General features: G+C 44.0%; 3 protein-coding genes across 3 annotated transcripts; all 3 read left to right on the top strand.

Moving 5' to 3' along the window:
• The first annotated feature begins 26,061 nt into the window (after positions 1 to 26,061).
• Positions 26,062 to 27,777, top strand: GJA9 (gap junction protein alpha 9). Its single transcript, XM_009489670.2, has one exon. It carries the CDS (start codon positions 26,120 to 26,122, stop codon positions 27,680 to 27,682), a length of 1,563 nt encoding a protein of 520 aa, XP_009487945.2. The 5' UTR covers positions 26,062 to 26,119; the 3' UTR covers positions 27,683 to 27,777.
• Positions 27,778 to 30,514: 2,737 nt separating this feature from the next.
• MYCBP (MYC binding protein) lies at positions 30,515 to 35,848 on the top strand. Its single transcript, XM_075721945.1, has 5 exons — positions 30,515 to 30,548; positions 30,753 to 30,825; positions 32,566 to 32,614; positions 33,241 to 33,370; positions 35,750 to 35,848. The coding sequence occupies exons 1-5, from the start codon at positions 30,534 to 30,536 to the stop codon at positions 35,792 to 35,794; spliced, it is 312 nt and encodes a 103-aa protein (XP_075578060.1). The 5' UTR covers positions 30,515 to 30,533; the 3' UTR covers positions 35,795 to 35,848.
• Positions 35,849 to 37,855: 2,007 nt separating this feature from the next.
• Positions 37,856 to 52,088, top strand: RRAGC (Ras related GTP binding C). Its single transcript, XM_009477908.2, has 7 exons — positions 37,856 to 38,230; positions 43,684 to 43,887; positions 44,612 to 44,811; positions 45,682 to 45,796; positions 47,292 to 47,434; positions 48,853 to 49,001; positions 50,044 to 52,088. Exons 1-7 carry the CDS (start codon positions 37,856 to 37,858, stop codon positions 50,193 to 50,195), a joined length of 1,338 nt encoding a protein of 445 aa, XP_009476183.2. The 3' UTR covers positions 50,196 to 52,088.
• Positions 52,089 to 71,607: the final 19,519 nt, after the last annotated feature.

Below are 71,607 nucleotides of genomic sequence, written 5' to 3'. Positions count from 1 at the left end.
AACAAAGAGGCCACGTAATATTTTGCTGTTACATGGTGACCCAGTCAATCGCCTCACCGCCTCCTACCGCTCCTTACCTGCTGGTACACCCCTCCGATGCTGTCTGCCACACATGGAAAAAACCAAAGCGACAGGCACGTGCAGAGATACGTCACAAAACCACGGCCTGCCTGCGGCAATTCCCATCTCCTGCTCCTTTACCTCATCCAGTTGTGCACCTGGCCTCTGTTGTTCGCAGCGGCTGCGTCAAAGCTCGTGTACCGTGTGTGAAACTAACAACGGGCAACACTTAGAACTTCTGACAACACAACATCTGAGAAGTAACTGCTACTTCAGCCTGCTAATCATTACTCACTCTGTCTGGGTCAGTTCCCATGTCCATGGTACAAATACACATTTATGAATCCTGATAATTATGTGACTATCTAGAATGAGTAACATCACTCACTGATATAGTAACAGATGAGATTGTAACTGTAGCACATGGCAATATTTGATTGGAATGTCTTAATAGCACTCAGTCATCAGTGATTAACAGAGCGATTAGACAAAATGGATCAAAACAGGGACTTAGTTACAGAGTCAAAGACGGCAAGGTTCACTGTATTACTACATGTAAGAATTGCATCAAGGCAAATTAAGTTACACAGAGTTTTAATGATTCACAGAGGGACTGCGGGTGTGGGCAATAAGGAGGACCCTCCCATTGAGTCATGAGGTTCAGAATAGACCCCCTTGCTTTCTAAACTCCTCCTCAGAGAGGAGTCTAGGTGCGGCTAAGTCCAATCTTAGTCTCAGACTTGGTCAACAGTTTACAAGAATAAGGATAATATATATACACATGTATATCTAGTACATGGAATAAGTGCATACAAGACAGGTAACACCAGAGTGAGACACATTGTGTATGCAGGGAATAAGGAGGACCCTCCCGTTGAGTCACGAGGTTCAGAATAGACCCCCTTGCTTTCTAAACTCCTACTCAGAGAGGAGTCTAGGGGCGGCTAGGTCCAGTCTTAGTCTCAGACTTGGTCAACGGTTTATAGCAATAAGGATAAGGCAGCAGTATGGAAATCCCTTTGTAATTAAATCATACATCTACAGACAACTTAAACTGATTCACACATGCGTACACATAGACATGAATACATGTATATATACATATACGTATAAGCTATACCTGGTAAAAATTCCCCTTGAGTTCAGTAAAGTATTCACATCAAATGTCTTGGCATTTCTCAATGGGAGAGTGTTGAGCCTCAAGGAGCAAAGGGTTACAATCCAGGCTCCGCCAGGGGTCTTCGACGATACACCTCCGATGGTAGCAAACTCTTAGTTTGCTGGTGCCGAGAGGCATCCCGCTCAGAGGGAATGCTGGTGAGTGACGCTGCAGTCCAGGACAGCTCAAAGGAACTCACCTAAGACTGCTGTTTTACAGGAGCTTGAGATGATTGGCTTTAGTCTTTCTAAGTCTCCATCTGACCCTCCATCCAGGTCAGTCATTACTAGAATTCCACTAATCAGGATATTGCACTGCTTTAAGTCTGTTAGGGGGAACTGATTGTTCTTGCTCCCCTCATAAACCATAATATACAGTTTCTGATAAGGACAGGGCTGGTCTCCGCATCAGCCACATTGAAGCTTCTGATACAGTTAAGGGACACCCAACTGAACAACTCGCTACACAAGGCCACAGTCAGGCAGTAATATATGAAGTGATAAAGCATTCCAAGAGAAAAAAGTCTGAGAGGCACACACCACCACAGTCCATACCTCGCTTTGCTCATTTCTTTGCAGACTCAAAAAACACCCCACCCAAAAAAAACTCCCATGCACCAACCTTCATGTGGTCACCTACCGACAAGACTCCTCTTCCCTCTGACGCTGCAGTATGACCTACCTTAATTGTACAATACCAGCTGGTGAAGCATGTCAAGGATCATCTGGTACTGCCTTTCTTTGCAAAACAAAGTCTAGACAGGATGGCCCAGCACCCTGTCCGGCCAAATCTTAACTGTCCGGTGTTGGGAAATCCACCACTTCCCTATGGAGATTATTCCAATGGCCAGTTGTACTCACTGTCAAAATTGAGGAGGCGGCTGTGGAAAACGTATCAAAAACCACGGAGAAATCAGGGTACGCAACAGCCACTGCTGGCCGCAAATCAAGCGAGCAGGTTACTTGGAGAAAACCATCAGCTTTGTCAAGAAATATTTGCAATTGGTGAACCTGTGCTACCTTTTCCATTCATGTACTTCATTTGACTTGCAATAGCCCCCAGGAGCATTCATTCCAAAGTTACAAGGGACTAAAATAGAAGTGATGAGCCTGTAATTTCCTGGATCCTGCTTAAGGCCCTTCATATAGATAGCAGCAACAAAAGTCATCTTCAGACCTTCTAGGATATGAGCAAATCCCAACAACTGGTCAAAACTTCTGAAAAGAAGCCTCAAAACAATATTAAGTGACTCTGCTCACCTCCATTGTCACTCACCAGTACGTGACTCATGCCTCTGCAAAAATAAAAATATCAGATGAATGACCCAGATGCAGAGCAATACCTTGACAATTCCAGAGGTCTCCTTCCCATTTATAAATACAATCTACAACCCAACCACATCCTGCCAGTATAAGAAAAAACACCCCAAAAAAACCATTTAAGCACCACATGAAAACTATGCCATAACACCTTTGAGATTGCATCAGCTTCACTACCCCTGAAGTGCCCCTCTAACATAACTCAGCTCAGGCCCAAGAAACACTATTCAGAGAGCTGACCACCCAAGCTTCTGATAGCTACTCCATCTGAGATGACCATACAACTTCTGCCTCAACAGCCTAGGGATAATGACATGTTAACCCTGCACTCTTACAGCTATTCCACCTGTCCCCGACTCCGCACCCCCAGGCAGGGCAGCTCCAAGCCAAACACACACACACACACACCCCCTGACCGACACTCCACGGAACGCTACAAGCAACACGGCTCAAGGGCGAGAGAAAACTCTCGGCGAGAAGGATGACAACTGAACGGAAGACGCCATCAGGCAAGGTGAACTGCGGGACCTTTATGTGAGGGGGGCTCCATGGCGAGCCCCCACAGAGGGCAGAACGTCACGGCCTGTGACAACAAGTTACTCCCAGAACTACTGAGAAGATGGACACGCAAGAAGCCTGGCATCAAGCCCTAAGAACGTAACGACGCAGGGAACAAATCCCACTCCGCAGAAACGGGTGCCTGCGGAGCAGAACTGCTCACGCAGCCCGGAACGATGCCGCAGAAGAGGACCATCCAAAAACTTCCCAGATGCAAGAGCAATCCACGCTTTAAGCTCGTAGTGCAAGAAAAGATGCACGAGATCGGTGCTATGCCAATGACTGCATGCATTCAAGACCCTAGGAGTGGCTTCTGAGGGGTGTGCCACACCCCTCGAGCACAAACAGGATGCCAGGAGGCAAGGCAAGTCTAAGACACAGAAGACACACCACACAAATGACACAGACAGGCTGGAACCGCCCTGCCCGGCACACCCTAACATCATGCTGATGGGTAAGCCGCTGCTCCCTTGACCTGCCCAAAGGGGACCATCCTTGGATGCCCCCCCCCCCCCCCCCCCACTCTCTTTGAAACCCCTTCCTGCGCTTGCCAACCTCACCACACCTCCCCCCACTGACCCCTCTTCTCCAGCCCCGGTGCCTCAACTTAGCTTTCAGACGGCCGGGAGTCCGCATCCATCCTCAACAGCAACAGCCACAGCCAGCCCACTGGATTAATCCTCCCGTCGCCAGGCTCCTCTCCATCTTCTGCAAGACAAAACCAAGCCACGCGCACAACGGCGCCGGTCAGCCAGCATCGCATCGGTCGACGCGGACCTCCCCCGCAACATCCCCCAACTTGGACGCACCGTGGCATTGTGCTCCAGTGCTCCACGCCCATTCCAGAGTCGGAGGCTCCCGCTGTCATCGCTTGAGGCACCTAGGATACCCAGAGACACAGATACCATTACGCTTGCGAGAAGTCACTGGCCCTGGCCTCCTCCTCTCTACTACCAGCTCACCTCAGGTGCTCCTCCAGTCCAAAAGGCAGCCCCCACAGAACCTGCAAAATGAGAACCAGAAACACTTCAACTGACTTGCCATATAGTAACACCATGCCACCAGAGTCCACCCCGGCCCACGACCGCCTCACCTTCTCGGACCGCTTGTCGGCACGCAGTGTCACCCCTCTGAGCCTGTGCTGCTGCACCTGCAAGAAGACGAGCAAAAAGGAACGTGCTGAGACACCGCTCAAAACATTAGCCCTCCCGCACCGATCCCCGTCTCGGCCTCCTTTACCTCCACAGCTCAGCCAGCCTCCATCAGGTTGGGTGGCCGCATCGAGGCTTGCCGCACCACCTCCAACACCCAAACAACAGGGGTTGCTTAGAACTTCACCGGTAATACAACACCTGGAAAAACAGCCACCACTTTACACCACCAATCGCTGCTCACCTCGCCTGAGTCTGCTCCGCTGCCCTCGTCACACCTCACTTTGGACCTGCAAGTGGAAAAAAAAAAATATCCTTCCTGTAGTCCCATAGCCAGCAGTCACCTCCGCCCTCTAATACCATGCAACGACCCACCTTCTTAGAGCAACATCGCTCAGCTCTCCTGCATCGCCCCTTGGTGCACACCTCATCCCTCTGCATCTGCAAAACCAAGAATATGTGAAACGAGTCACCCAGATGCAGAGCAATACCTTGACCGTTCCAGAGGTCTCGTTCCCATTTCAAAATGCCATCTAGAGCCCAACTGGAGCCTGACATTAAACCAACCAAAACAAAACCCTCATTTAGGCACAACGCAGAAAAATGCCTTACCACCTTTGAGGTGGCACCTACTTCACTAGCCCCAAACAGCCCCTCCCCACATGGCTCTCTGAAGAGCTGTCCGCACAAGCTGCTCATGGCTACTCGATCCTAGATGACCGTACACCCTTTGCCTCAACAGTCTTGGCAAAGTGACATACTAATCCTTGACTCTCACGGCTATTCCACCTGTCCCCGACTCCGCACCCCCGGGCAGGGCAGCTCCAAGCCAAACACACACACACACACACCCCCTGACCGACACTCCACGGAACGCTACAAGCAACACGGCTCAAGGGCGAGAGAAAACTCTCGGCGAGAAGGATGACAACTGAACGGAAGACGCCATCAGGCAAGGTGAACTGCGGGACCTTTATGTGAGGGGGGCTCCATGGCGAGCCCCCACAGAGGGCAGAACGTCACGGCCTGTGACAACAAGTTACTCCCAGAACTACTGAGAAGATGGACACGCAAGAAGCCTGGCATCAAGCCCTAAGAACGTAACGACGCAGGGAACAAATCCCACTCCGCAGAAACGGGTGCCTGCGGAGCAGAACTGCTCACGCAGCCCGGAACGATGCCGCAGAAGAGGACCATCCAAAAACTTCCCAGATGCAAGAGCAATCCACGCTTTAAGCTCGTAGTGCAAGAAAAGATGCACGAGATCGGTGCTATGCCAATGACTGCATGCATTCAAGACCCTAGGAGTGGCTTCTGAGGGGTGTGCCACACCCCTCGAGCACAAACAGGATGCCAGGAGGCAAGGCAAGTCTAAGACACAGAAGACACACCACACAAATGACACAGACAGGCTGGAACCGCCCTGCCCGGCACACCCTAACATCATGCTGATGGGTAAGCCGCTGCTCCCTTGACCTGCCCAAAGGGGACCATCCTTGGATGCCCCCCCCCCCCCCCCCCCCACTCTCTTTGAAACCCCTTCCTGCGCTTGCCAACCTCACCACACCTCCCCCCACTGACCCCTCTTCTCCAGCCCCGGTGCCTCAACTTAGCTTTCAGACGGCCGGGAGTCCGCATCCATCCTCAACAGCAACAGCCACAGCCAGCCCACTGGATTAATCCTCCCGTCGCCAGGCTCCTCTCCATCTTCTGCAAGACAAAACCAAGCCACGCGCACAACGGCGCCGGTCAGCCAGCATCGCATCGGTCGACGCGGACCTCCCCCGCAACATCCCCCAACTTGGACGCACCGTGGCATTGTGCTCCAGTGCTCCACGCCCATTCCAGAGTCGGAGGCTCCCGCTGTCATCGCTTGAGGCACCTAGGATACCCAGAGACACAGATACCATTACGCTTGCGAGAAGTCACTGGCCCTGGCCTCCTCCTCTCTACTACCAGCTCACCTCAGGTGCTCCTCCAGTCCAAAAGGCAGCCCCCACAGAACCTGCAAAATGAGAACCAGAAACACTTCAACTGACTTGCCATATAGTAACACCATGCCACCAGAGTCCACCCCGGCCCACGACCGCCTCACCTTCTCGGACCGCTTGTCGGCACGCAGTGTCACCCCTCTGAGCCTGTGCTGCTGCACCTGCAAGAAGACGAGCAAAAAGGAACGTGCTGAGACACCGCTCAAAACATTAGCCCTCCCGCACCGATCCCCGTCTCGGCCTCCTTTACCTCCACAGCTCAGCCAGCCTCCATCAGGTTGGGTGGCCGCATCGAGGCTTGCCGCACCACCTCCAACACCCAAACAACAGGGGTTGCTTAGAACTTCACCGGTAATACAACACCTGGAAAAACAGCCACCACTTTACACCACCAATCGCTGCTCACCTCGCCTGAGTCTGCTCCGCTGCCCTCGTCACACCTCACTTTGGACCTGCAAGTGGAAAAAAAAAAATATCCTTCCTGTAGTCCCATAGCCAGCAGTCACCTCCGCCCTCTAATACCATGCAACGACCCACCTTCTTAGAGCAACATCGCTCAGCTCTCCTGCATCGCCCCTTGGTGCACACCTCATCCCTCTGCATCTGCAAAACCAAGAATATGTGAAACGAGTCACCCAGATGCAGAGCAATACCTTGACCGTTCCAGAGGTCTCGTTCCCATTTCAAAATGCCATCTAGAGCCCAACTGGAGCCTGACATTAAACCAACCAAAACAAAACCCTCATTTAGGCACAACGCAGAAAAATGCCTTACCACCTTTGAGGTGGCACCTACTTCACTAGCCCCAAACAGCCCCTCCCCACATGGCTCTCTGAAGAGCTGTCCGCACAAGCTGCTCATGGCTACTCGATCCTAGATGACCGTACACCCTTTGCCTCAGTCTTGGCAAAGTGACATACTAATCCTTGACTCTCACGGCTATTCCACCTGTCCCCAACTCCGCACCCCCGGGCAGGGCAGCTCCAAGCCAAACACACACACACACACACCCCCTGACCGACACTCCACGGAACGCTACAAGCAACACGGCTCAAGGGCGAGAGAAAACTCTCGGCGAGAAGGATGACAACTGAACGGCCAGCATCGCATCGGTCGACGCGGACCTCCCCCGCAACATCCCCCAACTTGGACGCACCGTGGCATTCCGCTCCAGTGCTGCATGCCGATTCCAGAGTTGGACACCACAACTGTTATTGCTTGAGGCACTTAGGATACCCAGTGACACAGATACCATTACGCTTGTGAGAAGTCACTGGCCCTGCACTCCTCCTTTCTACTACCCAGCTCACCTCAAACACTCATCCAATTGCAAAGGCAGGTCCCATAGAACCTGCAAAATCAAAAGAGAAATACTTCAACCAAGCTGCCATGTAATGCTTTCTTGTTAAAAGCCAAGGAAGGCTCACCTTCCGATACAGCTTGTCGGCCTGCAGCATGACCCCTCTGACCCTGCATCCACCAACTGCAAACACCCAACAAGACACATGCTGATATCCTGCCCAAAACAAGAGCCTGGCTGCCCCCATCACAGCCCCCACACTAGTTCACCTTGGCCCGTTGCGTGCACTTCCTCTGCTGTTTTCAGGTTGCCATGTCAATACTTGCACACCACCTGTAAGACCCAGACAACAGATGATTCTAACTTGAACCAGCCGTACAACCCATGACAAATAGCCACTGCCTCAGCTCACCGGTTACTGCTCACCTTGCCTAGAGACAGCTCCCATGCCCATACCCCACATTGCTCCTCCCTTTGGACCTTCAAATAGAAAACCCAAACTGCCACCAACCAAGTAACATCTAGAGCATAGCTAGATAGCCACTAACCAGATATTCCCTTTAATACCATGCACCAACCCACCTTCTTACAGTGCTCCACTCACCTCTGCTACATCACCCTTTGGAACACCACTTGTCACCCTGCAAGAGCAATATTATCAACAAGTCACCCAGATGCAGAGCCATACCTTAACAATTCCAGAGGGGTGGTTCCCATTTAGGAATACCATTGAGACACCAACTAGGGCCTGCCATTAAAGCAAAAAGCCTCAACAGCCTACGCATATTGACACACGAACCATAGACTACTAACACTATGCCACATGATTCCAGCTGCACACCCCCGGGGGCAGGGCAGCTCCAACCCACACACACACGCAGACAGACACCACATGGAACTGCGTTAACGACACGCCTCAAACACAAGAGAAAACTCTCGGTGAGAATGACACCTTGGCAGAAAACAGCGTCGAGCAAGACGACCTGTGGGACTGTAATGGGAGGAGGATCTACATCAAGTCTGAAGGAAAAAAAAAGCCTCACAGCCCATGACAAGAAGTTTCTTGCAAAAATGAGAAGATGAATGCTCAAGAAACCTGGCTTCAAGACCTATGAAGGTAAGGACGCAGGGAAGAAATCCCAGTCCGCAAAAAGGGACAGCTAGAGAACAGAGCTGCTCAAAGCAAGGAACAACACAGCAAGAGAAGGCCATCCAGAAACTTCTGAAATGCAGCACCAATCCACACTGCAAGCTGGTAACGCAAGACAAGAAGCACCCAACTGGGACTGAGCCGATGAGTCCAGACATTCAAAACCCTAGGGATGGTGCCCGAGGCACATGCCATGCTCCTTGACAGCAAACATGACATCAAGAGCCAAGAGAAGTCTGATACACAGAAGACAAACCAACCAAACAGCACAATAACAGACACAGGATGGAGCCACCCTGTCTGCCACAGGCTAGTGTCACACTATTGTGTAACCTGCTCCCATTACGTGCCCAAAAGGTTCCCTTCCTGGACAGCCCCCTCCCCTACACTGTCTTTAAAGCCCCTTCCTGCAACTGCCACTCTTGCCTCCTCCCTCCACAGACCCTTCTCCAGCACTCAATCTTCAACTTAGCTTTCAGGGGGCCTGGAGTCTGAATCCGTCCTTAAGAAAATCCACTCAGCTCACAGGATTGATCCTGCAGTCGCCAGGGTCCTCTTCATCACCTGCAAAGAAAAAAACACAAAAAAGAACAAACCCAAACCAAGAACCCACCCACAGACAACACCACCAGCAGTCAGCATTGCATACATCAGTACTGACCTTGCCCACAACATGTCCCACACCTGACACATCGGATTGGTCCCACTCACCTGCTTTGCACTGATTCCACACTCAGATGCTGTTGCTATCATCACTTGGGACACCTAGAATAGCAAGAGACAAAATTACAGTTCCCCTTGTGAGAAAAATCACCGGCCCCATGCTCTTCCTCTCTGCTATCCAGCTCACCTCAAATGCTCATCCAGTTCCAAACGCAGCTCCCATACAATCTGCAAATTCAGACACAAACGCTTCAACTGACTTGCAACATAATGCTTTGCTCTTAAATGCCGAGCCAGGCTCACCTGCGCAAACCACTCATCTGCCTGTGGCATCGCCCCTCCCAGCCTGTGTGCAGCACCTGCAAAAGCCCAAGCAAAGCAGCACATGCTGAGGTAATGCCCAAAACAAGAGCCTGCCCACACCTATTCCCACCCCACACCGCTTCACCTTTGCCATTTGCCTGCGCTTCCTCTAGTGTTGTCAGGGTGCCGCATTCATGCTTGCACACCACCTCTAAGACCCAAACAACAAGGGATGATTTTAACTCCAACCAGCAATACAACCCCTCAGAAATAGCCACTACTGCAGCCCCCTGATCACTGCTCACCTTGCCCAAAACAGCTCTGGTGCCCATATGCCACACTGCTCCTCCCTTCAGACCTTCAAATAAAAAGAAAGACACCAAGTAACATCCAGAGAGCAGTCAGATAGCCATCAGTCACAGCTGCCCTCTAATACCATGCACCAACCCACCTTCTTAACAGTGCTCCGCTCTCCTATGACAGCTATTGGAGCACCACTCGTCACCCTGCAGAAATAATATTATCAGTCATGTCACCCAGATCCAGAGTGATGCATTAACAATTCTGGAGGGCTTGTTCCCATTTAAGAATACCATCAGGAGACCAAATAGGGCCTACCATTAAAAAAACAACTCCAAAACCATGAAACCAAACCTTTGAGCCCCCCATAAAAAAAAAAGCCTGCACACCTTGAGATGCCATCTGCTTCGCTACCACTGAACACACCCTCCCACATGGCCCTGCTCATCCCCATAAAACACTATTGAAATGAGCAGTCTGCACAACCTGCAGATGTCTGCTCGATCCCAGAGTAGTGCACAACCTTAGCCTCTCGGAGAGAAGAGCGGCACTGCAACACAAGATGCTGTCAAGCAAGAAGACCTGCGGGACCGTGACAGGTGGAGGATCTACATCAAGTCCAAAGGAAAAAAAATCACAGCCCATGACAAGAAGTTTCTTGCAAAACTGAGGAGATGAACGCTCAAGAAGGCTGGCTTCCAGACCTACAAAGGAAAGGATGCAGGGAAGAAATCCCAGTCTATGAAAAGGGAAGGCTAGAGCAGAGCCGCTCAAAGCCACAAACACCATCACAAGATAAGATCATCCGGAAACTTCCGAGATGCAACACCAATCCACGCTGCAAGCTGGTAATGCAAGACAAGGAGTGCCCAATTTGCACTGTACTGATGAGTCTAGGCATTTGAGACTGTAGGGATGGTGCCCAAGGCATGTGCCATGCTCCTTGAGCGCAGACACAGCTTCGAGACCCAAGGAAGGTCTAAGATGCAAAGGACAGACTGCACAAACAACACAACAGACAAAGGATGGAGCCACCCTGCCCGGCACACGCTACCATCACAATCAAGAATAACCTGCTCCTGTTACCTTGCCAAAGGGTTCACTTCCTGGACAGCCCCCTCCCCCCTAGACTGTCTTTAAAACCCCTTCCTGCAACTGCCAACTTTGTGCCACCCCCTCCACAGACCCTTCTCCAGCACCCAGTCTTCAGCTTAGCTTTCAGGGGGCCAGGAGCCTGTATCCATCCCCAACAAGATAAATCACACTCAGCCCACAGGATGGATCCTGCAGTCACCAAGGTCCTCTTCATCATCTGCAAAAGAAAACACAATGGCCTAACAAACCCAAACCAAAAACCAATCCACAGACAACACCACCAGCAGTCAGCATTACATCAGCCAATAGGGACCTTCCCACAACATCTCCCACCTCGGACACACCGGGATGGTCCCACTCACATGCTCCATGCCAATTCCAGACTCTGATGCTGTGGTCACTTGAGATGCCTAGGATACCAAAAGACACAAAATTACCTTTCCGCTTGTGAGAAAAATCACTGGCCCCGTGCTCTCCCTCTCTGCTACCCACCTCACCTCAAATGCTCATCCAGTTCCAAACACAGCCCCCATTGAACCTGCAAAACCAAAAGAGAAATACTTCAACCAAGCTGCCGCATGATGCTTTGCTGTTAAACGCCAAGACAGGCGCACCTCCTAGGCCACCTTGTCAGCCTGCAGCATCACCCCTCTAAGCATGCTTGGGGCACCTGCAGAAACCCAAGCAAAAAGGCACATGCTGAAATATTACCTAAAAGGAGAGCCTGCCCACACCCATCCCTGGCCCTGCTGCTTTACCCTGGCCCGTTGCCTGCACTTTATCTGCTGCTGTCAGGGTGCCACAATGACAATAGTACACCACCTGTAAGATCCAAACAAGGCATAATTTTAACTTCAACCAGCAATACAACCCCTCAGAAATAGCCACTACTTCAGCCCACCGATCAGCTTGCCCAAAACAGCTCTGGTGCCCATATGCCATGTCATTCCTCCCTTCAGACCATCAAATAAAAAATACATCCATAGTAAAATCATATAGCCACTAGTCACATCTTCCCTCTAATACGATGCACTGACCCACCTTCTTACACCACCCTGCTCAGCTATCCTACATCACCCTTTGGTAGGCTGGTCATCCCTCTGCATCTGCAAAACCAGTATTATCCAAGAATCCACCGTGACGCAGACTGATACCTTATCAACTCCAGAGGGCTTTTTCCCAATTGAAAATACCATTGAGACACCAGCTACAGCCTACCAGAAAAAAAACCAAAACACTAACATGAACGCCCCCCCCCCAAACCTTTAAGCCCACCACATAAAAAGCCTTAACACCTTGAGATGCAATCTGCTTTGCTACCCCTGAACAGACCCTCCCGCATAGCCCTGCACATCCCCATTAAAACAAGCTATCCACACAACCTACTAGTGACTACTGCATCCCAGATAACTGTATAACCTTAGCCTCAATAGTCTAGGCATATCAACCTATTAACCATAGGCTCTGATCACTATTCCATCTACCTTGACTAGACACCCCCAGGCAGGGAGGCTCCAAGCCAAACACACAGAAGCTCAGATCAATTCCGCACAGAACCCTGCAAACAACAGGCATCAAAGACAAGAAAAAAAGCCTCTCAGCCAGAGGAACAACACCCAGACAAACAATGCTGTGGCCCAAGATGACCTGTGGGACTGTGACAGTGATGTGAGGAGGCTCTATGCCCACCCCAGAAAAAGAGTATAATATCACAGCCCGTGACAAGACATTACTTCCAAAACTGAGAAGATGAATGCGCAAAAAGCCTGGCTTTGAGACCTATGAAGGTAACAGTGCAAGGAAAAAATCCAAGTTGGCAAAAAGGCACAACTATACAGCAGAGCCACTCACACAGCCTGCAACAACACTGCAAAAGAGGACCATCCAGAAACTTCCAAGATGCAACATGGATCCGTGCTTGCAAAAAGCAGCACCTGATTGGCATTATGCCTATCACTACAGGCATTCGAGACCCTAGGATAGCAACTGAGGCACATGCCATGCTCCTTGAGTGCAAAAAAGAACATTGAGAGCCAAGTAAAGTCCTAGACACAGAAGACATACTATACAAACAACACAGACAGGTTGAACTGCACTGCCCTACACATTAGCTTCATGCTGAAGAATAACTCACTCGCTTTCCCTGCCCAAAGGGGACCATTCCTGGACAGTCCTCTCCCCTATGCTGTATTAGAAACCCCTTCCTGCAACCGCCAACCTCATCCCCTCCCTCCGCAGACCCCTCTCCAACACCCATGCTTCAACTTAGCTCTCAAACAACCAAGAGCCCAAATTGATCCTCAACAATAAAAACAACATTCAATCCATGGGATAAGACTGGCAGTCACAAGGTTCCTCTTCATCATCTGCCAAAAAAACACACAGAAAAAACAAAAGACTACACCAAACCAAAAACTAATCCACAGACAACAATGCCAGCAGTCAGCATCGCATCAGCCCATACAGACCTTTGATGCAACATGTCACACCTCAGACACGCCTTAGACCTCTGGTCACCTGCTCTGCACTGATTCCAGGATTGGACACCATTGCTGTTGTCGCTTGAGGTGCCTAGGATACCAAGAGACAAAATTAACATTGCTCTCACAATAAATCACCAGCCCCCCGCTCCTCGTCTCTACTACACAGCAGACCTCACAGGCTCACCCATTTCTAAAGGCAGCTCCCAAAGAACCTGCAAAACCAGAGATAAACTCTTCAACCAAAAGCCCTAATTACCTACAAAGCCCCTTATGGAATTACAGAGCCTGTCATTCAACAGAAAAATCACCATGGCATGACATGCTGGCTCAAAGATCTAAGATAGACATTTTCCAACTACAAAAACTGATGATTAAAAAACAAAATAGAGGAACAAGGACCATAGAACATAACTGCCATTACTGACACTAGAGCAGACCTCATGGGCACTTGGAGAGAAAAGAATGTCAGAGTAATAGAAAAAACTCACATGCCCAGGATTGCAATAAGAGACAAACCCCTGGGTGGAAACTGTTACAAGGGTACTTAAGATGCACCTTCTTAGAGGAACACCAGGTAAGACAGTGACACAAGCCTGCACAGAGAAAATGTGCCTAGTTAATGCCTCTAAGTAACAATGACCATGACACAGGGACCAACAGGAAAATTAAATCAGGAAATGAAATAGCTAAAAACCACAGAGAAACATAGACCTCAGTTCTGAAAAATATATCTTAGTGTACCTTAATGCACCTAATGCTTTCTGAGATGAGCCTCATCTAACATTGAGACCCATGTGAAGCTACACAGAGGCCCAGACAGCTCACACCATGTCTCACCTAAATGCAGTCACACCTCTCATGGGCCATGATGAGACTGAAGTAGAACAGGCCTTGCTGACACCCAAAACTAACTGCAAAACTCATCTGAGAAATGCTGATGAACCCAGCTCCCTTTCTCAACTATCCCCCAGCCCCAACGCTTTAGAAACCCCTTCTCTTCTTCTGCACTGTCAAGGAAGGAAGGTAGCTCCTGCCCTGTATTTGCACCCCTGAACCCCTTTTATCAACTGCTCTTCAGGAGCTGTTCTTCCAATCCTTATCCTGCATGCTGTGGCCACCTCCAATCTTATATCTTCCCATAAACTCTGGGCTCTGCCACAAGTCTGCAAAATAAGCAAAGTCCCAACACATACAAAATACATAAAATCTACTGTGAACCATAAAGATTCCAATAGTCAAATAGTACTCCATGGGCAACTGGGAAAGTCAATAAGCTGTTCCATGTGCTGAAAAATGTTATGGCTTACATCCCTGCTGCTTTCCAGAGAAATGCTTAAACTCTATATAAAGATATATCCAAGAGGCTCATCTGAACCCATAATTAGATCATTTCACCAACAGTCCTATTAAGACATAATGTCACTCACTTACATGATATGCAGCAAAACCAATTAATTTACAAAGTTATGCCTTGAACAAAGTCAGGAAGTCCAGCAAAACACAAAGTACATACAGTTAGAAAAAAAAAATTAGTGCTAAGCCAACTGGCCACCCCTAAAACCTGATACAAAGTTTTCAAACTTAGGAAGAAAAAAAAGCCAGACATAAACATACTTTCTATTATATATGAAGCTGAACATCAACAGATCCTGAAGTCCTTACCTCAAACACCTCTGCTTCTTTAAACATCAAAAAATACCTGCCCAAACATGTAAAAGAACCCCAAAACTCCTACTAACTGAAAAAACCATGAGAACACTGATACTACAAAAGCCCAGGAGCAGAATGAGCTCCCTGAGCCGAGGCTGTGGCTTAAATACCTCCGGCCCCGCCCTCCACCACCCCGCCCACAATCACCTGGGAGAGGGGAGGGGCAAAACACCAGAAGGCATAAAGGCTGTCGGAGGAGCGACAGGGATTGCCTTACCTGCCACGAGATAATAGCGTGCAAAGCGACAAAGAGAGGAAGCGGCCCTCGCCAGAAACAACAATATCTGCTCTTTTATGACATCTATGGCATTGGCAATGTGACCGGGTAGGAAATTAAACTTCACCTATCCAGAGTATAAACAGAAAAAGACAGATGCTATATGAAGCTATGCAGGAAAACAGCTCGTTAAATGCAGTAATGATGTTGCTATTGAAAATTATGTGCTTTAACATCCTATCAAAAAAAGACCAAAATGCTATAGGGTTAGGCTTCATTTCTAGCAATACCACAGGTGCTACCTAACTTCTGCCAAAATGGTGTTTTCAATAGGACCAAATGACAAAGCAGAATTAGATCCTGTAAGAATCCCTTGGCAGAAATACGCCGGATTGGCAAGTAAATTACTGGCTATGAATCGCCACCGACACACAGGCATCCGGATGATCGCTCCGACTGACTCCCTTAGCAGAACTAGATGATTCCCAGAAAGAAAGAAAACATAAAAATCCCATGAAAATATGAGAAATGTATCAGAAACTATATGAACCGGCCTAATTAACACCTAAGTAACTAGAAGAAAAACAAACTGCACAACACAACAAAAAACTGTGCCAGGAGATGTGTTGATGAAAACAGATGTGGGCTATCTGTTTCTCCAAAAAACTCAAGAGATCTGAGCCAATGATAGATGGTTTTTGGGTACCAGCTGCCAAATAGAAACATACTCTAAGACAGAAAGCAAAGGGGCTGCTGTAGACCACAAAGATGGCTTTGGCAAATGTTCTGACAGAACGAGAGGTGTCGTCACAGGGATTAGAGAGCTTCCGAGGGGGCCGGAGAGACTAAACAAGTCTCTGGGATGCAATGAGCTCAAAAGGGAATGGAACAAAGTACAGATGTCCTCAGGGCACCAGGGACCGAATGGAGGTGCACTGAACAGGTGAGAGGACAGACAGACCGACTGGGGTAACAGATGCGGACTCAGGAAGGGTTCTAAGGGGAAAAGAGGACTGCAAAGTGCCCTCCTGATCTAGAATAGGGCTCTGAGGCATAGGGGATGTCTCGCGAGAGCTCGGCAAAGGGAGCGCACGAGTTCTGAGGGGGCCCGAGAGACCAAAGAAGCCTCAGAGATAACAATGAGGAACTCCAGAGGGCATTTCAGCAACGTACAGGTATTGTCAGGGAGCTGGGGGCTGAATGAAGGCATCCTAAACAGCAAAGAGTAAGATAAGAGCACTCTGAAACGCACCCCAAAAAAAAAAAAAAATTCAAAAGGGAGCTCAGTTGCTACAAGAGTGCTATCGAGTACAAGAAAGGACTCAGAAGACATTGTTACAGAGAGTAGAGGAATTAGGAGGGGGCTGGGAAAGACAAGAAGGCTTGGAGACACAATGAAGGCCTCACAGTCTCAGAAGGCCATGGAGGCAAACTACAGATGACCGAGCAAGAGAGGAACCAAACGGAGACACCCTCGATGGCAGAGAGAAAGATAAAGGAGCGCTGCATAGCAAAGAAAGATGGGAGGCTCTGACGGAACAACAAAGATGGAAGCGGAGATAAAGTGCCATAGGGTGCTGTGGAGAATGAGGAAAGTCTCAGGAGGCATCGTGACTGTGAGGAGAGGGGTGTTGAGGCGGGGTAATGGACAAAAGGAAGCTTGGGACAACGAGGAGGAACTCGGGTGATCGTCTCAGCAGAGTACAGATGGTCTCGGGTGGTTGGGGACTGACCACAGAAATCCTAGGTAGCATAGAGGAGCCAAAGAGCGCTGTGTGGCTCCAAGTGCTGTAAGATGCACGTGGAGCACAAGAAAGTTCTTGGGAGGCATCGTGACTGGGAAAAAGTGTCCTGAGGGAACCACACAGACAGACAAAGGACTGGAGACGTGACAATTAAATGTGGATATCCAACCAATAGCAGTGGGATGTTAATTACTAACTAATTATCGTGAAGAGGACAGGCTTGAAAGATTACTAACTTTGCAAGTTTTGTGTATAAATATGGTGCAGAAAGTCCTGCTTGGTGTGCTTGATTTGTGGAAACCACCAAGCACCCAGGCTTGCTCAAACCTGAGATAAATAAGCAATGTCTCTCCTGCGTGTGCGAATATTGACTCACTGCACACCGGGTGACAAATCAGTTCTTTGGACAACACTGCAAGTCGAGAGATGGAAGACTACATCTCCTTGCATGGTGCATAGAACAAAATGGGTGTCCTGCAGCATAGTGCTGGTAGACTTCCCATCTCACATACTGAACGAAACAAAACAGCCCAGTGGAACAGCGGTGCTGGAAGACTACACCTTCCAGCATGTCGTGCAGGGCCAAAATGGGCGACTGCATGTCGAGTGCCAGAAAACTACACCACCGGGCATGCTGCACAGCACAAAATGGATGCCCGGAAGGCCGGTGCTGGAGGACTACGTCTCCCGGCATGCTGCGCGGTGCAAAATGGCCGTCCGGAAGTCCAGCACCGGAAGATTACGCCTCCCGGCATGCCGCACAAACCAGTAGTGTATTCCCGGTGTCCGGTGTCGGAAGACTCTACGGCGTGCCCCTGCGGTCTGTAAATTTTTAATCCTTTGGCGATACCGTCTGTATTCTTTCTGCTCCCTCCCCAGCCCCGCGGAGACCAGAGCGCAGCCCTGCTACTCGCAGGAGCGGCCGACTCAGCTGCGATACTGCTCCAGCTCTCCCCCCGCCTCGCCGCGTACGCCCCAGCCTCTCCAGCATCACCCTACGCCTCTCGCTCGCGCGGCCCCGAACCGCCTCAGTCCCCTCTTCTCCGCGATGCCCCCCAGGGCTTCTCCCGCTTGCGGCCTGCCTGGTGCAGCGAGGCCCCGACGCCGCGCCGGTGCGCCACCATTGCCCCCCTCAACGGCCCCACCGTGGTTCTCCCCGGCTCCCTCCCCGTGCGCCCCCAGACCTCTCACACCCCCACCGCTCGTGTCACGTTGCCGGGGGTGGATCCGCGGCTTGTGCGGGACCCGCAGCCCCGAACACGGACCCTCCTCCCTGCTCGCCTTCTCCACGGTTGCAGCGGCTGCTCCAGCCCCGGCTGGCGATGCTCGGCGGCATCTCGGTTGTCCCAGACGGCCCTGGCATGGTACGGCCCCGCGCGGAGCAGGGCACCCCGCCTCCAAGAGGCCGATCCCAGCCAGCCAGCCGATGCCTTGAGCAGCACCTGCCCCATAGCTGCAGCCCCATCCCATCTGCTGTATGGCCCGTGGTTGTGGTTCGTTGAGAACGCAGAGGGCGATCGCCATCAGCCCTGCTAGTGGCAGCTGGGCTTGCCACGGCAGCAGAGCTACGGCCCGGCTGCTGAGAGCTGCTTTCCGAAAACTTGAAGGGAGCGTCCCGGAGGAGCTGTGAGATGCACCGCGGACCTCAGTGCAGCCAACGGGAAATCACCTGCAGAGGCATCCTCTGTCTCTGCAGAAACTCCCTCACTCGGCATCAGCCACAGAGACCCTGGCCCGCTCTCCCAGCCACAACGGGACCGTATCACGGTGCTGCCAGCAAACACAGGAGCGGCCTGGTGTGCTTGTACAGCCTGCTTTGCGCTGCACGTATCCGTCGGTCTCAGCGTAAACTTAGCTAGCTAATGGTAACGAAGGAGCCTGTAGGTGGCAATTACGCCGGCCAGGGACCTTGGCTTCATGTTCAAGCGAAGCGGGAGGGTCTCATGCAAACATCCTTGTGACTGATGGTAGAAATGATTAATAGAACTGTTTTTCTTTTCAGAAAAGCGCTGTAAGAGCTCTAAAGATCGAGCTGTCAGTGGAACCTCTCCAGGGACAGGATCTGGACTGCATGCTGTGCCCTGATAAGAGGTCCCTCTGATTCTGCACCAGCCGAGGTTCCCAGCATCTGAAGGGATGTACGATTATCTACACTATCCTCTTTTTCCCTCTAGCGTTAGCGTCAATAAATGGAAATTTAACCAAGATGGAGTCTGAGTGCCTTTCTTACTGGGATCGTAACAAACGCTAGTCCCGGCGTGTTACAGTTGCGACCTGCAAAGGAGGGTTTGCAGCCCTCTACTGTTTGGGATTCAGGGCTTACAGCTGATTGTCACCTGTTCAATAGAAAGATCGAAATCCTTAAGCTGTAAACCCTGAATCCAGAAGTGATAAACTGCAAAGCTTGGAACCCAAATGGTCGTTGGGGATTTAAAAATTTGGATAAGTTTAGATTTTAAATCCTGCGCCGTGATCGGTAACTGATTGAGCTGGAAACGCTGATTGATAAATACCAAGCCCCACAAAATAAAATAATGAACCGTAAGCTCCTCAGTGAGAAGCCCTCAACAGCAACCTCTGCACAAAAAAAAAGTGAATAAAAAACTGTGAACTCTCCATTTTAAATGATAAACACCCACGCACATACGAGCAGGAAAATGGATAAAGGAAAGCTGTGGTATTCTTGCTCGCAGCTCAAAATGTTTTGCCCCTCGTTAGGAATCTCAGCAGAACGAGCAGACGGACACCAGGAACGCATTACAGTTGCTTTTTATAAGCTTGGTTTTAGCCACCGTACTAACATGACCGTAGGCACGAATCAATCCCATTTATTGAATTAAAATGCACTTCCAACCAACGTACGTGCACCCCCACAAGAACCAGTTTGTCTGCATTAAGGACGATAACCTGATCTTTTTAGTCCTCACAGCTCCACGGGCAAACGTCCAGAGTTGGTGACACCTGTTACAACAAACCGGCCTTTTCTTACAGACACCAGTACCTGCTGAGGAGAGAGAACACCATTTGTGACAAATGGGAATATTCCTCCTGCGGTCGCTAACAGCACGTCAAAACCCATTTCCTCAGGTAAGTAGATCTCACCCTAAAGACGACTGGAAAATTCCTCGCAGAGTGGCCAGAACAAGGGTAAAACATCTCAGGCGAGGAAATAGTTTTTATGATTTTTAGCCTATTACCCACATGATGAACACGTGCAGCCCGAGCTACCTAACTGACTGGCATACCGCTCAAATTCTCTTCAAGGAGAAGCGACTACCTTTTCTTTAAAGATGCCGAGGCTCATCCAATTGGATGTTTCTCAGTTGCAAGGATGCGATTTAATGCCTCAGATGTACAACATTTCTACACAATCAGTTCCTATATAGCAAGAAACTGTTTTTTGAGTGTTCTGAAAATGTCTCGGAATGGCGCATTTGGGGAGTACGAGCATCCTGCTTACTTTACAAGAGGCTCTTTTCAACATAGTGAAGAACTTGTGCGGGGAAAAGGGAAGTCCCAAGTGGAAATACGGCACGCTATCTAAGCTTAAAAGTAGCTAATTAGTGACTAAAAAAACACCTTAAACCTTTTAGATAAATGCCAGGGCATCTTCAGAAATTTTGCTCGTGACAGTGAAAACACAAATTTGCACCTACTGATTTGCACATATATCTTAGCAATCAAAAGTGAATCTGTAAGGCAGCACAGAAAACGGACGAATGCGAAAAGCATGCGCCTCACTCTTTATACGGTATTCTCTGGCCTGCATTCAAACACGGTACCGCTGGATTTGGTGGTCTTAAAGACAGTATCGAGTAGTACGGTTGTCCAGATTTCTCATTATTGCAGTTTATCACTTGTGATCCTAACTTCATTACTGACAGAAAACTATGGGAGTGAGTCCGTATTACCCTGAAAGCCTATAGGACACATCACTGATGTTTGTGCCTCTAGTTATCTAGCTGGCCATTGTAGGTCAGAAAAATACAGTAGAAAATGCAAATCAATTGCACACATAAAGTGCGCACTATTGACGAGTAGGAATGAAAAGGTCTTGACTTTCGGAGAATATTTCCACAATTGAATGATTTCTGTGGCGTTTGACCCTGAGCTAAGAAAACATCATACAGTTGTTAAAGTTTGGGGGACGTTTTGCAGCAAACCCACCACCGAGGGAAAGCCAGTGAGGTAGCTTCTAGACCTGGAAGAAAACCGAGTATTTTCTCCTTACATCACTAAGTACTTTGTTACTAAACGCTGAACGTTGGTATGACAGTTTGTGTAAATAGTCACATCCGCAAACTGTCTGGACTAAGCTAAAGAACAGCATCGGCGTTACAAAATTGTCATCGGCGCTCAAATTCATTTTCCCTCCGGACTTGTCAAGTTGTCATTTGACCGAAATACCATTTTAAATGAGATAATGCATGCTGGAACATTATGTGCAGATCGTTAAATGTTCGTCTTAACCGTTATCTTTTACAGAACAAGTAGATCCCCAACCACCGTGGATCGGTCTCACCGAACACTTAGGATTTTTCAAACAAAGCCTCAGCATCTTTGCAGGAGGTGGGAGGCGGGGGGAGTGTCCGTGGACCGCTTCAGTGGACTGACTTAGAATTTTTTTCACCAGTAGCAGAAAAACGTTTAGAAACCTACTTTAAGTACTTAGTAGAAATGGCTGCCTGTAGACTAATAGCTTGCCAAAACGATTGAATACTTCCAGGCAAGCTGTCATTTAACTATGAAATCGGACGCGACCTATCGACTGATCCCCAGCACCAAAATTAAGATAACGATTAGCTTTTTAGAGTTTTAGCTCAGCAGAGGAAGTTTATTTAGCCTATACAGGCCACTTGGATCAGCGACACGCTTTTGCAGGGTGCTGAGGAGAATCGTCTAAAAGAGCATTATAGTGCTAGATATACTTCTTAGCTCATACCGATCCTAGCGGCGGAGTTCATGTTAATACCAGGCATGCCTAGCAAGGCCGAATCCTTGGCCACTGTGCTGCTAATGCTGGCTCCAGGACAATCTTTGTACACAAACGAAGCCTATTTCTTTCTCCATCTTTCCTTTTCTAAAACTAGGTCTCTTTCCCTTAGCCCTTAGCCCTCCCCAACATTTATTGCAGGCTTTTCCTGAAGTTTAGAGTGTTCGAAAGGGCGTTCCCCAGCCTACCATCGGTCCCCAAAATGCACTGTAGCAGTCTGATCGGCTCAAAAAAAATTTGAGTAGATTTTAAGCTCTCTTAAATAATTTTTGTGCATCAGCTCAACTTATGAGCTACGATCTACCCCCAAATGCCAGGTGGACTTTTTAAAGATAGCATTTACTCTTAGAATCTTTATGTCAGCAAAGGAAGAAATTATTTACAATGGGGGTGGTGAGACACCGGAACAACGTGCCAGAGAAATTGTGAATGCCCCATCATTGGAAGTGTTCAAACTCAGGTTGGACGGGGCTTTGAGCAACCCGATCTAGCAAAAGATGTCCCTGCCCGTGGCAGGCGGTCTGGACTAGGTGGTATTTTAAGGTCTTTTCCAACCCAAACGTACCTTTAGCCTGTAGAACTTCTGCCGCCATTCTTCCGCTTTCTCCTCCTCCCCATCAACCTTCTTTAAACTCGGTGAAGGATAATTTAGGATAGGGAGCATGCATTCTGTTCTGGTAGCTCCGTCCTTATCCTCCTCTAGGGAGACACAGAGAATGGTAGGTTTGTGGAGTACAAGTGCAACCGTGGATTCCGTTTCTAATTCTGCCGCATGCTGACACGGGGAGGATATATAGTGTATAGCTTTACCGAATCTTTTACCGTAAGAAAGCGGGTTCTTCAGTAGAACAAACCCATTTATTCACCCGAGTCGCAGGGTGACTGCCGCAACAGTCCATCCGCTGTAAAGAAAGGAACAGGAAAGGGAGGAATTTAAAAGGAAAAGTTAACAACAGTAGGTTGTAACCAGCGAACAGTTATATCAATTAATATATGTGGCCCTTGCGTTCCTAAACACCTAGAAAATCCCCGTTCTTTGAGACTAGGCAGTTCAGGCACTCTTTTATACTGGAAAATATTTAAGCCTGTTCTAGATATTCTTCCCGCTGAGGTAATGTGGAGGGGTAGCTGAAGGCCTGGGATAAAAAGGGGACTTGCGTCACGTGGTCTGTTTTTACAGGCTATACGTGAGTATCGCTATCAAGAAGAATGACTGATATCTTTAGCATGTCTGATGCTTAGGCTGGATTGATAATGACTTACTCCTAAAAAGAAATACTGAATTATATGGACGGGAAAAATGGTGTGTCGTGGCCGAGCCCCAGCCAGCAACTCAGCACCACGCAGCCGCTCGCTCATTCCCCCTACCCCGCTGGGATGGGGGAGAGAATCGGAGGAGTAAGAGTGAAAAAAAACCACTCCTGGGTTGAGATAAGAACAGTTTAATAATGGAAATAAGGTAAAAAAAAAAAATATATAATAATGATAATAATAGTTACAATATACAAAGCAAGTGATGCACAATGCAATTGCTCACCGCCCACCGACCGATACCCAGACAGTTCCCGAGCAGCGATCGCTGCTCCCCGGCCAACCCCCCCCCCCCGCCAATTTCCTTACTGAGCATGACGTCATATGGTATGGAATGGCCCTTTGGTCAGTTTAGATCAGCTATTCTGGCTGTGCCCCCTCCCAGTTTCTTGTGCCCCTGGCAGAGCATGGGAAGCTGAAAAGTCCTTGACTGGCATAAGCAGTACTCAGCAACAACTAAAAACATCAGCGTGTTATCAGCATTATTCTCCTACTAAATCCAAACCACAGCACTATGCCTGCTACTAGGAAGAAAATTAACTCTATCCCAGCCGAAACCAGGACATGGTGTAAAACAGTTGCCATGTCCAGGGGCGTTTTAAAGTCAGTATGACAAGTAAGCTGGCATAAGGAGAATAAACGAGAGGTGCAGAATCATTAGAATATAAGGACAGATGCCGTCTATAAAGAGAGTGACTTTGGAGGGGCCAAAATTACTACCACTGGGTTTTTACATCAGGCGTGTGGTGCTAAGCCATTCCAGGAGAACAGACCGTCTGCAGAAATTTACAATGGTAATATTCGGGAGGATTTACCTTCTTTGCTTTTCCATAGGCAAGCAAAGTGTTTGCTGCTACTGAGATATGTAAACGAAACCTCAGTCTGAAAGTTTTCTTTTATTCTGTTTGTCTGAGGCTGAGGTCTTTCTTAAAACTTGGAAGGTGCTGGACAGGCGAAAGGGAAGATAATCTGAAAGAAGTCAGAACTGCAGATTTTTCATTTCTAGCTTTTTAAATGAGATTCTTTCACTAGTCATAGTTAAATTACGCTTGGAGCGGTAGCAGACCGAACAACAGATTGATTTTCTCCTCCCTCCGTCCCTAGCAAATATAAATTCAATTTGCAAGGCTTGTGATCCATCACTTCCTCCTGTAGCGAAATAAACTGCTTATAATGTGAAATTTACTCGCACAGATGGAAGATGGCAGGGGTTGTAACTTCTTATCGGACGCCGCAGATTGTTACTTTTACACATTTTTGTAAAGAAAGGTATGTTTTATTTTTAATGTACCATTTATTTTTAATTTGTTTATCTTTAAGAAATGTCTAACTTGCCTACTCGTATACTGATTTGCAAGAGTATTTGCACGTTTAGTAGGCTGCCTTAACGCAAAGTTTCCTCTATAATCATCGGTATTGCGGCCGTAAGACCGCAACCTCCATTTGATTTCTTAACGCTCCTGTTTTACAGAGTTAAAATGAATCCCATTTGAACAGAAAACACTGTCTTTTACCACCTTTATCCTAAAAAAACCCCATATTATTCTGGTTTTAGTATAACAGAATTCTATCGAACCGTACCGTACATTCAATGAAAAGGTAAATCTACAGATGTACCAGTTATCCCCGCAATAAAAAAGAAGGAGATTTTTGTTAGTGTATGCAATAACATAAACACCGAAAAGGAATTTAAAATCTTGTCCACAATGTAGTACCCTGTAACGGAGAAAGAAACAAACGTACGAAAGAAAGGCGAGATGTGCGATAACACGCATATACTACCAGTTTATCTGTACTCAGATGATAATCATTTAGGAAAATGCCGGTAGAGAATTTTTGCATAAATTTATTTTTCACAGAATTGGGGCCAAAGATAGCGACGCTTGACACTTAGGCACCCTATTCTGTATTTCAAATGCAGGTAGCATTGATCAGAGGAAACTGGACCAATTACGGTGATTCGATTTGTTTGATGATCGTTGACATCTGCAAATGAAAAGCAATTGTCTGGACCAAACTATAGGCTTAAACATATTTTTTAACAATGCAATTTTAGCGAGATGTTTTATTGCCTCTCGAGTTCCTTTACATAACCCATTTTTGCTGCAAAACTGTAATTGGACATTACCGTAACTTCAGCCGCGACGTGGCGCTCGGAACATCCGAAAAGGAGGACCGGGAAATGTTCCTCTACCTTCGTAAGTGACCTAAATATAAATGTACCGCGCTCACACCGCTATTGAATGATGGTTCAATCATCGATTGATGGACCGCATAACGCTCTTAAAATCCTACTACAAGCGGGCGCCTTAGTTCCCACTGATTTGATGCAGACCGAGGGTGCTTAATATGTCATAGTGATGTGCTTATCAGGATGTCTTTTACCGATAAATTAGACACGGGCAGATGACGCGCTTCTCCATCTTGTAGATGAGAGAGAATAATACCTAGATTATCAATGAGCAGTGGGTCATATTGCCATGGTTTCAATGTGAGATGCGATGTTTTTTCCCATTGTTTTTGTAATGCGTTAAGGAAGGACTGCAGCTTTTATAATGTTTGATACTTTTTTTTTTCTCATACGTTTTAGTGTTAAGATGGCAGAATAACCATGGGAGACTGGAATTTCCTTGGAGGCATATTAGAGGAGGTCCACATTCATTCCACTATTATTGGAAAGATATGGCTAACAATCCTCTTCATATTTCGAATGCTTGTCCTTGGAGTAGCAACTGAGGATGTTTGGAACGATGAACAATCAGAATTTATATGCAATACCGAGCAACCGGGTTGCAGAAATGTGTGCTACGACGAGGCCTTTCCCATCTCTCTCATAAGATACTGGGTCTTGCAAGTCATATTTGTGTCTTCCCCTTCCTTGGTGTATATGGGTCATGCCTTATACAGACTAAGAGCCTTGGAAAAAGAGAGGCAAAAAAAGAAAGCTCAGGTAAGAGTGGAACTTGAAAGCACTGAATTAGAAATGACTGAAAACCGGAAAAGGCTGGAGAGAGAACTCCGGCAATTGGATCAAAGAAAGCTAAACAAAGCACCCCTGAGAGGCTCTTTGCTCTGCACTTATGTGATACATATTTTCACAAGATCTGCAGTGGAAGTTGGTTTTATGATTGGGCAGTATCTTCTTTATGGCTTTCATCTAGATCCCCTTTATAAATGTCAGAGAGATCCATGTCCAAACACAGTGGACTGCTTTGTATCTAGACCAACAGAAAAGACAGTGTTCATATTATTCATGCAATCAATAGCGACCGTATCATTGCTTTTAAATATCCTAGAAATTATCCACCTAGGATTCCGAAAAATTAAAATGGGACTCTGCGGGCAGAATAAAAACAAGGACGACCCTGACAATTTCTATGTAAACAAATCTAGGAAATACTCTGTGATACCCCACTCTTCTTTGGGAATATCCACCACCCCTCAAAAAACTCTTCCTTCTGCACTTAGCGGTTATAACTTTTTAATGGAAAAGCAAACCGACACTGCCATCTACCCAGTTCTAAATTCTCCTCCCGTGTTTCAGTCTGTGCAAAATAACCGTACAGAAAGCAGCAGCAACTACGCCCATCGCACTCACGAAAATAAATTGCCAAAGAAGAGGCCAGCTACAAATGCCTTAGACAATCAGACTCAAAATACTAGCACAAATAATAATGAAGGCTTGCTTGGCGAGCTTGGGACCGAAGCACGTGATGCTCAAAAAGAAGCCGAACAGAAACATTTCCTTGTCGGTAGTCAGAATGCAGATATAGCTTCGAGGACGTGCTTGAGAAGCTTTGCTGAAACGCCATCTCAAACTTCACTGCGACCCGATACAACTTTTCGTATTACCGGTTTCAGAAGACAACATGGAAGCGGTTCGTCTTGGAACTGCTCGGCAACGGTTGAGAGTGCAGGAGCTTCAACAAATTCTCTTCCAAAGAACAGCAACAGAAGACAAAGCAGTTTCAGTGCAAACAAAGCCCGACCTCTTTACGATGCTGACTTAAAAAATTCTGGCCGACCAGACACTCCTGACTCTATGGGGGAGGTGAGCTCAGAATCTAAACAAAGTAGAAACTGCGATAGTCCTAAGCCTTTCTCTCTGTCTAGGCGACTGTCACTGTCGAGTAATGCCAGCAGCAGGCGTGCCCCCACCGATCTTCAAATATAGTGAGTTAACCCGTGAATTGCGCTAGTCAATGCTGGGATTATTGAACGTTGCAACATAAGCAAGACCAATGTATATGAGTTGCTAAATCGTTCAACTTTAACCGGCCGTTTCACATAGATAGAAAAGTTGTGTAGCCCTTTGAATATTAGCTAAGTAGCTTTTAAATAGTCTCTTTCCTTCCTTTGTAATGAAAGAGCGGCTTAGACCTCAGCGTATAAACTTCTACGCTACCCTTCCAGCTAAAAAGGAAAACATACATCTCGTAAGTCCACATACTAGGAAAAGTCAGGCATAAAATCACAGCTGATACAATTTAAATTGACTAAAAGTAGAAGACAAAATTTACAGTCTAACGATGTATTGTACAAAGACCAGTAAATTAAATTAGGCTAAAGATGGCACTGGCATTCTCAGGAGAAATTAATTATTGGTAAATATGTTTGTGCTTAATCTCTCTGCGAATTCAAGCAGACATTTGATAGCTGTCTGAAAGCAGAACGTCAAACACATTCTGCTGTTCGAACTGTGTTAAATACAAAAAGAACAAAACATTTGATACATGTATCACTAATTCTTTGACTCCACGGTACACTTTTTTTTCAGTGTATCACCACTGACTTCCTCAGCAGAAAAATCAGAGTAACTATTACCTTTAAATACACTATTGCATTTTTAAAGCATCAAGAATTATAAATGAGTTGTGAGCTTTACTTCTGAGATTTTGCATAACACTAATAAGCTAGCATTTTTTTTATTTTTAAATTGGAAAACAAGTTACTGAAATTTATTTCTCAGAAATTTTGGGTGTCACAAACCAGAAGGCTTACTATGGTTAAAAAAAAAAAAAAAAAGGAAAAAAAAAAAGAAAAAATGGTAGTACCTTCCTACTTTCAGTTACAATGGCACAAAACATACAAAATGTTTACCAAACTGCAAAACTACTCCTTTTCTGGATGCTATGGGGTCCGCCTGTCCCCCGATTTCTGACAAACTTTTAAATCAAAGAAGGCTTGTAATTATTTCTTTAGAAGGAGCATTTCTGTTTATGCTTTTTATGGGGGTAGTAAAACAAATAAAGGACATTCATCAGCTTGCTGCTCCGGTCCATGTAGCGTAAGGCAAGTTCCATGAAACATCTTGAAATAATAAAGGAGGGAAAGATGAACAAAATACTATGTTACATTTGTAATTGAGACTTCTATGAATGAAATAAGTTTACTTGAGTTGCACAGCACTGACAGGCTGTAAAGACTCGGCAAGGTGGTCACGTCTGGGATGCATGAGTATACGCGTGTGTATTTTTTACTAGTGGATTTGACTTACTGTACGTGTACCGACAAAATAATTTGTGAGACGTAGCGTCACGATGTTACGCCACCATTACATTCTTAATATGCGTTAGCATCACGCTTACGAGCCAGCCGTGTTTCAGATTGCCTGAAGGCTATACAACAGTTGGAAAAAAAGGAGCCAGAAAACCTAAAAGCCTCTTTTGCTTGCAGCAGTGGCATTAATTTGGCCCCGTCCACGTAAGAAATACGCATTCATACGGTTGAAACCATTCACTGCAGATTGCTCCCCAGCAGCTATCCTCACCTCTAGTACCACTCTATGTGTATACGTAAATACAGCCGTACGTAATTCTGCTTACACTGTAAAATTTTACACCGTGTAATATACATGAATGTATATAAATGTATAGCATGACTTAGCTGAGGTAATGCTGCTACTGTGGCTTTAATTCCTGCATTTCTTGACGTGCAAGTTTCTGTGGGCGGTAACTGTGCTAATGCATGTTTTGCATTTAATGTCTCTGTAATAAAAAGCCTAGTATTTAACAAACTCCGCTCCCATTGTCTAAATAATAGAAAATTAGCATTAGATGCTCACCTATGGGATATGACATTTCCATTTTTGTTGGTTCAAGAGAAGATACAAAAGAATTTGGGTTTTCTGCTGCTGACAGAGGATTTTTGTTAACTTTCTTTGCGTGGACATGGGTCAAACGTTCTAGTTCATCGCTGTACCTTGCCAACAGAAAAGTGTAACTTAATTCAGTGAAAATCGAAGACATTGCAGAAGAGCATGCAGAAAAAGTGCGAAAAGACCCTAACATCGCAGGTGCAATATTATTCGGTTGGGTCTTGGTTTTATATTTATAATAAACGGATTTTATCGGTCAGTAGATGCCACAGCGTTTCACAAAAATAAAGCGGTATATCCGCTTCCGTTTTTTAAAACGGGCTAAGGCAAAAGACTCTTCTCGATGTGAAGGTTTCACCGCGTGTAACTCCGGGGCCCCTCGGCTAGGCGAGCCTGCAGCCGCAGCTTGCTGCAGCCTTCTCCTGCCATTTTTCAGCCCGTTCCGGTTACTACGCCAGCCTCCGGTACCACAGCAACTGCCCCGACCGACGGCCGCGGTTCCGGGCGCAGCGGAGACACCGGACGCCAGACGGTGCTTGCGCAGCCCGGGCGCGCGCCCCCGCCCCGCGCTGCGGCTGAGTCCCGCCGCGGCAGCGCGCCCTCTCACCGGGGGGGCCCGGAGCCGCTGCGTCCGAATCGCGCTTCCGTACCTGGCGAAGAGCGCAGGGCGGAGCGCGGCGGCGGCCACGGCTGCTAGCGGAAGGCGGCAGAGCGCCGAGTCTGGCGTGCCGCTGGGCGACGAGCTGTGGCGCGAGGAGCCCTGCGAGAGGAGGAGGGCAGCGAGGTGCGGCCGCGGCAGACGCCGCCCCGCAGGGCGAGGCCGAGGGCGTTGCTGTTGTCCCGTCGCCATGGTAACCGCTGGGCCGGCCTCGCGCCGTACAAGAGTAGGGCGCAGGCGCGCGGCTGGGGCAGGCGCGGTGAGGGTCAGATGGCGCATTACAAGGTAGGAGGGAGCGAGCTGCCGGCGGCGTGGGGTTGGTGCGGCTTGCTCCGCCGTCTGCGCGGCGGGGCAGGCCGCGGCCTGGCACCGGCTTGGCCTGTCGTGCCGCCTCCGCGGCGCAGAGGGGGGCCGGCCTGGTCCAGCGAGCGGCCTCCGTAGCTGAGGGGGGGGCGCCGCCGCTCTGACCGTGTGGGCGTCCTCCCTCAGGCCGCGGACTCCAAGCGGGAGCAGTTCCGCCGGTACCTGGAGAAGTCGGGGGTGCTGGACACGCTCACCAAAGGTAAGCCTCCGGTTCGCGTCGGGCCGCCCGAGGGGCCCGTGGGCGGCTCTTGGGGCGCTTCCGCGGGCGGGGTCCGTTCCCTTTGGGGCGTCCCGCTCCCCCGGCGCAGCGGCCGCCCCGGCACGGCTGTGGCGTGGCCGCCCCTCGGGCTGCCTCCCCGCCTCGTCTCGGCGAGCCGGGCGCCGCTTCTCCTCCGTCTGCGTGGCGGCCGCCGCGGGGCTGGTCGGGGGGCTCCCTGCGGCACTCGGAGCCGAGCCCGAGCCGGGCGGCGGGACAGCGCGCGCTGGGGAGGGCAGAGGAGCCCCCTGGACACGCGGCCTGTGAGCTGCAGCGCCGTGACTCCAGTGCGGGACGGCAGTGGCAGAGGCACGTGAGGAGCGGGACGCTGGTTCCTTTCCCCTTACGTGGTGTGCTGGAGACCTCGCTTACTTGGCCAAGGTGCTTTTTCTCTTGCTTTTGGAAATAGCTGAGTTTCTTGGGGGCTGCTGCGTTGCCCGAGTTCTCCGGAGAAAGTAAATGCTTCAGACAAAGTAACAGCAAATGTGCTCTTAAAAACACTCTATTTAAAAAGACCGTTTCTCGAGTAGAGCTTGGCGCTTCTCCTAAAGCTAGTGAACCTGTAAGTTTTGTGGGAGTCACTATCCGTACCAGAATGGGGAAAATAGTGATGCTAAACTGGATGCATACTTTGGCTTTCTGTATGGCTTAGCATCTTTCAAATCCTTCTGAAGCCTTTTTGAGAGCCTTCCAACGTTACGTGGAGAAAATCTGTTGATATTCCTGCTTGAAGAAGGAGCAGCAGATCTAGGATGTCAAGCGAATAGGTGCTGCGCTAAGGCTATCGGCCTGGCTTGTGGGTGCATTTGATTTCTTTTTATTGCAATACAATGGCAAAGCAAGTCTTCCTAGTGGCGTGGCATCCTAATTTTGTTTTTAACTTGGGTGCTTAGCTTAAAGCCAATGTGGCTGTGCAGTTTGGACATCTGAAACTGGGAGAAGTGCATCTGGGTATTTATGAAAGCAGATGTCTTCTATAGCCACGTGTGTCCCCCCACTGTGTGTGTGTGGGGGAGCGGTTATGTCTGGGAACTTTCTGAGTATTCATGTGACTGAGTTCACCAGAAATGGAGTTGATATGTGTGTGGCTGGGTTTTTTTAAGCTGTCAGGGTACTGCTGCTTGTGCCTGACCTCTCTAGCATTCTGACTGCTGGAGCCCCCATCCATAAAGATTATCAGCGTCACCTACTCTGATGGTAGCCATTTAGTTTTGTAACTGTAGGTGTTCGATGGAGGGTTTGCTTTTATGCTGAAAGTTACGGAAGTGCTGATGATGTCCTGCAGTTCACAAATGTCGCTTAAGTGGAAGTAATGATTTATGAAAGGAGAGTATCAAAATAGTTACATTTCAGTTTTGCTTGTGAAAGCTGATACTAGGGTTGTGTGTGGAATATGTAAAAAATGGTCTAGGCTGGTTTTTGTTCCATGCTAGAATAGCCAAAGACTGTGGTTAGGGGATGAACAAAACTTCTGTCTAGCTGTTACTGGGTGGGATGCTCTGTTCCCTCCTGTACAGCAGACCTATTCTTTATGTTGAAGTATATAGGTGAAAATCTCGTTAAACAGAAAAATGCGCTATAAATGTAGCATGCAACTTGTATGCCTTCTGACTGTTGGTATATGTTTTAAAAACTTAGAGTTGCATGAACGTTTTGCAATTGTTGAATATTTTCTATTTGCAGTGTTGGTAGCCTTATATGAAGAGCCAGAGAAACCAAATAGTGCACTGGAGTATCCTTTTTCTCTTCTATGAATTGTTCATAGAGACTTCACGTGAAACAGCAGTACCGCTTCTGACTCGTAGGTGAACTGGAGGGGCTCGTTCAGAAGACTTACATTGAGAACATGGCTTTTATGGATGCGTTTTAGCTAATAATTGCATTCTTACAGGCTAACAGAAAGTCTGACAACATGCAAAAGAACTGTATGTATCAGTATGCCAACAATTATGAATTTAAGTTATAGGCCATTACAGAATGTCGCAGAGCTGCAGCATTAGATACGAGTACTTACAGTATCTGTGGCTTCTGAAGTCAGCTTATTCACGCTTTTTTTTTTTTTAATAATACAAGACGGAGAGAGAAAAAGAAGAGGAGGATGTAGTAAAACATGAGAATTTGTCCTGTGTGTACTGAAGTCTTGTTTTCTTTTGTTTTTTTAAGGAATATACCAACGAACTTGAAAAGCTTTCTTATTTTTGTAACTTCATCCTGTAGGATAAAAAAGACTTTAGTAATCTTAAGTGGTTTAATGCGATTTTGGTCACGTGTATTGCAGCATTAGCTTCATCGTAAGTGTTAAAACTAAAATGCGGTTATGCTATCTCACTGAAGAAATACTTAACATCTGCATATCAGCTTTCTGAAGCATCATCTGGGAGCTTCAGCTCCTGAGAATCCAGAAATAGAGGCACTTCGCTTGGAAGTGGCAGAGATGAAAGAAAAATACGAAGCTGTGTTGGAAGAAAATAAAAAACTGAAAACCAAGGTAAAAGTCTACTTAGTGTTCCTCGGTAGTTCCCTATTACACAACAAGAAGAATGCTTTAATACTTAGAATACAGCTAACTTTCTTCCATTAGGGTAACTGATAGATGTTATTGCATTGTTTAGCCTCGTGGCTGAGGAATGGTGACAGAACTCAACATAGTAAAGATTTTTTTTTTTTGATGGGACACTTCTGATATCCTGTAACATAGGACAGTATTGCTAAACTAGGGATTTTATTTATTTTGTGAAAATATATGTTATCGAGGCTAGTCCCATGTCTTCATTCAGTCCTGTCTGGATGTGTTTAAGTTGTCTGATATTATGCAGCTCATGCTTCCAGAAGAGTTTTGAAAAAGAAAAAAGCTAATGTATCTATTGTAAAGACTTTCAAAAGGCAAACTGAAGGACAAATACTGTATATTAGTTTGTGTGACCTAGCACAGACTTGCACGTTGGCAGGATGTTACCAGTGGAGGCACTCGTGGAGAGTAATTTGCATTTTTCAGCTGAAACGACCCTGGTATTCCTGTCTGCAACAACAGTGGATCTGAAGTGCTAGCTAAGGCAGAGCCATTCTTTAATGGGCCTGAGGGCTGTCTGAAACAGCTCTGAGATATGAACAACTTACTCCTACGAGAAGGCGCTGACTGTAAACCTAACGCCACCAAAGAAGGAAACCTTTGAGAACCTTAATAAGCTAGTAGCTTATGTGCCGCTGCAGGTTTCCATGCATTTGTTGGAAGAGGATGGCTGTTGTTATATGTGAACATCCCTATGTGTGTGGTTTTTGTGTTTTTTGGGGTTGTTTTTTTTTTAACTGGGAGACAACCACCCCACCTTAGTTCTGGGAGAAGGGATTCTTGGGCATTACCCGGTTTGTATTTCCCATCTGGAGTGCCCTCTTGCTGTTCTAGTAATTCTCCTCCTTTTCTGTTACCCACTGTGAGTCCTTACAGCTACATTTGTTATTTCTTACTAGGAAATATGGCAAAGAGCAGAATTTTAGGGGGAGTAGCAATAGACCAGCAGTTCACTCGGTGTAGCCGACTTAAAAATGCAACCGATAGTAAGTAGACACTTGAAAGCAGTGTAACCTGGATCTTTCTTTAAAGAAATCTTTTAAAGAAGTCAAAACTTGTTCCAGGAAAGTAAGCTTTTCCATAATCATGGGTTTATTTGTGCTTTTGCCTTCTTTAGCCTTCAAATGATGTCTCTTACTTTACATGTTTTCCAGTATTAATGTTTTTGGTTTTTCCCTTTCTTTGCCGTACCATCTTCTGCCTGTCATTCTGACATACCGTAGAAGTTCACATGGACAGAATGCAGGGAGAACGCTACTGTTTAGCTTTGTGGGGTTTTTTTTTAGCAGTCCTCTAGCATAAAATACATGCCTTTAACTGTGCGTTTATTGGTAACTTGAGTCATGTCCAAATAGGTGGTGTTCTTCTGTTGCCTTCATCTGTGAAGGTCTGTTCTTTTCCTTACATTTATTGGTCAGAATGGCAGGTATTTGGATGGGGCGGGGGGGCAGGAAGTCAATAGTTAGGCCCTTTGTGGAAAAGAAAACTGACTTTGGATTGTGTACTGGCCATCTTCTGTGGTAAAATCTACAAGAAGGACCAAATGCTGTTTTAGCAGTTCTTGTTAGTGGCATAGTGATTGCTGTAATTTAGTGTTGCTACAAGAAACACATGGGTACTTTAATTTTTTAAAATGTACTGTGTTTATCTTTTAATCTACTCCGCAGTTTGCGGGAGAGGGGAAGAATCTTAATTTAGGAAACTGGACTGGCATCTTTCAGAAACTCAGTCCTAATGCTTTGAACTGTTTTTGAAGCTTGAGCTTATCTTTAATGTAACTGAGGTCAAATAAACACCTTCATATGTTTCTTTGGAAACAACTTTGCAAGTAAATGTCATACTCTCCAGAAAGCGTAACAAAAGCTAGAATTATTACAGGAAATGTTAGTTTGAGTACTGTTGCTATGAGAGTGACTGTTTCATTTAATCATATTTCAGTGAAATCAAAGCTCATAAGGCACTGATTGTTATCAGCTGCTATTTGAGATGAAAAGTACTTAATGAGACCTAGAACAAGAGACAGGGAAAAATTAAGGGTAAGACCTATATGCTTGAAAGTGCATTTTAAAAGCCTCCTCGTTATAGGTCCATGATTATACAACGTGACCAATTGATGTTTTGAGGGAAGGGTTACTTTGTTGCCTGAGTTGAAAATTGACTTGCGTAAATATCAGTGATGGATTAAAATGCACAAAGTAAATGGAACAGTTCCGGACCAAACGTTTTCCTACACTTCTTAATGTAGAAAGCATCTCTGAAATGTTGCAGCTAACCAAATTCCTCTCTTTAAATCCACAGCTGGCTCAGTATGAACCACCTCAAGACGAGAAGCATGGTGAATAGCAGTAGTTTCTCCTTTAATGCCTTGACTTAATAAAGGGCTTCCTGAGAACTGCAGCCCTCTCTTTTTTTTTGTGTGTGTGTGTGTGAACTCTGCATGTCTACTTTGTTACCTCATCATCTTAAAGAAAGAACAAATTCAGTATCATGAGTGTACAGCCATTTCTGTGCAGCTGCAGCAGCAACCAATGAGTTTAAACATACTGGCCAACTTTCGTGATAGTTAATCATAACTTGTAGGTAACTGTGCCCGCCAACTTTGTGTAAATTTTGCATCATGGTCAATGGTCCTGTTAAGCTGCTGATCTCTTTCTTGGTTTTCTTTTAATTGGACGGGGTGTCATGACACAGATGGACCGACTGTAAACTAAAGCAGGACCTGCAAGGTATGTTCTAAGTTGGTTCTCGGCACTGAGGTTATGCTTCTACTGAAGCTAATAGGTTAACTGTCTACTCAGAGGGGCACAAAAGGAGTGAGTATAGTTATGTTAAGTGGTGGACATAGTACAGCGTTGGAGATGCAGTACCTACCGAACTTAGACTTTTTAATTTGCACGAGGTGTACAGATTTCCTTGCAGTTCATGTCTCTGATCCTGTTTCATAAACCGGGCCTTGGAGAGTTGATCCAGATACTGCCTGAACAGTTCTGAACAGAATACAAAATTCTTACTTGTAATGCATGTCCTGTGTAATTAGAGTGGCACATGTAAGAGTACAATGCAGAGAGTTCTGCTTTTTGATTCATCTAACAGGGAAAAGAAAATCTAGGCAGGGCAGAAAATCCAAGGGCGGGGTGTGTGTGTGACTTGTGATTTCTAATTTCGCCTCTATGTTCTATGGCCCGTTTCCCAGAATCAGCTTCACAATTCTTCTGAAATGCAAAGTTGTCCTTTACAAACAAAAAAGCCCCCACCAAAACAAACACCACCACCCCCCCCCCCCCCCCCCCCAACATTACAAAGAACTGCATTTGTCTCCTATCCTAAAACTAGGTACTTGAAAGGCAATTGATGACAGGAAAAATAAAGGGGGGTGGGGGTGCAGTAGCTGCCTTATGTATTAGGTCTGCTGGGTACTTAGCTTTGTTTCTAGGGTGGGGTTTACTGCTTGTCTTATAGGTGTGGCAGGATGGATCAGAACTTTTGCTAAAGGCAATGTATGAACTGAAATCGAGGGCTAATGAATGTAATAGTTGCTTACCTTACTACTGTACCTATTATTGATCTAGAGAGACCAGAAGAGAGGTAAATGTGGGGAAAATACTGTGTTAAATCTTTAAAACAAACAAAAACACCTCCCTTACCCCAAACAAACAAAAAAACCCCTGGAAACAATCGAAACAGGAAAAAAAAAGCCCCACTCTCTCCAACAAAGGAGAGAAGAAAGCTCACGTGTAAGTCAGAACATACCTAGTATGAAGTTGCAGCATGTGGAAATAGCGAGAGGATAATGCCATAGAAAATGCATTATACAGCTGAACATGTGCTGCGAGTACTGTGACTGGAGGAAGATGGAATAAACACTGTTCAAGGCACGGCTTGCCACAGAAGCATCAGGCAGGTAAGGTGTTTAGTCGAGGTCATCACAGGCCATGAAGGGCTCCTTGGCGGAGACATTGTGTGTGAGGGTAGTGATACGCACTTACGCTTTTCCTAACTGTATTTGCTTCCCTCTGAAAACAGTTTAGTCTTGTGAGCCTGAAATTAGGATGGTAATGGAATAACAAATATTTGTTAAAACTCCAGTTGAGCTGCCTGTCTGTACAAATGATGCCAGTAGAAAATTAATGACTATTTAATGAACATGAAGAACCTTGCCTCGGAGATAACGTTCGCTTAGAAAGGGGGATTGCCTGTTCAGCGAAGGACCCCGTGCCTCAGTTTGCGCAGGGGGCGGAGCCGCGGCAGGGGGCGGAGCCCGGTACCGCCTACCCGCGCGCCTAGGCCGCTGCTCGCCCCGCCCCTCCCGCTCACGTGCGGTAGCGCCGTCAGGTGACTCCGGTCGTCTGACCGGAGCCATCCTACCTCGCTGCCTTCTTGAGCCAATCGGCGCCGCGGAGCTTGATGCTAGCCAATCCGGGGAAGGCTGTGCAGTGTCGGGTTGGGTGGGACGAGCAGGAGAAGGCCCTGGGACGAAGGCTGGTGGCTGGAGGGCGGCAGGCTCGCGCGGACATGGCGCTGCAGTTCGGCGGGGCGGGCGCGGCGGGCGCGGCTGAGGAGCCGGCGTTGGTGGGGGGTAGCTTCGGGGCTGCGGACTCGTTCCCCAAGGACTTCGGCTACGGGGAGGAGGAGGAGGAGGCGGAGCTGGAGGGAGGCCCGGGGCCCGGCGGGCCCGGCGGCGGCGCGGGCGGGCCCGGCGGCGGCGCGGGCGGGGCGGACTCAAAGCCGCGGATCCTGCTTATGGGGCTGCGGCGCAGCGGGAAGTCCTCCATCCAGAAGGTGAGGGGCAGCAGGCGACTCCCTGCCGCTCCGGCGCCGAGCTCTTTCCCCTTTCTGTGTTGCTGCTGGGCAGTTTCTGCTTTTTAATGCGGGCGCGCGTGGCGAAGTTGGAGCGAAGGGAGGCTCGTGCTTACAGACGCTTACTTCCCAGAACGGTCTCCGATCGTCTGCCTTAGAGAGCAAGGATGTGTAGTATAGGTTGTAGCCTTTGCAGTTCTTGACTTTAACGCTTCAAAAAACAAAGAGTGAAGATGCTGGTGTGAAATTTATGATGAGGTGTTTTCTTGCCTTGAGCGGTACAGGTGTGTGGTGTTTAGCGCTTCTGGTTGGAAGAAGACTTGAGCTGTTGCTTTGCCGTTTGATCCTTTGAAAGAGACTTCAGCTTTTGTGTGAGCAGAAAGGCAGCGTCTGGTTTCCTTTCGTATGCTAGACCGAGCGAACACGGGTCGCTGGTCGAGGAGGAAATAAAACAGTTTCGGTACCTTAGGTTTGTTGGTAGCTTTGTGAAGTCACTGGTGTTTCTTGATAAAAATAAGACAAAACTGAGTATTTTAATTTGCCACGTAGCTCAAGAGAAGTGTAGTGCTAAAGGTGATCCTTGTTCCTCAGTGCAAGTTTTGTATTTGCAGTTCCTATTATGAAGTTTTTAGGTGATATTTTTATGGGAAGGGCTTACTAGTGAAATGCGGTGGTTCTCAAGCTCTAGACTTAGGGGCCTCAAACTTTCTTCAAATGCAACCGTGGAATCCTCCAGAGATTTCTGTAAAGGTTTTATGCAGAGAAGCCTTTTTTGGACATTGCAGTATAGCAGGTATGAATCTGCTTCTTTTAGCCATCTTATGCAGATGACTTGGTAATCCACAGACTGTACTAGACCAACGGGTTCTGGACTGTAGTCTGAAGACTCCTGTCTTTTGCTGTAGGCTTGCCTTTCTTTAGACAAGCTTTGCAAAAGATATAGCGTCTGTTAGTGAGAATTTTTTTCCATTGTGCTATGCTGAAATACGGTGGCAGACTGAGCTGTTACTCCTCTTCAGCCTTTCCAGTTATTTCCCCTTATTTAGGCCTAATGCCCCCACTGTATGTGCAAATGCAGTGATTGCACTGAAAGTCTTAGAATTTAGAAGTCTTTAGTCATGTGAATGGCGCTCATTGTAGACTCTCATTAGAGATCTTACTGTATTATCCACAGTTGAGAAAAGTGAGCCCTAAAAACTAGAGGGAAGCGGTAACTCCAAATTGCAGCTAGATTTTAAGACTTTACAAGTCACTTTATAAATGTAGCTTTGGTTATAAATTAGAAGCTGTGGTTCTGTTACCTAGGTCGTCATTGTGCTGCTGCCTGAGCAAACTAACTGTGGCAATTATTTGAGACACTCTTGGAGTTTAAAGAAGTTTCTCTTCAACAGCGTCCCTGCTCTTAGATCTGTCTAGTCCAAAAATGGTCATAAACAGACCTGACCCTGCTGTCTGGGCACTAGTCGATCACCTTGCCAGAGAGTAAGGGTATGCACAATAAACACTGTATGGGGGGAAAGTATTTGCCTTGTGGGAATCTAGAAATTTGTGTGAAAAACATGAATTATTAAACCGTTTCCATTTCAGCTTTCTACTAAGAGCAATGTTAACAGGAGGGCACTCACAAAAGAAAAAGATGATGGTGCTGGGGAGGAACTCCCCTCCCCGCCTTCCTTTGGACAATTGGATTTTTCCATACTGGTATAACCTGTGATCGTTCAGTAGCAAACTGAGGTTGGAAGATTTTGGGAATGTGATGATTGCTTCAGTTTGGAAAACAAATTTTTGTGCAGAGTTATGACTTGCCTAAATGGACTTACTGTACTGTCCTTATGTAATAGGAACCTGGAAGGAGTTCAAGCAGAGTACCTGATTTTGGGTTTTTTTGGGGGTGTGTGGCATGGTTTTTTGTTGTGCTTCTTTTTTTTTTATGGTCACCAGATTTGTTGCTCTGCCTTCATAAGATTAGCGTAAATATATTATCGGGGGAGGAATTTCTGTGTGCGGTAGAACCTAAAGCAGCAGCTTGTTTGGAGCTGCTGTAAACCTGTCGTTCATACCCGTTTTTCTTTAAAGGTGTTAAATAAATGAATCGGGGGAGTAGGCAGTCAGAACCAGCTGTCTGTTGTGCTTCTGTAGCACGCTCTAATACTTTCAAAATCTTACAGCAAGATGTAATGTAGTCCTCCTAATAACTAGTGAATTTTTTAAAAAACTTTGTCTTGTCTTCCTTTCGCTGTACTTACCCTCTTCCTTTGTCGCCCCACACCCCCCAAATCTCACCTAGAAAAAAAGACAGCTGCTACTTCTGAGGCCATCTCATTCATTATAGCACCTTAAGAAATCCCCAGAATGAAAGCAAAGATTCTGGAAAGCATGAAAATGACAAAACGGTTGCATGTCTTACTGCTGTTAGGGAATCCTTTAGAAGTTGCTTTTCATTGCTACCTGTGCAGCAGCTGTTTGCTTCCAATTAGTAGATTCTCAACACTATCTTGCAATACCGTACCTTTTCTCTCTCTTTTCAGGGACCTCCTTCCACCTGCCCGTGCAAATTCCTTTCTGGACATCAGGGCAATAGAAATAGTCTAATATTACCTCAAGAAAAAAAGGGGTTTACTATGGCTGGAAAAAAAAAAAAAAAAGGAGTTTGAAAACCCATTCTGCATTTGGACTTATAGGTAAAGGTGCCTATTTTTATGTGCAGAATGATCCTGTGCTGCAGTGTGGAGACTGGTTGTTTATGAAGGGCAAATTGCCTGCTTTGGCTGTACAGACTTCATTGAGGCATGCTTCATGGTGGCCTGGGACAAATCCCAGTGAAGGGTTCTTCCCTTTGGGTTACTTGCACTGTGAAGATTCTTAGAAAAGTTCTGACTCCGGTTGTTGCTTCCCTTCTGAGGAAAAGGATGTAGATTTCTCAGATATAAACCAGTTATTGATGTTTGCAGACAAAGTGTCAAAAAAAAGGGAAGCTATGCTAGATTTGTTACTTTCTCAGCAACTTGCAATTTCTGCGTTAGATATTCTTCTTGTGGTTTATAGGTGTTGCTACAACGTACCCGATAAGGTGTCTTGCGGTGGTAGGTTATATTTGATCATAAGCTCTTGTAGTAGGGATGTTGCGGAAGTCAGGCTTGTCGCTTGATGTATGGGATTATTGTTTGGTGGTCTGGGAAATTTTTGTTTGTATGGATCAGGCCAACATTTCAGCTGGAAGTGAAATTCTGAATATGGCTGTTCTCTGATTTGTAAACAAACAAACAAAAAACCCAAAAAACCAAACACCCGCTTCCCTGGAGGGTCCATTCAGAGTTTAAGGTAGCGAGAATGAATGTGCTGGACAAATTCAGCTCGCGGATCCAAGGAAGGGGAGCTACTTGAAAATTGAGACAGAAATTGTGAGTTTTAAAAAAACCCACAAACCCCCAACAAACCCAAACCCAAAGAAAAGGGCAGTCCAAAACCATGGAGGAGGCTTAGAAATACTGCATCAGGAGTACAGCTTAACTGCTGCAATTCAAAAATAAAACCAAGTGCTGCTGTAGAGAATTTATTGTAGAGAAAAGGCTGACACGCCAGGTAATCAAAACAAATCCTGAAAACTCGGATATCACGGCAGGTTGGATGTGAATGGGAAAATCGGAGGGATTAGGAAAAAAAAAATCGGAAAGATTATACTGCGAAGAGTGCTCAAGCTGACGGTGAAAAGTTCTTAAAATACAGTAAAAGCAGGAAGTCTGCCAGAAAGTCGGTGGGACTGTTGGATGTTGAAGGTGTAAAAGGAACACTCGGGAATGATAAAAGCCATAACGAGGAAACTCAGCAGATTCTTAGAATTTTACTGGCTTTGTCTGCTCTGCCTGCATAGGCCTAGTCAAAATTGCTTGGCATCAGTGTTAGCTGTGTGCTTCCAATCAGATGCTTCTGCAGCCTTTTTATTTGCTTTATTGAAGCTGTGTAAAGTGACTAAGAGTTGGGGTAGATGCTAGGCGATAGAAATGGAATTTGATCAAAACTGTGTCCCGGTTCTTCTATTAGTGTAAAAAAACAGATGGGGAATATCAATCCGATGAAACGTGCTGCTTTGGGAAGGAGGGGAAAGGGGGATGATGATGTTGCTTCTCAGAGATTCATCTGCTTTAAACTGGATTCACTAATTCTGTCCTGTTCCCTGTGGGAGACGCTGAGTTCCAATGGAGGAACGTTGATTTCGGAATGCTTTAAAACTGTGCTGCAAACCCGGAGGAATTTCTAGTTCTTGCAATACAGCCGCTACGTATCTAGAACTGTTCTTACCTTTCCATACAAATGTCCTGCTATTTAAAACCTCATTTACATCCTGGCTTCCTCAAACGTTTGCCTTGAGGAACTGAATTTTTTTCCCTTGGTCTTAAAAATCTAGGCTGATGCGTTACTTTGAATTTCACTAAACAATCCATTAACTATGCTGGCTGTGGAGTTGTTTGTCTTGCAGTTTTTTTTGACAGAGATTGTTGCGCTAGGTCTCTTCAATGGATGACTTCCATAACTGTGTAAAAGAGTGTAAAAAAAAAAAAAAAAAAAAAAAAAAAAGTACCAAGTGCTATATAGGAAACATCTTTCTTTTTGCCGTCCTAGCGTTCGACCACTTTACGTTTGTAGTAACTTTTGTAATGTACAGTTGAGTTGCTTTAGCGCAATGTTCGCCGTTGAAACGGACTGCTTTTGCCACGGGCTGCTTTGCTGTGGGGTTACGTGCTAGTTCTGTTTGTTCAGGGAAGGGCTAAAATCCCAGCAAGGCTTTTTGAGTACTATCAGTGAGTATGTTTTGCATCGCTGCAGCTAAACCGTTTACCAACTAGCGTGAAAGCTTTCATCGTTTCTTTAGGGTACTTGAAAGGAGAGGGTCAGCAAACATAATTCGATTGTTAATAGAGGGTAAACTGCTTAGCTATTTGGGTCTCCAAAACTGAGGTGTTATTTTTGTACATTTTTATTGTCGTTTAGGAATGGTCTGATTATATTGTGTTGTAACACTTGACACCAGACTAAAAGCAAAACTTCCTTTAGGAATTTCTAAGACTGGAAGGGAACTTAAAAGCTCGTAGTTGCTTAATTAACGTGGGGGCTTTACACCAGATCTGAATTGGCTAATATAGCAGAATTTGAAAATACTGTATTAGACTTGCAAGGAAGAAAGAGTAACTGGGATGTCTGTGTCTTTAGGCAGTAGTGTTATTTAGACTTGTGAAAATGTTTAACTGTATTTGGTTGCCTGGTTCTGGTCGAGGGTAGGTTATTTCCTTAGCTGATGCAGGAAGCTGTCTGTTTACCAAAAGGAAACTGTACACTTTAGAATGGACAAACTTATTTGTAAGATTCAAGATGCAGAACTTTTAGCAATCTCTTCTAATAAGATAAAGTCAAGACTATTATTTTTGTTCTTTTAACAGGTGGTGTTTCACAAGATGTCTCCCAATGAGACTCTGTTCTTGGAAAGTACCAACAAGATCTACAAAGATGATATTTCCAACAGTTCATTTGTGAATTTCCAAATATGGGATTTTCCTGGACAGATGGACTTTTTTGATCCAACATTTGATTACGAGATGATCTTCAGAGGAACAGGTGCTCTAATATATGTTATTGATGCCCAGGTAAATACAAATCACTAAGAATTACAAGGAAGTTTTCTTTTTGCTTTGTGTGCGAGAGGAACGACCGAGAAGCTAATAATTTATATTTTTAGATAAGTCTGTAAGCCATCTGTTATGTATGAAAGGATGCATTGGCAATCTAACTTTTGGGTTGTGGTTTTTAGTTCTGTGAAGCGACTGGAACATACGCTCCCAGTGGAGAGAGTGGAAAGGGGCGAGTGCTCTGAACCTACCATTTCTACAATAATAGTGAGAACCTGCTGTGCTAGGTGGTCTGAATTATCCCTTCCCTCTGCTGTTGACTGCTATGGAGTTCATTTAATAACAGCACGCTTCTGGCCTCGGTTTCAAGTACAGGTACTATTGGGTATCTGGTAGCTTCTAATGAACTTAGGAGTTGCACCGTGGGAGATTACCTGGTCGTTAGGACCGTCTCGGAGATCGCTGCTGCCTTTTGCTGGAGTTGAAGCGTAACCTGCCTTTTGCTCTGAAGCCTGGTTTTGTGTAGCTGAGTCTTATATAGCTAATGCAACTTAATTTATGTAACGGAATCTAAGCTACTTGGATTTCTGACGCTCCAAGGTATTGTCTTCTCCCGTACTTTTCTTTAGTTTTACAGCAGCGAAGTGAAGTTCTTGCACTGAAATATTTTGTCCTTGTGCAGAATGGAATAGTTGTCAGAGATAAAGCCTTGTCATTCATTCCTGCCAAAACTGATTTACAGGATGACTACATGGAAGCTTTAACAAGACTCCACATTACAGTTTCAAAAGCCTACAAGGTCAACCCGGAAATGAACTTTGAAGTTTTTATTCATAAAGTTGATGGTTTGTCGGATGACCATAAAATAGAAACTCAGAGGGATATTCATCAGAGGGCTAATGATGACCTTACGGATGCCGGGCTTGAAAAACTTCACCTTAGGTGAGTTAAAGATTCTGGTGTATGTGGTTCTGCTGTTGCTAATAGGCGTAAAGACTAATGGCTCTTAGATGTAATAGTGGATAGACTGGAGCAAGGCCTTGTTAGTTTCTTAATATTGCACAAACTCTTGTTATAAAATACACTGCTGAATTTATGGCCAAGCCTCAGCTGTTAGGCCGGCTAAAATAAGGCAGGCTACTGTATCAGATTCCAGCCAACAGATTTATTCATAAACTTGCTGATAATTCAAGGTCCCCTTGCCTACTTCTCATTCGGCATAACAGGTCAAAATTGTACATGTGGCCTGGAGGGGCAGGGGCAGCAGGGGGGAAGCTGCCTGCCTTCTAGTCCTGGCTACCACTGACTTTTCAGCATGATAGGTTTTAAAAGCTTAGTCTCTTACTTGATATTTGGCTCGCTTTTAAGAGGTCTTCTACCGACACCTTTAAAATGAGCTATCTTTTCTCTGGTTTTATTGCTCTTTTGATTCTCATGGAGCCTTTAAGTATTGCCAGTATCACTCGGCGTTAGTGTGAACAAAGTGGAAGGCCAGAAACGGGACTTGAAGAAATCCAGTTGAGCGTTTAATGCCTTTGTGATAAGCATTCTGTAGGCTAACTGTGTGTTGTGAAAGCACGTTCAAATTTTTCTCTCTGTTCTCCCATCTTGCGGGGAGGGGGGAAGTCCGTTTCATGTTTACTCCAGTTGCTCAGAGACTAGGTTCTTGCTGCAGTGGCCAGGTATATTTGTGATAAAGGCATCCCGGCTAAATCATCAGGCCTGACCGTTAGAAAATGTAGCTTTAACACTTCCGAAATACCCTTGAATCTTTTTTCTTTTTTCTTCCTTTTCTCTCCCTCCTCATCTCAGCTTTTATTTGACCAGTATCTATGACCACTCAATATTTGAAGCCTTCAGTAAAGTGGTACAGAAGCTCATTCCGCAACTGCCAACGCTGGAAAATCTACTAAATATCTTTATATCAGTAAGTGTTAATCTAACAGAACTTTGAGTGAAATACGTGGAATGGTAAAGCAAGTCCTTCTGCTAAGGAGTGCTGGCTAGATCTGCCCTTGGGAGATGTGGGTGGCACTCATGTTGGTGTACTCTGCTGGCCCGGTTGTCTGCATTAGAAGCTCTTTACCACAGCTAAATTGTATCGGTACGTGCTTTGTGCAGGTTTCTCTAAATACTGACAAAGCATAGTTTGGATATACCGATTATTCTGCAAAGGTGCTTAGTAGTCTAATGTAGCTGTACTGGCAAGAGACTTTTTTCATAATATGAACTTGGCCTTGAACTAAACTGTCTATTTCATGTGGCCTGTGAGACTTTTGCCCTTATTCTTTTAGCGTTTGCGTGTCTTACATAATTTGTGACATTGAAATTTGCTGCTGTATACTTTAAATCAAGCAAAATACCACCTTAGAGACAAGGCTGAAGTAGCCAGTCTCATTTAAGTCATGTCTGCGAGGCTGTTGCAGGCATGTGGACAACACAGAAAAAAAACAGTTGCGATTGAGAGGAGCTGTGTGGGTCAAACGCATCGCCCCATGCTACTGTACAATGCTTGTTTCCTGTGCTGGTAGAGGACTGTCTGTAATAACCTGGCCCGCTGGATGAAAGGGCACGTTAAAGCTCACCCTGCTCAGTGCCGTGACGGTATGGAGCATGGCCCTGATGCCAAAAGGATCTTCTGGATGTCCTCAGGACACTGCCTTGGGTATTCAGACTAGCTAGGAAGAAGCGACAAGGAATGCTTCTGGTGCATAAATAGAAATTAAGCTTTGCCAGAAATCCGTAGCATATATGTGGTAACTTGCTTAACAGCAGAAGGCTTCTGAACTTAGCATGAGCACGTCCACTTTGCAAAAGTGCTCAGTTACAAATGGGATGGAACAATTGGCTTGGTGCTTTTCCAGACCCATAACTGCCACAGTGTGATATTCTTCATGGAGTCATAAGTTTAGAAGCTGACTTTTTGCTCTGCATGTTAAACTACATGGCAACTGCCTCACACAGAAAATGAACTGCCAGGATACTACAAGCATAAAATTTAAGTGTCAGCATATTACTGTGAAGTAACTTGTCTCTGAACCTGGTCCATCAGGTGGATGTGAATGTGTGGCTCTTCTGGAGTTAATAGAACCACAGAAGAGGAAAACTGCTGAACTTGGACTCTGGAAGCATAGTAAAATGTAACCTTAATTATCTGGTAAATAATAAACTAAAAAGAATTCTAACTGAGTCCCCAGCTTTATTTTTGTCAACTAGAGGGTAACGTTGATATGTACTATGGCAACAAGGGTATTGTATTCATAAACTTTATGCTCTAAATCTTGATTCTGTCTTAAGTCTCTAAATTGGTTATGTTTAAACCATTTCCTGCTATTAAGAATATGAAAGTGTATGAATTCTACTTGAGATTTTAAAAATGCAGTTGTTCTTAAAATTCATCCAAATTCTTTCTCTTTCTGAAGAATTCAGGCATTGAAAAAGCTTTTCTCTTCGATGTAGTCAGCAAAATCTACATCGCAACAGACAGTTCCCCTGTGGACATGCAGTCATATGAGTTGTGCTGTGACATGATTGATGTAGTGATAGATGTTTCCTGTATATATGGGTAAGTGATGAATACTCTTAGGAAAAAAAGTCCTTAAAAGTTGTAGAATAGGTTGCAAATTGTGCAAGTGGCGCTGGCTTTGTCATCCAGCAAGATGCTGTCGATTGGTCTGTAGTGCACATTGGTTCTGTAAGTAACTAGAATAAAGCCAAATGATTTGGCAGCTGGATCGAGCATTTGTACTCAGTTTGTTTTCTTCCACTCGTGGCCTTAGACAGCCATCTGACATTTGTAAAAGTCAAGGGTTTCACGTAAAATACGAATACTGCTGCGTCTCGTTTGGCATGGTGGGTGCAAGTATATTAATACCTGCAAATAGCTGGGGTCGATAGCATGCCATAGCTCGTAAGCGTAACTTGCAGTCACATTGCTTTGAGACTTGCCGCTATCTGAACAGAATGGCTTTTGCGAGGTCATCTCGGCTCTTGCTGACTTTCTCTAAGGGATGCATATAGTGTCTGTTTCCACAATTTACGGCTGAATGGATTTTTCAAGTGGCTCTGGAGAAGTGGTAACTTTATTTTAGAACTGTGGTTGTAGCCTGGAAAATACAGCGCTGCCAAGAAATACCGCAGCGTTAAATGGTCTGTCTCCTGATGGGTCGACCCAGGGTTGTGTAACTGTTTGTTCTGGGGGTTTTTTTTGTGGGTGGTTTTTTTTTTTTTTTTTTTTCCAGGAGTGAGTGCTTAGAAATAGCTTTCGATACATCTTTTGCTTCTACAGTAATTTAACTGACACTAATAACTTGCAGATAGAAAGCAGCATCCTAATCTCTTCTTGTAAATGCAGGCTGGTTTAGCTTAAGACCAAAAAGTGTCCTGCTCCCTGTTGCATTGCTCCGCTGCACCACTCTGGCCTCACTAAGGAAGCCTTTGTATTAATTTACCAAAAGTAATTGCGCTGAAGTGTCACCCCCGTTGACATTTCTATGCAGAAGTCCTGCATTAGAATCTTCAAACCGATCACTTGATACCTTGCCGTGGCACTGGAAACTGAGTGAGACAGTGAGTAGCAGTGACTCTTTGGTTTGAAGGTAAACTATGCTATAACTAATGTACTATACTACCTCTGTTAAGAATGCTCAGCTGTAAGCTGAAAACAGTATCGACTAAACAGCTACAGCTCGTAGTTTGATATCAAAAGAATGCATGCTGATAGCTTGCTCTTAAGTGCTCATCTAAGATAGATAGTACCTGGTGTGTAGGCCTCTCCTCTGTTTACGTCTAGCTTTCCTGAGAAACTTAAGGTGTGATAATGGTCTTACTTGTGATACTATTAAGACCTGCATTGCAGGTTCTTCACTTGCTTACCGTTCAGTATGAGTAATATTCTTCTAACTGCATTTAACAGGTATTTGTCTTGCAGTTACATATGCATGCCTACTAGCTTATGTCTTGGGTTAACTCATTCTTTCTTAGGTTAAAGGAAGATGGCACTGGAAGTGCTTATGATAAAGAGTCAATGGCAATTATCAAGCTCAATAACACAACGGTCCTGTACTTAAAGGAAGTAACAAAGTTTTTGGCATTAGTTTGCATTCTTAGAGAAGAGAGTTTTGAGCGCAAAGGTAAGGACTTCCCTTCATTGAACGGCTTTTATCTAATGTTTTTTATCAACTATAAAATATTAATATGACTTTACAAGTCACCATGATTTTTGTGTAACTAAATTTGTTTAATGTCTTCTGGGAGGAATTTTCTACTTTCCTAGAGATAGGTATAAAGAGGTCTTAGTTTTATTCTTGTGACTCATTGCTTTAATCGCTGTCCTCCCGCTGAAATGACTTGCGTAGCTAATGTGGCCCCGTGTCAGTACCATCTGCTATACTGGAATCAGTAGAATGGAGTAATGCTTACTATGTTCTGCTTGACAGCTGCTGTATTGCGAATAGCCGTATTCTCTGTCACGTGTTGCACTGATGTAATTTTTTTTAACGTATGACTGAAGAAATCAACAGCGGTAGGCTAGTACAGTATGTGGTAAGAACTTAGAACAAAGCGTTGAATACACTGCAGGTCTGACGTACTGTGTAGTTGCTTGGACCTGTAGGAGGTGATGGTATGAATGGTCTTGCATATGGTCTTATGGGGTAGAAATGACAGTGTAGGCCCTAATTTCAAAGTGTTTGACTTAAATGGTGACAGTACTTACCTTGGCATTTTAAAAAGAGAAAAAGCAGATGTGTTCTCTTAATAACTGTACTGCACTTGATCTCAAAGTTTTTCTTCACCACAGTTAGGATATGTATCACTGACATAAAATGCAAGATAACATTCGAATGATGGTTGTGCTGTACTAGCGTGGTTTTTTGGGGGTAGAGTCTTGTGTTGTCCCCTCTCCTGCTGTTTAATTATGAATATACACCTTGCATTCCAAATGAGTATCTTTTTTTTTTTTTTTTTTCCTTCCCCTAAAAACTGAGACAGTCTAAATACTGGCATCAGTAAAAATGTGTTAAATCTTCTGAATCCAAATTCATACTAAAATAAGCAGCAAAATAGCTGTTGGTTAAATGAAACATTTTATATTTATTTTGAAGCGCTGTTGATTATGTAAATGTGCCAAGCTGAGCACAGTTTTTCCTCTCCCCTTCCCCTCCTTCTTGACAGGTCTGATAGACTACAATTTTCACTGCTTCCGCAAAGCCATTCATGAAGTCTTTGAAGTAGGTGTTGCCTCCCACAGAATCTGCAACCATCAATCAAGCGCCTCAAATATGAAAGCAGTGACTCACAATGGCACACCTAGGAATGCAGTCTAGAGGAAAACTAAAGACGCTGGATAGACTTGTCAGCTCTTCACTCCAAAGTTTTGTGGAACAAGAGAAGAGTAGTCTGAAAGCCTGAAGTATGTTTCACAGGAGAAGAGTGGCGCTAACTGTGGAACAGCAGCTTGTAACTCATGTTGGACGACTGAAACTACTGTAAAAATACTTTGAGGCCAGTGGAGTTAGAAATGCCAGTTTGAAACCAGCTTTATTGCAAGTACAGTGGTTTTTCAGTTTGGAGTCCTGTTTAACAGTCTGCCTCTGATTGCCCAGCCAAAACTTACAAATGATTGAGTTGAGTTTTGCGTGAAACACTGAATAGTCACTTGCTCAATTTCGTTTTCTTTTTTTTTTTTTTTAATTAACCTGTAGAATATCCACCTTTGCTTAAGTTTACCCTTTTGTCATGTGCAAAAAAAAAAAAAAAAAAAAAAAAAGGTGGTGTTATTATTTAGGCTTGTGAAACTCTGGCTTTTTGTTTGGTGAGGCTGGTCTCACAAATCATTCCATAAAGTAGTTCTTGCTCTCGCCAGTGTGCTCAGAGTATTCTTGTGAATGCTGTACTTGTTAAGTGGATGCAAGGTAGAGCTCTGTTCTCGCGATTCTATGTTTGTTTGGAGAGCTGACCTGGAGCTTCATTTTAAGAGCTCGTGATACTTTGCTTTCAGACCACGCTTCTTGGTATGCCCCCTTTGATGGAAGGGAAGTATTAAAACCAGAAATAAACTACCTGCTCTCTTTTGCAAAAACATGGATGTCATAAATCTGTGTGATTAATCCTATTCACAAAACAACTGCATGGCTAACTAAACTGAAATGTCTGCCATCTGTTGGAATAAAGCAACCACTTTCAGCTATTCCCAAGCGAAGAAATGACAAAGTTACTGACTTTGGATGGTGCATCTCTCTCTACCCTCTAACTGATAATCAAGACAATTCCTAGGAGAATGTCTGAGGGCATTATCCTTGCATGGCAATTAAATATCAGTGTGCCACAACCTACTAATAATACTGGACATTGAAAGTGCGTTGATTCTGTACTGTGGCAAACACCTTCTTGTTTGTTGCCATGCATTCTGCATAGAATAGTGTTTTTTATGATTTTGTGAATGCTGGCTTTCATACTATGGGAAGTATATCTGAATTGTTTTAATCTAATTTATTGGTATTATTACTGCAGATGCCATACTGTACATCAGCCTTGCTATGCAGTAAGCTCAGCTACTGGCCCGTAAAGATCTCGCCTCTTTTTACCTGTCCCTATGTGTGTATAGGTGTCACGAAGCCACTGGACCAACTCACTATACAAGTGCCACTATAAAAGTTCCTGCAAGATCTGTAACTGTAAGCGATCTCTGCAACTGATGTATGTTTGTGGTCAGAAAAACCACGGGATTGCTTCTGTGCTTATAGAATGGATTTTCATTGAACTATGTAAAAATGAATATACATGCATTAACATGAGGGTGTATGCACATACTGTGTAAATGTTTTTCCTTTGTTTTAAAGATGATGTATGACTAAATACGTAAAGGATCTGCTCTAAAAGTTACCTTAGTCAGCAGGAGACTTGGGAATTCAAGTGCTCTGGTTCGGTTCTCTTAACAGCAGTTGTAGTTCTGAACCTAGGCTGAGCCCCTTTTTGGTAATGGAACTGCAGGGTTTGTTTTTTTTTTTTTTTTTAAGGAAGTGCTGTGGGCTTGTAAGACTGGGGCAAGCTCTGTCACAGTGTTGTAGTACTCAAGGTGAGAGGAGAAGTAATTGGCAAGATCCCAGGAAGGAAGAAAAATAATTCCCATTTGTGCAGTGAGTTTTCCATGTTCGAGTACATGTGTATGTTCCTCTCTCTGTCTTCACTCTCTACATGACTTTGTGCTAATAAAATGAAAAAAGGTCAAACTGTAGCACTATTGTTTCTGTTGGAGGGTGAGACGCTTCAGCAAAAGTCTATAAGGGCCTATATTTAATTTAAACAAATTTTAAAAAGCCATGTTATCTTCACAGTATTTTTAAAAAGTGTTAAATACCACCTTCCCATGTGAGGCTGTCAAAAAATTTAATCAACCTTAGCTGTCCTCTCAATTAAAAGCTGACTCCAAACTGCGTACTCAATTTTCAGAAGATGGCTCTGGACTTTAAAGGCATGGTGAAGTGACTTGTTCTCTTCTTTTGATTTACGGTGAGCCTTAGGCTGCGTTTTGAAATTCTGCTGTGTGTTGTGGTGGGGGTTTTTTTTGGTTGGTTTGGTTTTTGGTTGTTTTTTTTTTTTTTTTTTTTTGTCAGTGCTACTTTACTCTTGAATGGTTGCATTTACTAAAGGTTAATGGCAGCATCTCCAAGCAGAATACTGATTATTTTCACTATTACCTGAACAATATGAGCTTTAAAAGTTAAATTTGTCTCTAGTGAGGAGCACGATATTTCTTTAGTCTTAACTTCCCTCCTAACATTAATCGATTTAAGTTGGATGCTGCTCTTTGAGTGTTACCTAACCTGTTGCTGCTTTAATGAGGCAGTTTTTTGTTTCTGCTGAAATCTTTATGCTGCTAGGGAGGGAGGGAGGGGGAAGGACAGGAATTATGCTTTATTTTCTCCCTTGTGCAGGGACCTGTGTCCCCTTCTTGTGCTGACCTGCTGCGGGTAGAGATGCTGTTAGAGATAGGGGAAGGCAATATCACAATATCACTCCAATAAAAGGGCTGAAATTGTAAAGGAGACCAGCAACTAGTGCTTCATCTTTCTACTTCCCGCCCCCCGCCCCCCCGCCTTCCCTCCCTCTGAACCCGTAGTGGTACAGATGCCGTGCAGTCTTTTCTGCAAACAACTGGGGACGTGTGCTCTGAAGGAGAAAAAAAGGTGCAGACGCGAGGGCGCGGGGGAAAAGGTGAGCGGCCTGCAGCGAGCAAGAAGAGGCCGTTTCTGTTGCAGACTACGGCCCTGCCTTGCACGATGCCTTTCAAAGCTTTGACGAGCCTGGCACCAGAGCGCGCCTCCCCCCTGCTCTCGCACCTCCCCACACGCCGCGCGTGGCCGCATCGCTCCGTATCTGACGGGCAGCAGCTGTGAGCGTGCGGCTGCGCGGAGCGGGAAGGGGAGCGCGGGGAGAGCTCCCGTCGCGTGGCGGCCTGCGGCGAGGCCCCCCCCCCCCCCCCCCCCGGGGCCCCTCTCCGCGCGGAGACGAGCCGCTGAGGCGCCAGGGGCGCGCGCTGTCGGAGCCCCCGCGCGGGGCCGGGGCCTGAGGCGTCCGGCGGGCGGGGCCGGGGCGCCGCCTTGTCCCGCGGGGGCTGCCCCAGGCAGCAGGGGGCGCCCACGTGGCGCGAAGGCAAACCGTCGCTCGGCTTCCGGGCGGACGCTTCCGTTACCTGCGCGGCGGGAGGGAGCCCTGGCGCGCGGGGTGGCGCGGGCGACCGCGAGCCTGCGCCGTTACTCACCTGAGGGAACACTCGGTCTGCGGGAGCGCTGCCTGGCCTGGCGCGGGCCGAGCTGCCGAAGACCGGGAATGCTCTGTCCGGCCCTCGCGGTGCGGGATGCGGCGGGCTTCGGGAGCTGCCGGCCAGTCTGAGTATGGCCCGCCTGGCACCGGTGCGTGTATGCTCTTTTCTTATTGACCAAAGATTTTGTGTTCCCTCTGGTGCGGAATAGTGGGGTTTTTTTAGCTTTGAGTACCTACTCGCGGTAGATGGCAGTCTTGTAGCATGTCTACAAGAAGATTTTAAAAAAAAAAAAAAGTTTCCTTTCCTAAGCCATCTTCTTCACTTTCTGTCTCAAGTAGGTCTTACTTGGGACAAACATACATCCCTTTGCTGCTGCAGGGTAGGACGAGTTCACACGTGTTTGTAGTTTTTCTCTGAAGACAGAGTTAACTATTAGAACAGAGCAGCTGAGGAGAATTGCCTTCTTTAAACTTTTCTGTTTTGTCAAGTGCTGTTGCTGTATCCCAGGTAAAGCGTTTTCTTTTACTTTTTTCTCGCTTTACATTTCTACTGACTCCTGCTACTGTGTATGTGGCCATCTTCTCCCCTGCTTTCCTTTTCCCACTATGCTCTGCCTTCCCAGCGCTGGTTTCTACCCTAAGAGTTGGAAATGGGTAGCAGGAGAGAAGTATCCATTAAAAAAAGGAGTTCTAGAGGTGCCTTTTCTGAATGCTGGAGTATTTCTGAGTGAACTTATGTTGGGTAAAACTCTTTTTATATTGTCTGGATAAATAGGATTTTGTCCTTCTGTCAGTTTGTTCGAGTGCAGAGTAAATGTTCTTTGCCCAAGATCCATCATGTTAGGATTTTCTCCTTTGTGTTATGAACAGAGTATTTTTTTCCCGCGTCTAGAACTCTTACCATATTTCCTTAAAGGATTTTCAGTATGACTGTTCACTTTGGTTTTGCAACTATGTGATACTCTTTTTAACTTCAACACTTCTTCTCATCACATATGTGTAAATGGCCCATCAAAGAAGAGGTACAGAGATGACGGAGCCAAGCTATTCTTGATAGCGGCTAATGGTATGATGAGGGAGAGTGACATCGAGTTGCAGCATGGGCACTGCAGGTTAGATACTAAGGAAAAAAGTCTTCGCTGAGAAGGTGATGCAGTACTTGGTACAGGTTACCCAGAGATGGGCCTCCATCCCCAGATGCTTTCAAGCTTCAGCTGGGACAAGTCAGGGCTAACCCGATCTAGTGTTGGCGATAGCTTTGAGAGGGCGGTTGGACATGCCGTTCAGGGGCTCCTTACATCCAACAGCTCTGTGAAGCTGCAAAATCTTTCTAACTCTGCTAGCTGAAGAGTATAAGCAGCAGATGAAACGTTTTCTAATTTGCAGTATATATGCGGTTCAAAATACAGTATCGCTGAAGAGAGATCGGTGGTAGGACCACCAAGCGTAGGTATGCGGTCTGTAGTGTGCAATGTGTTTAAAAATGGTGAGAAAAATGCTTTTTTCTCTCTGTAAGCGGTTTGGTATGATTCCCCAAGGGACTCTGAGGTAAGTAAGCAAATGCTTGATTACTGTTAGGAATGAAGCTTCATATTGATGTAAACATTGCACAGGACCAAGCAGTAAAGGCAAAATGAAGCGTATATATCTCTTTTAAGTAACTTTGTAGTTTTAAAGGATAGATTGCCTAAGTTTACTAGGAACCAAGCAAATCTGCTGAGCTTTTCCTAACGTATGGTTACACTAGCTGCACTTTTGTCTGGATTTAAGAACTGCTTGTCATTCTTCACTGCTCCTGAGCTTCAAAGTTCTATGTTGCTGCCCAGTTTGGTCTTAATGTGTGAACAGGTATCCCTTAAGCATGAGAAGGAAAGAAATACCAATTTCTTTGTTTTTAATTACCTCTAGCTTGTTTGCTGGGTATGCTCTGAAATCCATGTAAAGGTGATTTACTTCCTTGTCCACTGACCTGGGCTTAAATTCTATGCCAAGTGCACACAGCTGTAGCTTGTTACCCACCTCTTGCTCGAGGGGAACGATTGGCATGACTTTCCGACTTTCCGTGTGAGCTGTCTGTCTTTCTGCTGACACAACTTAGGGTTTTTTCCTCCCGTTCTTTTACGAGATCAGTGTCTTCAAAAGTTCCAGCTTGGATTATAATGGTACCTACTGTATGCAAATACATGTTCTGTCTTTTTTTTGTTGTCATTTATTTAGCTAAGACATTTTTACAACATAAACACAAAATTCTATAGAAGTACATTCACAGCTAGTATTAATAAATCGGTCAAAGCTAAGTCAGACCAAACGTGTAAAGGTTTTTGTAGTTTGTTACAGAGAGAACAGGTTCAGGGCTCATGAAACCTCCTGAAGACTGGTTTGCTGCTTTCTCTCTTTTACTGGTGCTGAAGATATGATGGTTGGTCATGTTCTTCGGATTACTGAGGCTGCAGTCAGTGACTGCTACTGGGTATTTAATTGTTAGAAAATGAGACTTGCTAATTAGGTTTGTGAGCAACTGATTGGTCTTTGGTAGCAGGGAGTATGACCACATTTGATAGCCTCGTGGACTTGATGGAGGACAAAAGACTGTTCTGACTGCCCTCTTCCTTTCTGTCCTTTATTTGTGTGTTATGTTAGAAGACTCTAATTTCCCTTCCTGCTTCTTTACCTTAGATAATGTCACTTTTTTCAGCAATCAGCTGGGTAATTCAGAACTAATTATCCTGATTTACCTCTCAGACACCTGGAGAGGCAAGTGAAGAAAAGCAGTCGGGGACCATTCAGAAGGAGAAGAACCAATTAACATAAATCTGTGTTTAAGCAGAAGGTTAGAAAAATGCTGGAGGCTATAGCTGAGGCATTTGAAGAGTGGAGTGTTTGCAAGATCCAGACTAAAGAATCTGAATTGTGACACTTCTGGGAACTATTTCTTTTTGCTGCAAAATAGACATTATTCCAAATGCAGGAACAGAGCTTAGCTTCAGGAGAGAAACTTTTTTTTTTTAATCTAGACCTAGAACTCATGCAGCCTTTTTAATAGGATTTTCATATTTATTTCTAGCAAGTACAAATGTCTAAAGTTACATGCTTTGCTTGAATAATGGAATCGTCTGGAGGTGAATTAACTCTTCCTCTGAAGTCTGTTGCAATCCTAAGGTAGGACTTTCTTTGATTAAAAAGTGGCAAATGTGTAAATTAGGTGGCTGTTGATTTTTTTTTTAATACTCTGTTTTCTTTTCTGCCTTGAGAAGAGAAGCTATTCTGGTCTGCCTGCATCTCGCTTCTGACTTTGATTTTTGCAATAGAGTTTTTATTGTTGATGTGTCCATCCCCCTTGCTCCCCCCCTACCCCCACAATGTCTTTCAGGCTGCTAACTTAGTCTTTGTCTGAAATCTGTAAGAGAAAGGCAGAGAGGGAATATTTGCATTTATAAACCTGTGTAATTGTAAGTGCTTTGAGAGAGTGATAATTTTGATTACCATTGAAAGCAAGGAAAAATCACACTTCCCCCTAAGCACATTCACTCTTCAAAAATTCTGTGAGCCTCCATGTGTCACACTTCCAATCCCCGGTGTCTCAGGGCTAGCTTTTGCCACCTACCTGTTAGCTGGAACTCACTGGGATAAAAACAGGCTCCCAGGCTGGTAGTACTCATTGTTCAGAGCCATCTTATAAGCTATTGCAGTCACATGTCCGGTTTTGAAATCTCATTTGAAGATCAACCAGGTGCTAGGCCAGACGGTTTTTGACCTGGAAGGTGATCTGATTTGCAGTCTTCCCCTCCCTCCTTTTTTTTTTTTTTGGTTTTTTTTTTTTAATATAACCTTGATGGTCTTTGATACAAATACTGATGTTAACGGCTTTTGGAAAATGACACTCTGTAGAGCAGGGGTTATATTACAGTTTCGAACTACATGGCGATGAACAGAAGTGTTACCTTTGTGTGGGATGATCCAAATGTTAAACAGACAATTACCTTAAGACAGTGTCTTGGTCTAAGCTTGTAATTTCGGTTGATGGTGCACAATTTTTTAAATACTAATCAAAGACTGGTAAGAGATTAAGAAAAAAAAAACCAACCCAAAACCCAAACAACATAAGAACCCCTGAAATAGTCCTATTTAAAATGAAAGAATTTATTTTTTTAAAAAATAGTAATGGGCAACGTCTCTTGTCATCCAAGGAGAAGGTACACCCTTTGTCAGACTGTCTGCTGAAGGCATGACTCTGTAGCAACCTTCCATTAGCTGATAGATCAAAAACCTGCCTTTTATGGTTCCTGAGGGAGTTTAACTTCTTCCCCTTAAAAATGAATAATAAAATTTAAAGCTTTCATCATAATGGGGTTAGGAGGAGGTGTTTTGCTTTTTATAGCTATACCAATGATTGAAAAGCCAGTTGAAACCATTGCAGAATTAGGGAAGAGGTCATCCTTAGAAGACCAGCGTAAAAAATCTTTTACAGAACACTTTTGGATTTAGTTCAAGGATTATTTCTTGCTGGTGTCGGTAAGCGGGCCATCTGCACTTCATGTCGGATATGAAACAAAGGGAAGGTGTGAAATGTCTCGGGCTCATCCAGAAGTCTAGGGGATGAGGTACTTCAGTATGAACCGTCTTCTGTAGACTTTTTCCTAAATCGGTGTGCAGTAGAATTAAATGTTCCTCCATGCCCCAATCCCTGAGTGACAACTGAAGACCTTTACTCCATATTGTGGAAATGGCAAGAGATGTGAGAGAATTTTGTATGCGTTTGTCCCTATGCAATGAAAAATATGCCAGGTACCCGTAATAGGCTTAAGACATAGCTTGCAGTGGTCACAGCAGACTTGCTACGCTGAGACCAGTTAGATCTCTGGTAGGGTAGAAAATGAGACCAACGAAAAGGAAATTGGTCCAAAGAGAGAGAAAAGCATTGCTGATTAATTATATGTTTCGCCCCACAATCTTCCCTCTGCCCAATCTGAATCAAAACTCTAGAGAGATTTTTCTGTGTACTTTCTTCGTATGATAATTCAGTTCTTCTGCACATTTTTCTTGATCTATAACATCTGTTCCGAAACAGCTACGCTAATAGAACTGCATTAAGCTTTCCCACTGCCAGGAACTGATCTGAGTAAATAGTAAGAATTATCCAGAATGCTTTCCCATTGGGCCGTAATCCCCAAATGTATCCAATTCTCTGAGGTACCAAGAAATAGCTAGTTATAAAGATGCTCCACTCGCAGCTCCCACTTCTGTGACTTACTGTGAAGGTTTACAACTTACCATTATGAACTGCTATGGGCGTTATGGCCATAAATGTTGTTTTACGATACCGTGGTAAGGAAGCTGGCTGCTAGTTTAGTTGCCTTTTTAGCGCTGTGCTTTGTTCTGTACCAGAGCCAGGCAGCACGCGAGAAGGAAACGGTGAGTACAGTAATGTAGTTAAGAAGCTAGACAGAACTGACAGCTTTATCCCTAATTATGCTTCAGTTCTTTTAATTTTTTTAGACTTCTGTGCCATAGAGTGTAAAACATTTTGCCGTTATAAAAATATGTACTTTCTGTGTAAGTTGTCATCCTAAAAGGAGAAAACTGTCACTTTGGGGTTCAGGGTTATCGCTTAAGTGAGTTATCTTAAAAATACCAAGTAAAAATAAACTCCCTGGTGGGTAACAGTAATGTGGCTCCTTTTCACTTCACATCTATTTGGCTGTGTTTTTCCTGTCTTACAGTGAGCGAATTGGTCATTCAGTGTTCCCTTGTGATCTGAAGATAGTTTATTTTTCTTGCCCTCTAGATGGCTGTCTTGTTCTCTTTTAAAGAATCTGTTACACAAAGAGAGTCTAGGAGAGCTGTAAGGGAGAAAGTTTATATTTAAATAGTCACAGTTTTTACGTGTTTGCAATGTACTTAAGTATTTATGAGCAAAAATGTTGATATGTGACTATATCATTGAAAACCTGCTGTGAACAACTGTGCACTGATATGTCTTCTGCTACTGGGCAGGAGGAGAATAAGTACTAACTTGTTTCGGAGAATTGAAAATATTTCCTAATATATTTTTCATTATATCAAAAAACTGCTAATTTATCATGGGAAGAAAAATTCTGTCATGGTTCTAACAGGCACAGCTGTAGTAGTATTTTTCCATCTACTTAATTCTATAGGAATTTTGCTTAATTCATTTAGATTAAAAACTTCTTTAAGTCTTTAGACTGTAGCCACAAGTGCATGGGGAGCATAGTAAAGATACTGAGGGAATGTTCTTGCAGTATTTCTAATGCATTAGAGCACAGGACATACAAGAAGGTTTTTTGAGTGGGTTTTTTTTCTGTTCCCCCCCCCTCCCCCCAAAGATTTCTGGCTTCATCTTGCAAATTTGTATGTAGATGAACTAAGTCTTCAGAGGAAACTTGTGTAAAGGTTTGTCTTTAAATGGACTATTTTGAATTAATTTTTAAGATGAATAAGTGTTTTGTACACTTCACATGAAGGAAAGCCAGCAATACAGAAATCTCTTTATTTTGTAAGCATTGTGTAAAAGGAAAAAAAAAAACCAAAACCACCACCCCAAAACAAACAAAAAACCCCCCAACAACCCACTGGAGGAAACCCCTGAAAACCCCCAGATGAAACACTGATCATATGTCATATGTCCATTTTGGCTAGTTCAATAATTTCTAAAACATAAGAGGTGCTTTATGGATATTAATGAATGCTCATGACTCTTTGCATGGGAAGTCAGCATTTGGTTTATATGCGTTTACAGGAGGATAATACGTATAGGTGAGCGCCATGCCACACTCATTGCTCAAACCTTTGATTTATTGGATAATTGTAAATTTATGTAATTTGGTAGAATAGTGATTTGTTTTGTTTTTCGCATATGCGTTTTGAAGTATGCACCGAGGCCCTCTTGGAACTACACATGTAGCTTATGGCTGAGATTCTAAATAGTGACTCCCAAATATAATTTTGTGTGGGACGTGTAGGGTGACCGAGCTTATGCATTCTTATTCCAATGCATTTTTTGAATACCCAAGTCATTACTTACAAGCCAGACATTTAACTGTGTTTTGGGCTTTGTAACTTCTTGTAAATTATAGAGTAATTGCCAAACAACAGCTTAATAAAATCAAATCTTCAGGAATGACCTGTCAGCGGCATGGAGGGAAAACTTCCTGAGGTTTTCAGTTCTTCATTGGCAACAAAACTAACATTTTGTGTTTCTTGAAGTCCTTCATTTATTTTGTTAGATACAGCTGCTTAACGCAGGAAGGGGTGAATGCAATGTTTGCTGTTCAGTTGGCGTTTGTCTTTATTTGTAAGTAAATCAACCTAGATCGTGACCTTGGTATTTGCGTGTTTAAGTACAGAGAGGCAGAAGGATCTGTTCTACGGTTTTCTGAGTTGTGATGAAGGCATTTAATTTTTACAGTGTTTACTTTGTTTCTACGGGTCTTCACATATATATATTTTTTCCTGCTTTTGAACAACTGAAAATGGAGTTTTCTCAATGAGTGGCACATTGAACAAGAAGTGCCCTCCTTTTGACTGCAGCACTGATCTTAGGGTGTTTAGAAACAACTGTCTAGTTAATTGCTTTAAAGACAATTGTTAAGGGATGATAACTTACATGATTTAGCTTTGATTAAAATAATTGCTTTCTGGAAAAGACTCTCTCATCTAACAAGTTAATGCTTCTGAAGGGGAGATGTTAAGATCATTAAGCATCCTTCTGCTGTCATGAAGAAAGATGCCAGTTTCTGTAAGTGACGACTAATGCAGTCCGATAGTAACTTTAGTTAGGAGGTGATTAGCTTAATCTGCCTCTTCTGCATACGACAGGTCATAATGTGATAGATTAGCAGTTATGCTTACTCTATGATTAAGGATGAATCATGTTTGAAAATCATGATGTAAAGCATTCAGTGATCTTATCAGTCATTCATAATATCTCCTATGTCGTGCAGACTTTTTATGAAAAAGAGCAAAGTAATTGGTATCCGTCACATGCACTTGTGTTAAGATCACAATTTCCATGCCAGTACTGCGCTTTAATAGAGTCTGTCAACTTAGCTTAGCCTATAATGGCTCGCAGCACATCAGTCTTAAAGAATACATGAATCTATTAGCGAATAAGTTAACTGTAATTTTACACGGAATTGTACCACAGAACTCTCTTAGGGACAAAAAGTTAAATATCGAGGAAATCCAGTGTGGTTAGGTCACACAGCCTCTCAAGTAGTAGGATGAGGATAAATGGTCAGTTCAGTTAAAAAAAATCAAAAGTCAAATAAGAGTCTTTCGAGGATAAGAAAAACCCACCATGAGGTTTACATGTGACTTTATTAAGTTATTTGTTTTTATAGAATTTTCAAGGCTACCTAATTTAAATATATTTCCAACCAAGTAGATGGCTTGGTAACATTCTTAAAAAGCTTCAAAACCTGCATTTGTTTCGACTTTCAGAAATGCATCATCACCTGAACTATTTGTTATAAAAAAAAATCAGAAAACTCAAGGAGCAGGAGAAAGATTAAGGTTTATTTGTTGTGCAGCTATGTTTGTATGAGAATGAAGCATCACCAGGAGCAGTGACAGTGAAAGTGGTCATGTTTGGAGAGGAGGATCCCTGAAATCTGTCAAAAGTAAATGAATGGAAGAGTTATTGGGGGAGTTTTCATCTTTGTTCAAGACAACAGAAAGTTGATTTTTCACTTCAGTGTCTGCAATAGAGTCCTTCAGTCAAAAGTTAGGTAATATTTTTTTTCTTCTGTGTTGTATTCTTTCTGGTTTTGCTGATAGCGCCTTTTTCAAATGATACTTGTTCAAAATGTCAAAATGCCAAGTAAGAGCGTATCCTTTTCTCAAACTTAATTGAAAATACCATAAAGGCAGTGTGAAATTAAATGAAGCTCTGAATTTCATGGGCTGGCTGTGCACCTTGCAGACCAACATGCTCTCACAGGTGTGGGATGTAAGTCTTACCAAGCTGATCACATCTTTTTCAGCTAACGTTTTCCCCATAGTTCTTCCTTTTAAAGCTATATAGATAATGTGAGAAAAGTCATACTGAAAATACCAATGTCGTCACGCTGTCAGTGTAGGATAGGCATGCTTGGCATTGGTTAACTTTTTCGCAGCCTCATTGTTTCAAGGCTATTTCCCCACACGCATTTGATTTTGCTTTCTTAAGTTTTCTGTCTGTGAAGCTTACTCCCTTTAGCCCGCTGCCATGTGCTGCTAGGGTGAAAGTATGCTTGATATCTAATGAAGAAAAAAGGGAAATGTTATGGGTACTGGTACATTTATGGTTTAATGGCCTCTGAGACTGCAGCTTACATTGATACACCTGAGCTATATTTAAACTGGTTCGCTTGGATGCTGCTAACATTGTGACAGCAGAATGGAGTTGCAGTATATGTTAGAGAAGCAGAGAAAATATTCATGTATTTGGAACATGCTAAGATCCATCTGAACTATGCAGTTAAAAGTCAGCCTAAGTAAGCTTGATTGATTTGAAGGTAGCTGTGTCCCAAGGAAGGATGCATGATTGAAACACCTGAGGTTTCCAATCATGTAAAATTAGGGGAGATGTGAGGTTGTGCTGTCATATTCAGTGTTTCTATAGTGCTGCTGTTCTCTGATTACACAAAAATACTGCTCATTTGAGATCATTGCTAACCTAAGCTTTTTTATTTTTAACACTCTCCTCTCTCATTTTTTATTCTTTCCAATAACACTCCTGATACGGTCTGTGTATGAGAAAATATGCAAATTCTAATGTGTGTCCTCCTTTAATTTTTTTTTTTTTTTCCTGCTTAGCTGGCAAGTCAAAGAAACGACTTGCAGCGTTTGCCATTATTGTAAGGGAGTTAAGTGCTTTTTGCCTTATCCTTGTCTAATTGCTAGGACACCAAAAAAATGCAAACACAAAAAAGAGAGGAGAACGATCAAAGACAGACACCGTATGCAAATGTTCCACGTTTAGTTCTGAAAAACTTTTCAGAGAATTTTGTTATAAAGTAAAAGCTGGAGGTGAACTTGGAGAGCTTTGCTGGCTTTTTTTCAGATTAATGGTGTACTTTTGCATGGATATTTGACTCGGAACGTACATGCCTTACGGGTCTTTGCAGTCAGTCGGTCAGTTCGATTTTCAGGTTATTCTAATCCTGTACAGAAGCTACTACGTGTAACTCTTGATAAAACAGGAAATGGTTACTGCAATTTTATTGAAGTTCCCATCTCTTACTCTCACTGGATTTCTTTTTTTTATCCGATACTGTAAAAATAAGGTGTGCATATATAAGTACATAGCTCTGTAGAGGATTATTTGTAGCTCCTCTCTCCATTTAGTTTTAATGTATAGGTGGAGTATCCGTAAGGCAACTGCAACATTCCTGACATGGTAGAGTAGTCACGCTATCTATTTTCTGTCTGCTCTGGAATCGCTTCTACAATTCCCTGTATCTTTTGGGGATTCAGTCAAGCAGAACTGTATGTGCATATTCTAAATCTTTCATTTTTTAGCATCATGTTTCCTCTCTAGAAAAGTAATGATGAAGTTTGCTGGCGCTCAAGTAGATCTAGGCCTTATGTAAAGAACATTAAAATAACAAAAGGTTTCTAGCTACACAAAGAATGAACAAGAAAGGGTAGTATCAACACTACATGACGCTGCAAGTAATCTAGGTATGTCCCAAAAGAGTGGGGCATTTTATTGGAGTGGCATAATAGCTTGGAAAATTTTAAGTCCGGTGGCAAGTTTGTCCAAGTACGTTTGTTGAATTGGATGTTGCCAGACAATTGGTAAATGGCACATTAATACTGCTCAGTCTGTGGGGAAGATGTAACTGATGTATCTATGTTTTGGCTTAAGTAACATTCATCAAGTTCTAAAGGAATTGGCTTTCCCAGTGGTGCGGAAGAATATAGGTAGGGGGATAGAAACATCTTTTTTTATCATAGCTGCTAGGGTGGAGCTAAATAAGTGAGTCACCACTTTGGTGTTTGGGTTTTTTTTTTTTTTTTAATTTTTAATTCTGCATAATACCATTAGTGAAGGAGAAATGTGTAAAATACTTTACCTTTGTAACGTCTGTTGGTTGGAAGGAGGATGTCTACGTCTATTTATTGGGATGTGATAGAAGACTGTGTCTTATCTTACTCTTCTGCATAATACTCTGCCTTATCTTAAGTTTTATGACTACCTCATGCCAAAAGGTTATTAAACATGAACATATGGCTTCTGTCCTGGTGGTAGCACTAAGTACTCTCACTGAAATGCACCAAGCGTTTGGAGGAAGGAAAAGGAATACAAAAGAACAAATAAAAAAAAAAAAAAAAGAAAAAAGCTGTAAAATGATAATGAGGAAGCATGCAGTCCCTCTCAGCAAGCAGCTCACCAGAGCAGAAGTGTGGCCTCAGTCACGGCACTGTGACTCATTATTAGAATCCTTTGCCTAAAGGCTTGGAGCAGTGATGCAGGAGAACTTCACGCTGAGAAGCTGATAGCTCGTTGGAGTGACTGTGAGACTAATCAGGCAGCCGCGGCTGCTGAAGGCTTGCGCTTGTTTCCTGACAGACATATTCAGAATCAAACATTAAGGCAGTCGGGTTTTGTGCATTTCTGTGAGGGCACAAAGCATCCCAGCTTATTCGGTATGAAATGTTGTTGTTGTTGTTCCAATAATAAAAATTATTATCATTATTACCAGCTTCAATTCTCTGGGGAATAAGAAAATGTCCTTCTGGAACTGCTGCAACTCTGACGTTTTGTTTTGTAAAAAATTTCTCTGACTTGGACAGGGCAGGATGTTCATTTTCAACATTAGAATAATATTTCCCTATTCGCCTAGGAAAGGCATTACTAGAATGAGTATTCTTCCGGTGCTGCTCTCCATCAGTATGGTGACAGCATGGGAATTATACTATTAGCCTAATTGTAAAAATTTTCTACCTGCGCTCATTTTCTATTCCTGATTGGTTCAGCATCTTTGCATAATGTGACTGCCACATCACTCCTCTTTTGTAATGATAAAGGTATTCATCCTTGGTCACCTCATAACACTGCAGGTTCTTTATTGTAACATCTAAAAGCCTGTTGAAGTTTGAATAGCGTTCAAGTTTCTTTATGTTCTTAACCGTGTTGTGGGTTCTTAGCTATATATCTGTATCTATAACTGTTCATAAAGAGACAAAATTTAATGTTAAATGGAAGCATGGGAGGCCTACAGGGAAGACCAAAGCCCGAGAAAGCCAAAAAAGCTAGGTTATGCAGTAGGCTGTTATTTCAGCATCGTAGTTCCCATCTCTTGTGTCTTATGGCACAACGTAATGTGCTGTCCTTTTTCCAGTGACGATGCTGGAAACGGTTACCTCACATTTCTTTATTTTGACACGGGGAGTCCAGTCTTAAGCGTCTCATTTTCTTTGTACCACATGGAGAAAATACCCAGTGCCCAAAATTGGGATCCACACCAGCCTGCTTACCAACTTGCTTTAACCAGCAAATAGAAAACGCCAAAGAAAACGATGAGCTTAAGATTCTGCTTTGTTAAGGATTCTGATGGAGAAGGTTCACTTATACCCAGTATTGATAGGCAGGAATTCAAGTGCGTTAGGAATTTGCCTGGTGGAAACTTAGATATGCAGGGAATTCGGGTACCCTTCAGAGCTGACTGGCAACCAAGTAGAGCATTTGGGAATTAGGCTTATAGGTCCCACTTGTCAATTTATTGCTGAATGGTTCTTTTGAGTTTTATAGTTCCTTTTCTGAAGATCTAAGAGGAGAACGTGTGGTTCTTTATGCCCATGTATGTGACCAAACCGATAAAACCTATTTGTGCTCACAGTGATGTTAGGAACAACAGTTATGAGTTCTTGGGATTTTTAACTGTCTCGCTTGCAAACATGAACTGTCGAGATTCAGAAAATTGTTTTCTAAACCGAGTGGTCATGACACATGCTTTTGTCTTCTCCTGTCCTCCATTGATTATATTTGAAATGTATTGAATCCAGGAGTGAAGAAAAGCACTGTAGGTCAAGATGCGATTAAACCAGAGATAGTATAAAGGGGGGGGAGGGAGCGTCTGAGACTTTAGTTTGCCTTGTCTAGCTGAAGTGAATTTGAAATGTAGGATAAACTTACACCCTCATATGCTCCTGTGACAACCTACTTGGCATAAACAGCAGTTATGCAGAACTATGAATCTGACCTCCTCGTGGCTGGTTTTAAATATAGTTTAAAATCTGAGCAAAATGAAGACCTAGATATGGATGCATTTTTATGGATTTGTGTCATTGCATTATAACTCTATGGAAACGAATGGACCGCGTGTGCTGATTCAGATGCATGCAAGCCTGAACCTTAAGTATTTAAAATAATATTGGGTAATAATGTTAATGGTTTGGAGGTTGGAAAATTTTATTTCTGTCTGTGTGTACTTTGTTTTGTTTGAAAATTTCATCATGCTTTGGAATGGTAACTTAACCAGGGCATTATACTCAGCTAGAGAGTATTTGTGTGTCTGGGCTTATTGACTGATAAATAGTAAATTGCAAGCTGTATGAACAGAATACTTGCCAACAATTTGCAGATTGCAGTACACGTCTTGAAGAAACTTATGGAAAACTTTAAATTCAAGAATTGTGACTTAAATACAATAAGTAATTGTCTCTGCTTCAGATGTAGTGAAGCTGCTGCTTGGTATGGTGCAAATGGCATGTTGGCAGCACCAGGTAAAAGCAGTTATTGGAACGTTTTGTCCATCACTGAATACTTGCAAATAGTGCCCTAAATAAAATTAAAGAAGGAACATAAATACAGTTTAAAACCTAGGCTTAAGTAAAATATAAAGAAACTGTGTAATCCTGTACAACTTGATAAATACTGTATTCCCAAGTGTGGTGTTTTCTAGGTAAATGGTGTGGGGCTGCCGTCAGACCTTGCATTGCACTGGCAATGATCTGATCTAATGTTTGTATGTTGATAATATTTTGGTTACTTGATAGGGTCTAATCACCGCCGACCGCAGCAAATAAAATAAGTGACAAATTTTGCTCTTTCTTATCTGCACATTATTCCCAGACACATCTTGACTGATTTTTTTGTTTGTTTGGTTGGTTGGTTGGGTTTTAATTCTCTAATCGCTAAAGTGAACAGTACAGGCAACGTAATTATTATCTGTGCTGCAGTCTTCCTTTTCAATGTTGTTTGTTTCCTGAAGGATTACACTGCATGCTTTTCTTTGCTACTGGCTTTTTACAGTAGGAGATATGGTAAATGCACTATTTTCTGCCATCCCTTCACTGTATTCCCTCACTGAGTTTTCTGCTCAGTCTTTCTAAATAATTCCTTGTTTAATCTCTTAAAAATAAACTTTATGAAAGACAGTTTAAATGTCTTTATGGTGCCTTACTTAAGCCTCTAAATGGCCAAGGCATTAGTTAGGGCTTTTTGACCTTCCTTCTGTTCTGTTCATTGCTTTGGGCAAAAAATTTGAGTGAAAATTCGAATGCTTTAGTGAAGTGCAATACGTCAAAAGAACATTATCTCTTAATTTTAAATATATTTTGAATACAGGTAGAATATGAGACTTGTTTAACATAATATTCCAGTTCAGTTATTGTGTAACAGAATAAGAAATCCCGGAGGAATTTTGTTAGCAAGGTGGAATAGAATCACGTACACTCCTTACTATTGCAAAAGTTTCCTTAATCACATTGTTTAAACTTTTCAATACACTGTAATGCTTATTAGTGGTTTTTCATTTTCAACTGTCAGATAATTCCTTTTGCTAACTCTGGATAAATAGTACTCTCAATACTTTTGGTTTTAGTTATCGATGATTTATATATGACCAGACAGCTGATGTAATAAAGAAGTATTGTGTTTTCCACTGTGTTGAACTTGGAGGTTCAAATGTGTTAATGCAATTGATTTGATTGTAATATTTTATAAAAGTTTCTTCAACTAAAATACTGTTAGTCATTCTTGTTGTCAAAGGTTATGAAAGGAAATTAAATGTACTTTGGGCTGTAATGACAGCAGATGATCAGGGTCTAAACCAGAGGAAATAGGAGTAGTCTCATGGTCTCTTTTTGTTCCTGTTTTCCAATGAAAACTGTACATTAACAAAAGTCCTTATATTAGAGGCACTGAAATGTATCTTCTTTTAAATGGGCATGTGCGAGGAAATAAATGAAAATTTTCCAAGATTTGGAATATCAGTTTGCTATGCAATTTCCAGTGAGTGTTCTCCTTTTTGGCTATGTTTTCCTTTTGTTTCTTTTGATTATCAATTTGAAATTTGATTTGTGTTTGAGTCGGAAGTATTCCGAGAGAAGTGGGTAATGATCTTGAATAGACCTATCAAAATTGTCATGAGCTTTTAAAAACAAATACTGAAATAAATCTAATTTTTTGTTGTTTGCTAGTTGTTGGTTTTTTTTTTTTTTTTGTTGGGGAGAGGGAAGTACTGAACCTGAGGCTGGCTGGGATCCGTATCCTTTGGTACGGAAAAGTCATCTAGTATTCAAAGGGGAAGATAATGAAGGAAGAATCTGCTGTTTAAATTTATGAGTGCACTCATAAGAATTTTCAAGTCTAGCATGGGTCCTTAGGATTTCAACTGTATTGCTAACCTTTGTTTTTTGGAATTGAAGCAAAGGAAATAAAGTGGCATAGCTAGCTATTGAGATGTTGTACTCGGGTTAAGTGGTATTGGATAAAAGAGTTAATAGAATTTAAGATGAGAACAAAATCTTGCCAAATCTGAACTACTTAAATTTTAAAAACTTGAAATTTAATAACTCTTTAGGAAACTTAAAGATGGAGAAGAATGGAAAAGGGGCAGACTAATATTATATTTCAACTGTTAATGCCTTCTTGAACCCATTAACTTTTCTAAAGATGCACTGCACTCAGCTGAATTGGGTTGTCTGGAGAGGAAAATGTTCAAAAGTATCAAGAGACTATGGACAATCCATTGTTAAAACTGGATCGCCTCTGATATTAAAAAGTGGTGATGTGGGGTGTTTGGGTTTTTTCAACCTGTGTCTGATTTGTACACGCTTAGCTCTGTTTTCTTTCTTTTCAGACCAGTCTTCAAAAGCCTACAGAGTATTTGTCACTTTCTTTCCATCCTTATACATGATGATGAAGTTAGTTCTCGTCTTTTCATAAACAAAAAATACCGAGTTCTGCAAGTCTCTTGTAATGGTGAGGTTCTTTCTGTAAGTCTTTGCTATCCCTTTTAAATGGGAGCACCAAAAGAACGTGCGTTACGCTTGCTTTGGTTAATTGATGCAAACTGCAATAATGGAATAATTTCCCTTTTGTCTTCTCTTCTCTTATATGCACCCAGTTATTGCCTTCATCCATTTTTCCATGACATAGCAGTGGAAGAAGCTTAAATCGGAGCACTTCCCTAAGTCCTTCTAGGAAGCGTTCTTATCCCAAGATCTTGTCCCCTAATCTGTACCTGTGGCTTCAAACCCTTTTCGATATCCACATTTTTGCATTTTGTTGTACTAGAATATGGTAGAATACAATATATTAGACGATGTCAGTAGTAGTTTGCTAAAAATCCCCACCGCTTTTTACGCCTGAACACATCTCATCATCGTTAATGACTTTGCCAATACTAAAAACGATGGAGAGAGAGAGAGGACTTAAGCCTGCGGAGAGGTGTTTTTGTTTAAATAGGTCTGTGCATAAGACATTTCCCAAAGCAGAGATGCTTGAAGAAAAATTGTGAAATTTTCTGGTTTTATAAAAAGTGTATGGAGCCTCTTGGATTTATAGAATTTTAAGTACTGAAGGCATTATGATTTCTTTTATATCATAAACTGTGTATAATAAATGTTCTTGATCGACCTTGGGATAGTGCATTGGGTTTGGCTAAGTAGAATTTCTAGAGGGATATCAAGTGTATACTTGAAAATACGAAGAGAGAGAGAGAATATGCTTTCCCTGCAGCGATGTTGCAGTTATTGATCGTCATCCTTTAGTGAGCATGGCCAATGTTGTTGCATGGAACTGTAATAAAAGTACCCATAATTCCAAGATAGAAAATGCAGGCAAACATAAGATCAATCAGAAATCACTGATGATAATTTCTAGTAATTTTTCTGACCGATGGAAAGGGAGAGGGTGATCCTTCTTGTCTGGTCTGCTCCTCTTAACCTTCCTAACTGTTGAAAATAGTTGCCATTAAAAGAAATTGTCTCTTTTTTGCAGTAAGTCTCTTGAGATAAGATAATTAACATTCTAGTAAATTACAAGGGGCAGCTTATCATATGAAAATTGGAGTTGCTTGGCATATATTTAGATTCTTTTCCTTCCCCTTGTTTAAAACTTAAGAGACTGGTATTTCCATGCTCCTCTAGCTTCGAAGTGTTTACAGAAAATGAGTGACCGCTGCATTTGAACGCAGAGCGTGTCCTTCGTGCCAGCTTCTCCCTGTAATGTTCAGTGGCTAAAATAGAATTCTGCTGGAACACCGAGTCACGAGGGCTGACCCAGCAGAGCGCTGTGTATGTGACACATAATGAAAGGTTGAACTGTCTGTCTCTGAGGTGGCGTAGCAGATCAAATCACAGAGGATCAGGCGGAGATATGTTGCCTCGCTCTGAGTGACAGAAGTTAATAATTAGTGACAATGATTGACAGATCCACTCCATCTGCCGCTCTGACGCCCAGGAGCAGTTATTCCACAACTGTCTGCAGGCACAATGAACTCCTCTGGGAGAGGAAGATGGTCTGTGATTGACAGCTGCCTCCGAGAGAGACAGGCCACTGACAGTACAGTCACTGTCAGCAAAAGCGTTGGAGTCTCTCCCCGTTCCCTGGAAGTTTCGCTAGCTGTATACATTTATTCTCTTTCATTTAGCATGTCAGGTGGTGTTTTAAATATATTACTAGCCAGCCATTTTCTTAAGCCCAGGTTTTTTTCCAGTGGTAGTGTAGAAATCCATGTA

This window comes from Pelecanus crispus, chromosome 16, assembly GCF_030463565.1.
Source record: "Pelecanus crispus isolate bPelCri1 chromosome 16, bPelCri1.pri, whole genome shotgun sequence".
Taxonomy (NCBI): Eukaryota; Metazoa; Chordata; class Aves; order Pelecaniformes; family Pelecanidae; genus Pelecanus; species Pelecanus crispus.
Note: the sequence above shows the minus strand (reverse complement) of the source record. Positions and strands in the feature narration are given on the sequence as shown.

Bases quoted from the DNA above. Each gene is read 5' to 3' on its own strand.
- RRAGC (XM_009477908.2), top strand. From the start codon at position 37,856: ATGCTAGCCAATCCGGGGAAGGCTGTGCAGTGTCGGGTTGGGTGGGAC. The intron at 38,231-43,683 runs GTGAGGGGCAGC...TTCTTTTAACAG, and splicing joins GGAAGTCCTCCATCCAGAAG to GTGGTGTTTCACAAGATGTC. The intron at 47,435-48,852 runs GTAAGTGATGAA...ATTCTTTCTTAG, and splicing joins GATGTTTCCTGTATATATGG to GTTAAAGGAAGATGGCACTG.
- GJA9 (XM_009489670.2), top strand. From the start codon at position 26,120: ATGGGAGACTGGAATTTCCTTGGAGGCATATTAGAGGAGGTCCACATT.
- MYCBP (XM_075721945.1), top strand. The intron at 30,826-32,565 runs GTAAGCCTCCGG...TTCTATTTGCAG, and splicing joins GCTGGACACGCTCACCAAAG to TGTTGGTAGCCTTATATGAA. The intron at 32,615-33,240 runs GTATCCTTTTTC...TCTGCATATCAG, and splicing joins AAACCAAATAGTGCACTGGA to CTTTCTGAAGCATCATCTGG.